The 60,948-nt window shown below is 47.1% G+C and overlaps 2 long non-coding RNA genes across 2 annotated transcripts; one reads left to right on the top strand and one right to left on the bottom strand.

Annotated features, from left to right (window-relative positions):
* Nucleotides 1-26,700: 26,700 nt before the first annotated feature.
* LOC122679595 lies at nucleotides 26,701-41,039 on the top strand. Its single transcript, XR_006336447.1, has 5 exons — nucleotides 26,701-26,831; nucleotides 33,763-33,918; nucleotides 38,562-38,652; nucleotides 40,657-40,818; nucleotides 40,903-41,039. It is a non-coding gene; the product is annotated as an uncharacterized LOC122679595 (long non-coding RNA).
* LOC122679596 lies at nucleotides 40,031-60,646 on the bottom strand. Its single transcript, XR_006336448.1, has 5 exons — nucleotides 60,300-60,646; nucleotides 45,196-45,405; nucleotides 44,131-44,218; nucleotides 40,837-43,022; nucleotides 40,031-40,400 (listed from the first exon to the last, which is right to left on the bottom strand). It is a non-coding gene; the product is annotated as an uncharacterized LOC122679596 (long non-coding RNA).
* Nucleotides 60,647-60,948: the final 302 nt, after the last annotated feature.

Raw genomic sequence — 60,948 nt, forward strand, 5'->3', positions numbered from 1 at the left:
CCTCACATCTTAAGCTTTATAACCTCAGATCAGAGAGTTTTGGACAGGAACCCCAGTTCTGTCATCCATGAGCACATGATTTCAGGTGTGTTACTTATTTTCTTTGAGGTTCCATCTTCCATGTTTATAATGAGAATCATAAAAGTGCATCTTTCAAAGGGCTGGTGTGAGTAGCACCTGGGAGCAGGAATGCCTATTTAGCTTAGAGCCTTACACCAGGTGGGGACGTCCATCAGTGGACGCTCAACACACAAAAATAAACACAGGACCACACCACAGTCTCCCTCTCGGTGGGAGGGGAGGCTAGCCCCTCCCAAGTCTCTCTGCCCCGCTGTATAGCCACATCATCACTGAGCCACAAAACCCTAGTCTATTATAAAAAGGCCAGTGGTTATAGAGTATTTATAATCCAAGGACAGAAATGGGAAGAAAACTTATCACAATGGGCACCAGTGCTGTGCCAGGCAGGTTCTAATGGGCCTCGTCCCACTCTGGGATTGTGGACCTAAGAAACCATGACCCTGATGGTTCTTCCTCATTCACATTGGCCACCAGGAGGCAAATAACTCAATTATGGCCAAATCTTAATGGCTAGTTGGAACTCCTATGTTTGCATATCTATGTTCTTTCTTTCAACCCTGTCTCTGTTTTTTTTTCTTTTTCTTTTCTTTTTTTTTTTTTTTTTTTGTGGCCAAGCCATGCGGCATGTGGGATCTTAGTTCCCCAACCAGGAATTGGACCCTCAAAGCATCAGCATGAAGGTGAGAGATACACATAAAGATACATGACGCGCATAAAGCAAAGACACAACAATCATCAGTGTGATTGTTAGTGATATTAGTTCTTCTGGAAAAATAATAACTCAGAATGCTTCTGGAGTCATGTTCTGGCAGCCTCAACCCATCAAAAGGTTCAAAAGGGAAAGGACTCCACTGCTTCATAAATAAATGGAAGGTCACCTTTCAACATGCAGTTGCCTGGGGCTTCAGGCATCTCTCGGTCATTACAGATGCCAACTGTGAATGTCGACACCAGTGAAGTTTTGCCCTTGGCTCCCTTCACAGAGTCACTGCCAAAGATTGCCGGTGACTGGTGGATATTCCTTCCCCTGCAGGACGTGTTAAATATTTGCAGCTGGTCAGCATTGGGTGGAAGACTTTGGTGGCTATATTTAACTTGTCTGTAGCAACACTAGCAGGATGAAGCTGCCCGTGACCTTGGCTATTCATTACCCTCGGTGATTCTCTCCTGGTGAGCCTGCCACTCCTCTTTGCCCCCTGTGCCCACACGGAGCAGAGGACAGGCAGGGGGTAAGGAAGGACAGCTTTGCATCTGCGTGTAGCCTGAGGGCTTCAGAATGGCCAAGCAGCAAAGGGCTCTGCCTGAAGACGGCTCTCACTGTGCACGTAGGGAGTCCAGGGCCCAGAGGAACGTGCTCAAGGTCACAAAGCTAGCTAATAGAAGAAGAGGACCCAGGACCTCTGGCCAGTGGCTGTTTTTCCTTCTGCTACCCTGACCTTTGTGAGACTCTGTTCAAACGAGCCCTTCAAGGCATTCTGCCTCCTCATCATACCACTTCCCCAGTTTGGTCAGGGAAGATGACATGGAACCAGTCACACTTCTTGGAGACAGAAGGAAAAGACATTCATCTTCACCCAGGAAAGCTCACGTTGGAGAAGAATTTGAAAAACGAATGTTGCTGTTGTTCAGTCACTCAGTCATGTCCAAGACACCTGTGTACGTGTCACTGAGCCACTTTGCTGTACATGTGAAACTAATGCCGCATTATTAATCAACGATACAAGCATGCTAAGTCACTTCGGTCATGCCTGACTCTATGCGAACGCCATGGACTGCGGCCTCCCAGGCTTCTCTGCCCATGGGATTGTCCTGGCAAGAATACTTCAGTGGCTTGCCATACCCTCCTCCAGGGGATCTTCCCAACCCAGGAATTAAACCCACGTCTCTTATGTCTCCTGCATTGGCAGGAGGTTTCTTTACGACTAGCGCCACCCGGCAAGCCCCTTAATTGACTATACTCCCAGGAAAAATGAAAGAGAAAGAAAAGAAAGAGAGCTTATGTTCCTCACCAGCTTCACAGCACAGCCCTTTTGCTATCAAAGCAATCCTCGTGCTTGACCAGCCAAGGGCCCTGCAGCCTGGTCCCCACGTCACGTGGCTGACCCAAGAGGCTCTCAAGGCTGACCCAAGCCCCCACCCCAGGGCTTTTAGCACCTACCTTGTGCCTCATGTGCAGGGTTTCCCTGCCAACACTTGACCACACGTTTCTATACTTGCTGGCTCCCCCGGCTGGGCCCCAGGGGATGAGGCTGCAGGTCCCCAGGGCGTGCTGCGGGCTCAGACCCACTCGCTGCTCCCACGGGACTTGCTTTCCTGGTGGCTGCCAAGAGGGTCAGGTAACACACTGGCAATATGGAAGAACCAGCTCCCATTGCATGACCTTTGACCATTAAGCGATGGGAGACAGGAAGGAGCCAGCTCCTTTCACCCCTGGATGGACTCTCCCAAACCTGGAGACACACAGGGTCCAGTAGGGGAGAAACGCCAAGCAGAAAACCAAGGTCCAACATGATAAAGCCTGGAGACAGAGACCGAAAACTCCCTGTAGAAGGCAGAGATAAAGATCTTCAGCAGCAAACTCAGATTGACAGCAGCAGAGGTAGTATAACCCACTTTAAGAACCACACTCTCAACAGAAAGCAGCTTTGTGCTTGGGCATCTGAGACTTCACCAGTGGGACAGCTTACAAGTAGGTGCAAAAAATCGTGGGAGGAAAAGAAGTCTTATTCTTGGAGTCAAGTGCATGCCTATCCAAAGCTGGAAGCCAGACCAGAGGGTTATATGGTTGCTGCTGCTATGGTTGATTGCATTAACTAAGCAGATGAGAGTAATACATGAATAAATAAGAAGTCATCAAGAGGAGAGAAACCCTTCTCTTAAAGGCAACAGATGACCCCAGAGACTGAATGAGACTGAAAGCTATAACAAACCTAGACAACATATTAAAAAGCAGAGACATCACTTTGCCAACAAAGGTCTCTAGTCAAAGCTATGGTTTTTCCAGTGGTCATGTATGGATGTGAGAGTTAGACCATAAAGAAAACTGAACACCAAAGAATTGATGCCTGTGAACTGTGGTGTTGGAGAAGATTCTTGAGAGTCCCTTGGACTGCAAGGAGAACAAACCAGTCAATCTTTAAGGAAATCAGTCCTAAATATTCATTGGAAGGACTTAGGCTGAAGCTGAAGCTTCAATACTTTGGCCACACGATGCAAAGAGCTGACTCATTAGAAAAGATCCTGATGCTGGGGGAAAGATTGAAGGCAGGAGGGGAAGGGGGCGACAGAGGATGAGATGGTTGGATGGTATCATTGACTCAATGAACATGAGTTTGAGCAAACTCTGGTTGATGGTGAAGGACAGAGAAGCCTGGCATGCTGCAGTCCATGGGGTCACAAAGAGTCGCACATGACTGGGTGACTGAACAGCAAGTTATGATCTCTTTCTTGTAGCTGCTGCCAACTCCCTCCTCAGCAGGCTCTCCCTTCCCAGTGATGAGATGGCCAAAAGCATCAACATCTTCAAAGATCCCAGTGACACTTCAATGCACCTGTTTGGCTTCTGTTGGTTCACATGTGCATGCTCTCGCTTCAGTTGTGTCTGACTCTTTGTGACCCCAGGGACTGTATCCCATCAGGCTCCTCTGTCCACAGGATTCTCCAGGCAAGAACACTGGAGCGGGTTACCATGCCCTCCTCCAGGGGATCTTCTCCTGGCCACAATGAGAGACATTTTCCTGGGGCCCAGAAAACACACAAACTAAAAGTGGATTTAGTTCCATGAACAAAAGCAACAATTTGGGGAGGAAATAGTCGATCTCCAAGCAAAAATCTGAGCTCCTTGCAGAAAGAAGAGGATGATATGGACAAAGAGCTACATTGCATAAATATCCACTGTCCAAAAAGCAAGATGCTAGGATAGTTCATTAGTACCCTAGCACCTCAGCTTCCTGTGGACAAAAAGACAATTGCAATGAAATCCTTGCCGGGCTTTTTGTGCAGTTTGAAAGAAATCACATAAAAAGCATGGAATTGTGTCTGGCGGAGAGCAGGAATCAAGAATCACATGAAATCATTCCCTTTCTTTTATTAATAGATTTAGTTTCCTTTTTATGTTACAGGGATTTACTCCTCTTTCTTTGCAGAAACTTGTCAGAAATATCTTTATTAGGACACAAATGTGCCTTCTTCTGAGTAAAACAAATGTGCTGTCCCCTGCCAAGTTCAGAGGCACCCAAGGTTAGCAGTGTTCTTTACCGCGCACCGTGAAGGAGGGCCAGTCTCCGAGGCTCGGGGAATTTTCCACAGGCCTTGAAGAGCTGTCCGAGTTATTAAAAGAATGTTCGTGTTTAAAAATTAAATGTTTGATTTAAATATTTAAATGTTCCATTTTTCCCCCTGCTTGGTTGTTAATTCAGTATTAAAACAGAAGAGGAGTTGATTTACAGCCGCTGACGTTAGCCTCTAGGGCTTTCTGAGTAGACACTCTCAATTCCTTCTTCAGAGTCATAATCATCTTCATAGTCCATCATTTTCTGAGTACCTACCCCATCCCAGTCATCAGGACAGACGTCATACATGGATTGACTATGTTTCCTTGGAAACTTAACTCTGCAAAGAGACTGGGATCTCATATTTTACAGGTAAGGAGACTAAGGCTCAGAGAGGTTAAGTTAGTTTTTCAAGATGACCCAGCCAGCCTGTGACAGAAGAGGGATATAGAATATTAATCCAGGTCCCTGTGACATTAAAGTGGGTATCATTTCAACCAACAGTTGTAGGTCAGGAAGTCAGATTCCAAACCTGCCACGATTTGGGACTGCCCCATGCTTGGGTAAGGAAGATCCCCTGGAGAAGGAAATAACAACCTACTCCAGTATTCTTGCCTGGAGAATCCCATGGACAGAGAAGCGTGGCAGTCCATGGGGTCCCAAAGAGTCAGACACAACAGAGCAACTAGAACTTGTACTTCCAGACTTCTCAGGTGGCTGCTGCTGCTGCTGCTGCTGCTAAGTCGCTTCAGTCATGTCCAACTCTGTGCGACCGCATAGACAGCAGCCCACCAGGCCCCTCTGTCCACAGGATTCTCTAGGCAAGAACACTGGAGTGGGTTGCCATTTCCTTCTCCATCTCAGGTGGCCCTAGTTGTAAAGAACCTGCCTGTCAATGCAGGAGACATAAGAGACAGTCTGATCCCTGGGTTGTGAAGATCCCCTGGAGGAGGGCATGGCAACCCACTCCAGTATTCTTGCCTGGAGAATCCCATGGACATAGGAGCCTGGCGGGCTATGGTCCATAGGGTAGCAAAGAGTCAAACACAACTGAAGCGACTTAGAAGACACATGCATCTTTGAAATACCCACTTTGACCTCCCTGCCAGTTGCTCTAAGGGATTCACAGAAATCTGATTAGGGTCCAACAAGGCACTTGAAAAAGATGAAAGATTGCAAGATTAAAGCAAGTTCTTGTTATCAATCATTTTGGAGTAGCTCTTAAAGACACATCATCAGCAAAGTAATGAGATATTTATTGTTTCCCAGATTTACTGGCACTCTAATAAATGCCAGAATTGACATCCGTCAGTGTGGGTGGAGGATTCTGCAGAAAGATGAGTTTAAACATTCCTCTTCACATTTAAGAGGAAAACAGGAGAGCAGGTTGTGGCTCACGGGATGTGCTGTTTCTGGTCAATCTGTGGGTCCTTGTCAGGGAGAAATTTCTGCCAACTTCCAGAGTTTTCAATGTCAGACCAGGAGGGAACCTGAGAGTTCTCTTCAACCAGCCGTCTATTGCAGCGAGTCAGCTGAGGACCAGACAAGCAAAGCCCCTTCCCCAAGGCCACACAGCAAGTCAGGGGTGAACGGTGAGCCCAGCCCTGGACTCCTGGCTCCCTGAGCAGAACTATTTCAACTCTGCTGAAGTTTCTGGGATATGAACTGCTTAGTGTATACCCTTAAACACCGCCTGTGTTTGGACAAAATTGTTGAACTGGTAGATTTTTTCTAAGTCCTTCAAAGACAGAAGAAAACCTTTTCCAGTAAACACTGATTGACAAGAGGTTGGAAGTGGACTCTAACACAAGCCAAAGAGGAGGGGTTGGGAATGAGACCACTTAGCAGAGTAAGAACAGAGCTAGTGACTCATCCCGGGAAAGAGCAGCCCAAGTACCACCCTGTGAACTAGAGCAGCCCAGGGGGTCTCGGCAGCCCCAGGAATGCAAAGAGGAAGCGGCTGGTTACCTCATGGGCTGACGGCCACGTGCAGATGAAGGAGAAGCTGCTCCCAAATTCTTCCTCAACAGTGGCTAAAGATGGCAGATTCCACACAAAGGTTCACTGAAGAATGTCCTAGACTCATGGATGGCATGGCCTTCATCTCGTATGCACACACACACCCCACACACATATATATACACCACACACACACACACACACACCCCATACATTTACACACACACATACACCACACATACACACATATATACACCCCACACATATACAAACATATACATATACCCCATACATATACCACATACATACACATTCACACACACCACACATACAGATATATATAAACCCCACACATATATATACACACAGACATATATACACACCCCACACACACACATATATACCCCATATATACATACTCACACACCACACATACACACATATATATACCCCACACATACATACACACACACACATACACTCCATACATGTACATATATATATACACACACCATACACACATATGTATACCACATACATATATACACACACACCTCACACCTCATACATACACCCCAGTACACATATACACACACATAACGCACACACACACCACACATACATATACCCCACATACACGCCAAGCTAAAAGGCTGGTGATGAGGCAATTATATTTGAGCCTCTAGAGCAGAATTTCTCAGTCTCAACACTCTCAACATTGGGACCAGACCATTTCTACTGGGGATCTGTCGTGGCCTTGCAGGGTGTACAGAGGCACCTGATCTCTACCCGCTAGATGCCTGCACTCCCACCCCTGCCAACTACGACAACGAAAAGTGGGTTCTTTACCAGCTGAGCTACCAGGGAAGCCTGAGAATCCTGGAGTGGGTAGCCAATCCCTTCTCCAGGGGGTCGTCCTGACTCAGGAATTGAAGCAGGGTCTCCTGCGTTGCAGGCGGATTCTTTACCAGCTGAGCCACCAGGGAAGCCTGAGAATCCTGGAGTGGGTAGCCAATCCCTTCTCCAGGGGGTCGTCCTGACTCAGGAATTGAAGCAGGGTCTCCTGCATTGCAGGCGGATTCTTTACCAGCTGAGCCACCAGGGAAGCCGAAAGAGCAACTCCAGGTGCTGCCAAAATATCCACTTCTGCTGAGAACCACTCATCTAATAGGTGATTGGTAACATGTCATGTTTAGTGTTAGTATTTCAGCTTTAGTATTTTCTTCAGTGTTGTTTCAGTGGCATCCTTTGTTTGACTGGAATAGTACTCAATGTTTGGGCTTCTCAGATGGCTCAGTGATAAATCAGGAGACCTGAGTTGGATCCCTGGGTCAGGAAGACCCCCTGGAGAAAGAAATGGCAACTCACTCCAGTACTCTTGCCTGGGAAAGCCAATGGACGGAGGAGCCTGGAAGTCTACAGTCCATGGGGTTGCAAAGAGTCAGACACGACTTGGCAACTAAACAACAACAACAAGTGCTCAGTGCTTAACTTCAGCTGCTCTAAAAAGGGAAGGTACATATTTTTCGAATTATAAATCAAGTTACTCCCGTGGTGAACAGTGCTTCTGAGGAGCTCAGCAGTTTCTTCCTTCTGGTCATCACTGAGTCACATCCACCCACCCAGGGCTGACACACCTCTTATTTGAAAGCAAAAGCAATGAATAGATTCAAAGATGTCCAAAGGCTGCTTTGAGAAATTCCATCCTGTCCACTAAGTGAGTGAAATAAGAGGCCAGTTCTCAGAATCTCCTGAGAAAGCCTTGTGAAGATACATATTTGTGAGTCCTACTAAAGGAATAAGGCCCTGTAATCTGTGTTTAAAAAAAAAAAAAAAAAACACCTTTCCAGGACATTGTGATGATTATAAGGGGGTGGGAATTACTGTCTGAGTTGGAAGTTTTTCTTCTTATTAAAAATCAAAATGGTTCTGTCCTTACTGTCCCCTGGGACTGCAGCAGAGGGTAAGTTACTCGTGCGTAGATTAATGTGGCATTTTCTGCAATCATGCATGATACCCAGATTTAGTCATTCAAAGAGCCACTTTATAAATACAGCTTGAGAGCCAACTGTTATAAGTCCATGTCTGAACAGCTACAGCCAGTCAGTTCCCACTAACACAACTGACCTGGACAACCATTTCTCCTAACACAATGAATTATCAGGCCCTAGACCAGCAGTCCCCAATCTTTTTGGCACAAGGGATCAGTTTTATGAAAGATAATTTTTCCATGGCCTGGGCTGGGAGAGATGGTTTTGGGATGACTCAAGTGCATCACATTTCCTGTGCATTTTATTTCTATTATTATTATTACATCAGCTCTGCCTCAGATCATTAGGCATCAGACCCTAGAGGTTGGGGACCCTTGCCCTAAACAACAGAGGCTAACCATCCCCTTACTCGGGTTGTACTTGAAACTCTTCCAGACATGCCAGTCAAGTAGGGAGCCCCAATCAGGAAAGCAGGATAGTTTCCAATTTTCTCTAGTCCTTGCCCTGACACTCATGAGCCGTCTGACCTTGGTCAAGTTATTTCACTTCTCTGGGTCTCAATTTCCTTGTCTGGAAAATCAAATTAAATAATGATGGCTAAAAAGAAACTTAAATGGATTATGTAACTTGCCCGCGGGTAGAGATAGTTAGAAGCAGATCCAGGGTGGTCACCCAGGTCACCTGCTCGGCTACTCCCCCTCCAGAAACCCAGTGGTGCCCCATCTCCTTGCACTGGGAAACTTGCCTGGGCTACAGGCCTCTTGAGATTATTTCTTTAAAAGACTGAAGAGGGGCTTCCCTGGTGGCTCAGTGGTAAAGAATCTGCCTGCCAATACAGGAGACACAGGCTCGATCCCTGTTCGGGAAAGATCCCACATGCCTTGGAGCAACTAAGCTCATGTGCCACAGCTACTGAGCCTGTCCCCTAGAGCCCATGCTCCACAACCAAAGAAGCCACTTCAACGAGAAGCCCATGCACTGCAACTAGAGAGTGACCTCACAACTAGAGAAAAGCCCTTGCAGCAACAAAGACCCAGCACAGCCAATAATAGATAAATAAAATTAGGTTTTAAAAAAACGACTGAGAAGAGCTTGAGTTATATCCATTGATGTGGCCACGGTGATTATCTCCTGCTGATCAGAAGTTCTTATAGCTGCATGTGCCTTTGAGTAACTTTGAGGATTTACATTTTAACCCCCATCTGCCCTTAACTCAAGATGAGACCTTGAACACGTCCCCTTTTTAGATATCTATTTCCTTCATCTGTTAAATGAATGGGTTTGACTACATGAACAATGAAGATGTAATGTGGCCATGAGCTCTAGCTATTTTTGGCAGAGGCAGCAGATGCTGTTCGTTGCTCATCCAGAAGCTGCTCTCCCCAGGGTCTCTCTTGCTAATGGGCTCACATTTTTCCTGGGATGATCACATGGCAGGCCCAGGGGATGGCCCAGGAAGACTCCCAGGATGCTTTGCAAGATGCTCACTTTCCCAGAATCCCTTGCAGCTAGAGGTAGCCATGGAATCCAGTTTTGATGAAGGAAACATGAAGTCTGAGGAGGAGTTTCTGAGGAAGCTTCTGATTTCCTTGAGAAACTGACAGAGAGGACAGCCTGCCCGCTCTGCCCTTCACCTTACAGGGACATGGTCCCTGGAGCAGCTGTAAACATCTTAGGAAATCCAGAAGGCGACAAGCATGAAGGGAAGACTCAGGATGTCAGAGGTGAAAGATGACTGACCTTAATGGTTGACCTGCCTGACCAACCCCAGAGATGGCTCCTCAGGACCTCTTGCTAAACAAATATTATATATCCTTTTGGTTGAAGCAACCATTAGTTAAGGATTCTGTAAAGCTACACAAATGCAAACATGTGTTTGCTTTGCCTTGGGCTGGAATTATATCCATTGATGTGGTCATGGTGATTATCTCCTGCTGATCAGAAGCTCTTATCAGTAGCTGCATGTGCCTTTGAGTACTAATAAATGGTGAAATGAATTTCTTCATAATAAATGCAGTTTATTTGGTATACAGAAACCTCTCTAAATGTAGAGCCCCTGAAGGAAGAAGAGAACATTACAGAGGAATCTTTGATGGTGAAAGAGAAAAAGAAGGCCATTACTATGCCAGCTATTCTGTTTGTCATATGCATTTGTGTTTGAGTGCTTACTGCATGCGTAGCACTGTGCAAGGTGGCAGGGCCAACGAACAAGACAAGCAAAGTCTTACCCTGGTTTAAGGCCAGTGGTGTGGCAGGTTATTCAAGTAGGTTTGTTGTGAATATTAATAACACTTATACCTTCCAATTACACTTAAAAGTATGATAGTCTGTGGAGACACTAGGTTTAACAAAGGGAGTATTTGCAAAGTGAAATAAAAATTCCACTTGATTACCAATAAAAAAAAAAAGGAAGAAGAAGAAATTATAGATGAGATGTAAGTTACAAAAAGAAAGCAGGGTATTGTATAGAAGCTCTAACAGCAGAAGAAGTCCACTCATTGACAAGGTCAGGAAGGGCCTTGCTAAGGGAGCAACATTTCAGCAGACAGCTAGAAAGTCAATAAGCGTTAAGCTGGAGTGGAGTAGGGAATATAAACTTCCAGAGAGAGGGAAGACTTCCATTCACTTCTTAGGACAATCCTGTGCCGTAATTGTCCCATGGCACAGTTGGTAAAGAATCTAACTGCCAATGCAGGAAATGCAGGAAACACAGATTCAGTCCCTAGGCTGGGAAGACCCTCTGGAGAGGACATGGCAACCCACTCCAGTATTCTTGCCTGGGGAATTCCATGGACAGAGGAACATGGCAGGCTACAGTCCATGGGGTCACAGAGAGTCAAATGTGACTGAGTGACTAACACTTTCAGTTTCATGATATGTTCAAGGTCACTGAGCTAGGAGGTGGCAGAGTAGGAATTTGGAATTAGGGTTTCCAACTCAATCTGGAGCTCTTTCTACTGGAGATGAATTGAAATACCTGGAAAAAGCTTAGAAATGCTAAGCTAAGAAATGCCAAGGAGGATCCCTCACTTGCTGGGCACACTGGACTCTGTGTGCTGGCCACCCTAAGCAGACTGGCAACCTCAACGGCCATTCAGAGACATTTCCTTCCAGCCAGCTTGGCTGGCAGAACGAGAATGTGAGCTCACCAACCCTGTCTTTATTGTTCTGAGGCATTCAGCTCTTCTTCAATCTGCTGCTTTGAAATGCAAAGACATCTGCGGGTGTGTGCTGCCAGGATGGGCCCCCTACCCCTTCCCCAGGCACCTTCTTCTTGGAACAACGGGTTTTTCTACATGGAAGGCTGCAGGCGCCACCTCAACTTGTTCCCAGTGCACTTCCTGGCTTCTCACCTCCTCAGAGGGGAGCTACCACTTCAGATTCCCAGATTCTGGCAGTATCTTCTCAGTCTCTGTCCCTGATCCAAGTCTAGACCAGGTGAGAGTCGCACATACACACTTTAGACATGTGTGAGGCTTGCAAGCCAAGATCTTGGCTAATGTCTACATCGGTGGTGGTAAATTACTTCCTCCTCTAAATGTAGTTCAGGATGATCAAAATATCTAAAGATCACCTGCAAAGATGCAACAAGGTACACACTGACTCTTTAATGCTTTCACCCACAAGTGTCAAAGTCACTTTTGCACACTTTCATTGGCCAAAACAAATCACATGATCACAGGCTCCACCGTGCAGGAAGGGGCATTGGTTATGAGTGATTGGTGCTGTATTCTATTACCTGATCCTTAGAAGGATCACCTGAGTGATCCCTTTAAGATAGCATGAAGAACACTTCAAAAGCCATTTAAGTCCATTCTGTTATTGAAGTAAACTCACTATTGCATCCCACGTTCAGCTGGTCAGAAAATTCTATTGGTTCCACTTTCAGAACGCATCTCCAATCTGCCTGCATCTCACCAGCCCACAAGACCCCAGGTCCAGGCCACCATCGTCCCTCCAGTGGACTCCTTGTCTCTTCCTGTATCTGCCTCCCTAAACTTTATTCTCCACGTTGATTCAAAACACCAGATGGAGCGAGTCATTCTTCTGTAGCACAGCTCCCCATGGGCTCTGTCTCCCTCAGAGTGGAAGCTGCCGTCTGCAGAAGGGCCTGCTGGCCCCGCGTGTCTGTCCCCGTGGCCTGCCTGGCCTCGTCTCCTGACAACCTCCTCTGTCTCAACCCCCAGCCAGGCTGGCATCCTGGCCGACCTTGAACACTCCAGACGCGGCCCTGCCAGTGCCAGGGGCCCTGTATTCATCCCTTTTTCTGCCCCATCTTCCCCGTACGTGGCGTGCACACCTCCTTTCTGAGCCGTTGCACACGTGCTGCCTTCTCTGCGGGGTGTGGGGGAGTGCCTGTCCCCCGTACCTAACATTGAACCACCACCCCCAGCTGATCCCGCCCTATACTCCATGCCCTTTGTCTGCTTTATCTTTCTCCATCGCAGTTGACACCATCCAACACAGACAATGTCTGTTATGTAGTTTGTTTCCTGTCTCCGCCCATTCAGGCAAAACTCTAGGGGGACACCGTCATTCGGCCTTTTTTGGCTCACGGCTATAAGAACACTTATCATGGGACAGCTCCAGGCACCCAGTTTGTGCATGCGTGCTAAGTCACTTCAGTTGTGTCCAACTCTTTGCAACCCCATGGACTGTAGCCCACCAGGCTCCTCTGTCCATGGGATTCTCCAGGCAGGAATAGTAGAGTGGGCTGCCGTGCCCTCCTCCAGGAGATCTTCCTGACCCAAGGATTTAACCCATGTCTCTTATGTCTCCTACCTTGGCAGGTGGGTTCTTTACCACTAGCAGCACCGGTGCCCAGTACATATTTGTTAAATAAAGGAATTCCATGACAACCTTAAGGCTTCCCAGGTGGCACCAGTGGTAAAGAACCAATGCAGGTTAGATGTAAGAGACACGGTTCGATCCCTGGGTTGGGAAGATCTGGAGGAGGGCATGGCAACCCACTCCAGTATTCTTGCCTGGAGAGATCCCAAGGACAGAGGAACCTGGCGGGCTGCAGTTCATGGGGTCACAAAGTCGGACACAACTGAAGCAACTTAGCACGTGACAACCTTATGGCAGTCACCTTAATCATTACCTTTTCTGAGCCTGAAAAAAAAGAACACTGCCTTCTCTCTGACAATGGGGACCATGGGCGTTGGAAGGAAGGAGAGCTGGGTTCGAATCCTGGCCCTGGCACTCGCTACCTGTGAGGATATGGGAAGGTGACCTAGTACCTCTGAGCTGCCACGTCTCTGCCAAATGAGACATTATTTCTCAAGACTGTTTGGAGGAATCAATGAAAAGATGCATGTGAAGCATGCAACACAGTGTCCAGCCCAGCATACACACTTGAGAACTAGCAGCAGCTCTTCCTAATTATTGCATGACAGTGCCTAGGTGCCATAGGGCTGGTGGCTCGCTCACCAGCTCAGCCTTCGCCCTGGTGAGCCGGTCTCACAGCCCTGGAAATTCAAGATTCGCCTCAACAAAGTCACAAATCATCACATGACTTGGGTCTTCAGAGACTCTGACAAATAGTCAAAATCACAAGGTGAAGTTTCAAACACCAAGGTTTCCTGAAATATTAAGTAGCATCTGAAAAGAAGCAACGTGGTGGAAAACGATGAGAAAGACTTGGATGAGACTTGTAGGAATAGAGAACTTCAACCAGCAGGGGCCATGCAGAATGTAAATTCTTGAGCCAATGCACAAATTATCAACAGAGTCCAGCAGATCTTGGACGAATGAGGTTCACCCAGCCCACAACCCTGAGAGCAAGCACCTCCTTAAATCGTGCGCCCTAAGTTCTCAGCTTGCCTCTGGTCCCAGCCCTACAGTCTGGTAAGCAAAGAATCACGGGTGAGATGTGCTTCTCACAGTGCTCCGGGCATGATAAAATACAGAAGCTCTAGCTGGGACTTCCCTGGTGGTCCAGTGACTGAGACTCTGCCCTCCCAATGCAAGGGTCCCGAGTTCCATCACTAGTCAGGGAACTAGATCCCATATGCCACAACTAAGACCCAGTGCAGACAAATAAATAAGAACAATTTAAAAAAAAAAAAAAAACGTACCTGAGGGACAGCTGTGGGGGGAAAAAAAAAAACGTATCTGGAATTTCTTTCCGAGATGATGAAACTCTCCTGGAATTAAGCGGTAGTGATGGTTGTATGACTTTGTGAGTCTACTAAAAAAATCACTGAATTGTACACTGAAAAGGGCAAATTTTGTGTTATAGGAATTATATCTCCATTTTAAACTTCATGTAATATGACTTTGCTTTAGGATTAATCTGTATATGTTGAAGTACTTTCCAATATTAAAGAATCTCACCAAAACCACCATGTGATTTCCGCTGAAAAATACATAAATTTTTTTTTAAAGAAGCTCCAGCTCATCTCTTCTCTGTTTTGTTGAAATCTGCACGGTTTTCAGGGTACAAGACTCCCAGGTTCCACCCCAGCTCACAGGGGTCTGAATCAGCATGACCATTCAACTTCAGGTTGGTCACATTTGTGTAACCTGTCCCCGGCCAGGGCAGACCAGACCGGGAAAGATCCTCTACCCAGCTGCTGTCCTGGGTAGGTAATATCACAAACCTCATCCCTGGCATTCCTCTCCCACAGCAGTGGCATAGATTACACTGCAACCTGCCTCTTGCCCTCCAGTGAGCTGGCCTGGCACCCACATGCTTGGCAAAGCTGGGACTATTCTGTCATTGTACACTGGAGTTTTCAGAGCCACAATGAGGCCATCAGATCAGTGTCCATGTCAGACGGGAGGCTCATAGGAATGTGCGTGGGCTTTAAGGCCACATGTCCCCAGATTAGTAGACTGACTGCTCTCACTAGCTCCAGGTTTGTAGATAAATCTGGAAGCCTCTGCTTCCTTGTGAGGAAATGCAGTGTTGAACACAATTCAGGGATGTTATGAAGAGCAGAAACAGGGTATACAAAAGCCTGGTACAGAGTGGACCATTGAAAAAATGTAGCATTTTTATCACCTAAAATAGCTCTTGCTTTTATACCTTCTTCTCTATCAGGAACTTGGACTATTGCAGTAGCCACCAGGGGGAGCTCCCTGCCAGTAGTCTTCCCCTTCCCATCCTTCCTCCAATGTTACCAAAGAGATGTTACCTAATTACTTTACAGTATTGTGGTGGTTTTTGCCATACATTCACATGAATCAGCCATGGGTGCACATGTATCCCCCATCCAGAATCCCCCCTAACCCCCCCCCCCAGCCCATCCCTCAGGGTCATCCCAGTGCACCAGCCCTGAGCACCATCTGATGCATTGAAGCTGGACTGGCGATCTATTTCACATATGCTAATATACATGTTTCAATGCTATTCTCTCAAATCATCCCACCCTCGCCTTCTCCCACAGAGTCCAAAAGTCTGTTCTTTACATCTGTGTCTCTTTTGCTGTCTCGCATATAGGGTCATCATTACCATCTTTCTAAATTCTATATATATGCGTTATTATACTGTATTGGTGTTTTTCTTTCTGACTTACTTCACTCTGTATAATAGGCTCCAGTTTCATCCACCTCATTAGAACTGATTCAAATGCATTCCTTTTAATAGCTGAGTAATTAAAATAAATTAATTTACAAAAAGAGAGAGATGCTACCTAAAACCTAGAGACAATTATGCTACTTTCCTGCATGAATCTCCACAATAGAAACTGGAACTCACTGTGTGAGTGAATATGAAGAGGTGGACATTAACAGAGAACGCAGAGCAAAGGGAACCTAGTCTTCCAAATTCCTTCCAAGGATTTGCCCTCATGGGCCATGCCAGAACCTGCCACAATTCTGTCTCCTTCCATGGAGTATTTGACTCAACAAACATCCATTGAGCTCTCAGCCCCCAGGAGGCACTGGCCTAGACACTGGGAACACAGCCATCCCCCAGGTGATCTGCAGGTTAACTTTCCATGGCTTTAGCTACATGAGGTCATAAAATGTCAAATAGAAAATTCCAGAAGCAAACAATTTGTAAGTTTTAAATTGCACTCCATTCTGAGTAGCGTGATGAAATCTTGCACCTTCCACTCCGCCCCACCTGAATCCCCATCTGTCAGCATCGTCTGCTCCCGACATCCAACCATTGCCATAATCTATGATCCAGGGTCACCTGGAACAGATGATCTTCCCTCTGACACATGGTCAGAAGGTCATAGCAGCCTCACGCTACATCACAGTACGTACGTCAGTCACCTCACTTCCTCCCACCATGTAAGCGTTTTATCATCTCACATTATCACAAGAAGAAGGGCAAATTAAAAAGAATGAAGTAATGCCATTTGAAGCAATATGGATGGAGCTAGAGATTGTCATACTGACTGAAGTAAGACAGAGCAGAGATATCCTATGACATCCCTTACATGTGGAATCTAAGAGAAATGATACAAATGAACTTACTTCAAAACAGAAAGAGTTTCACAGACTTTGAGAGTGACTTATGGCTGTCAGGGGGAAGCATTAGGGGGAGGGGTAGTTAGGGAGTCTGGGATAGACCTGTACACACTGCTCTATTTAAAACGGATAACCAATAAGGGCCTACTATATAGCACAGGGAACTCTGCTCAATGTTATGTGAGAACCTGGATGGGAGGGTGGTTTGGGGGAGAATGGATGCATGTGTATGTATGTTCACCTGAAACTATCCCAACATTGTTAATCAGCTTTACTCCAATACAAAATTAAAAAGTTTAAAAATAAAAAAGATAGAAGAACGAGCAGAGTACTTATAAAATACTTTGAGAGACCATATTCACACAACTTTTGTTACAGTATATATTGCTATAATTGTGCTATTTCATGAGTAGTTATTGCTAATCGCTCACTGTGTCTAACATAAATTAAACTTTATCATAGGTGTGCATGTATAGGAAAAGCATAGTATTACATACAGGGTTCAGTGTTATCCCCGGTTTCAGGAATCCAGAGGGTCTTGGAAGCATCTCCACAGATAAGGGAAGGGCTACTATAAGGAGTAAAGAAGGTAAATTTGCTGTCCCCCAAGTGTGAGAGTGTAGAGGTTCACAGGTGAATGTCAAGGTGCCCCGAGGCATCCCGACCGTAGCAGAGGAGACGGAGAGGGGGTCAGTCCACTGAGTGCGCGCTCATTGTTCAGTCGCATCCGACTCTGCGACCCCCTGAACTGTAGCCCTTCAGACTCCTCTGTCCATGGGATTCTCCAGGCAAGAATCCTGGAGCGGGTTGCCATTTCCTTCTTCAGGGGATCTTCCCTACCCAAGGATCAAACTCCCGTCTCTTGCATCTCCTTCATTGGCAGGAGGATTCTTCACCACTGCGCCACCTGGGAAACCATAGTTGATCCACTAGAGGTGTTCAAAAAGCTGGTTCATGGACATGATGCTCCGTGGTTGTAGGTGACATCAGCCCCCTCCTTGAAAAAACAAAAGATTCATCAGAAATGTGTCTTTCTCGAAGAAGAGGCTCAGGTTTTAACTAAAAGGAACCTATGTGTCAAATCACTGAGATTCAAAGCACTTTGTTATTCAGTTGCTGAGCTGTAAAATATTTTAGGGCATGCTGATAAGGAAGCAAGAAATGCTTCTGGCCATTTCTAAAGCTAAAGCAACAGGGAGCCCTGTTTCTATTTCAACACCTCGATGCATGAAGGATGGATGAGCAGGTGTTCTTACACAGAGAGAACAGGGCAGTCAGTGGTTCTAAATCCCTAGGTTGCTAAGAAGCCTCCATTGTGTTTGCCAAAATCTCAGCTCCCCAGCACCAGCCCCTGGAGAAAGACGCAGCAGGAACGGGTTAGGCTCAGGCTTTCAGATTCCCAGCAGAGTCCCCAAGGCTTTCCAAGGCTTGATACACAGGTCACACTTGGAGAATCTCTGGAGGATGGGCAGAGCGTAGCATGAGTGAAGGCAAGGACGTGGGGGTCACCCAGGTGTCTTCAAGGAATGGCAAGCCTTTCCTAATGGCAGACCAGGAAGGTAACATTTCTCTGTGTGTGTGCTAAGTCGCTTCAGTCGTGTCCGACTCTTTGCGACCCTATGGACTGTAGCCTTCCAGGCTCCTCTGTCCATGGGGATTCTCCAGGCAAGAATACTGGGGTGGGTTACCATTTCTTACTCCAGGGGATCTTCCTGACCCCGGGATCGAACCTGAGTCTCTTATGTCTCCTGCATTGGCAGGCAGGTTCTTTACCACTAGCGCCACCTGGGAAGCCCGCTGGAGATCAAAGCTGGGCAGGGTGGGGATGGGAGGGAGGAGGGGAACCAGGGCGTATCCACACCATTGACAAAAGCGGCCTGCCATGGAAGAGGATGGAAGATATCTGCCACCTCCATGCTGAACAGCGGGCTTCCATCCGTCCATTAACATCACACACGCTGGGCTTCTGTAGGTCCCTTTTAAAATTTCTGTTTATTTATGCATGTGTTTATTTTTGCCACCACTAGTTCTGATTTTTCACACATTCCCTGCCCCCATCATTCATTCCCCAGAATAAAGACTGAGACCTTCACGCCCCCAGCCTTTCCTCCAGCATCCTGTCTTGTCTCCAGCCTCATCAGCCCCTTCCAGGCAGGGTGGGCTTTCTCCTCCAGCCACGGGAGCCCCTCTCCCAGCAGCATTCTAATCCCTGATCCTCTGAGGTTTCTTGCTGGCTCTTCAGCACACACACCACCCCACCCAACCCCTGCACTGTGACAGAAATGTATGTGGTTTCTTCTAAATCAAAAGCCTCTCTCCCTTCCAGCCCTCCACAGTCCTCTTTCCCTGGATCGATGGGATTAGAAGCGGCTGATTTAATTAGTCCAGTTGCAGCTTCGCTTTATTACTTTCTCATTTACAATGAAATAATGGGGAGCAAGCCAAAGGAATTTGTCATTATCTAAGGAACGGATGAGGCTGGGGAAGATGCCAATTTCTGGACTCAGCTGCAGCCCTTGGCTCCAGGCAGCAAGGGAAGTCGCTGTCTTTCCAAGAAAATCAGGATTTGTGACAGTTTGTGGAGTCCAGCAGGCAGCTGGGACCAATAGCCCAGGACCTCTGTGTTTCTAATCATCACCCAAGGGACCAGAGTGGGAAATCTTCTGCCGCTTTCTGTGTGATGATGGACAAGTCCCTGACCTCGCTGGCTGAACCACCAACCCATCTCTTTTCATCTGGAGGATTTCTACAGCCTATCGCTGCAGGTGCCAACCGACAGGTGCCAGCCCAGCAATGTTGATTCCTCGGGTCTGAATGGGGCCCGGGAGTCTGCCTCTTTAAACGATGCTCAGGTAACTCTGATGCACGCTGACACTGCAGACTCCTCAACTGGACAGACACGTACAGCCTCTGGTCCCAGTGGACCACCCTGGCCTTACTGCTCACACGGACCCTCACATACATCATATGTGTTGGCTGCAGAGAAATTCCCACCGGTGCCCAATGCCCCATCCTTTCCCACCTCCGTATTCTTCACGTGCTTCCCGCCCCCCCTCCCCAGGGATTCCTTTTTCCCCCTCTATCTCTACTTCTTTCTCCAGCCGGCAGAGTCTCTCTCCCTATAGAAGGCCACACAAGTATCACCACCTCCACGAAGCGCATCCTGATTCTCAGACGCAGAGCCTCTCAGACCGTCCGCCTATGCACACAGTCCATTCCGTACAAGCCTTCATCAGAGCACACACTGAATTATATGTACACTAGTCAAGTCTTCCCCCCGGCAAGCAGATCATGAGATTGGTGGAATTATATTCTGGTTATCTCGGTATCCTCAAACCCCAGATAAAAGTGTCTGACACTCAGTGGGTATTCAAACTGTCCACACCGCTGTATTTAAAATGAATCACCAACAAGGGCCTGCTGTCTAGCACAGGGAACGCTGCTCAGCGTTATGTGGCAGCCTGGATGGGAGGGGAGTTTGGGGGAGAGGGGATACTTGTATATATATGGCTGAGTCCTTTCACTGTCCACCTGAAACTATCACAACATTGTTAACCAGCTATACTCTAATACAAGACAGAAGGTCAAGAAATAATAGAACAAATTAAAAATAGATTTTTAAAAAAGAGTTTTAAAATTGTGTACACCTGATGAGAGAGTCAATCGATCAATCAGTCTATAATCAATCAATTAATTTTGAGCCAAACTCATTGTCTATGAAGCCCCAGCTCTCAGCTTAGGAATGATATAATGTACAGTTGTCTAAGTGATGTGATTTCAGAGAGATCAATAACCCACTCTCTGCCCCAAAATAGCTTCCCTCAAATCTCATTATGGTGCATGAAATTCTCACCATTAGTTTATACTCATTTAATTCAGCAAATATTGATTGTGACAAGAACTGTATGAGATAAACTTGAAACTGCATCTGGACCCTGTCTAGCACACCCATCTGAGAGCAGCATCGGAGGAGCTACTCTTTGTATGGCGGGAAACACTTACCTGTGGAAGGTTTCCAGGAAGAGTTTTCTGGCTCTTGGAGAATCGGTGGCCCTCCTCTCTGAAAGAAGGAGAAGCATGGGAGGAGGAAGAGATGCAGTGGGTGGAAGGAGATAAGGAGCTCACTTGGGGCCATCTTGAACTGGGGAGTCTCGGGGAGGTGGCCAGCAGGTGATGGATACAAGCAGCTCGCAGGAAGTGTCCCAGATTACTGTGATTGCCACCCAGGCACAGACAGGTCCAGAACATGCTGTGGAGGTGATGACATCACACAAGGGAAGAATGCAGCGTAGGAAGGAAAAACAAGCAAATAAAAGGAAAATTTCTTAGTGGAGAGATAGGGCACCAGGCACCCCCTTGCTGTTGTTCAGTCGCTAAGTCACGTCCAGCTGTTTGCAATCCCATGAACTGCAGCACGCCAGGCCTCCCTGTCCCTCACAGTCTCCCAGAGTTTGCTCAAATTCATGTCCATTGAGTCGGTAATGCCATCCAACCATCTCATCCTCTGCCACCCCTTTCTCCTCCAGCCTCCAACCTCTCCCAACATCAGGGTCTTTTCCAACAAGTTGGTTCTTCTCATCAGGTGACCAAAGTATTGAAGCTTCAGCTTAGTGCTCAGTGGTAAAGAATTCATCCGCCGATGCAGAAGACCCAGGTATGATCCCTCAGTCAGGAAGATCCCCTGGAGAAGGAAATGGCAACCCACTCCAGTACTCTTGCCTGGGAAATCCCAGGGACAGAGGAGCCTGGGAGGTTACAGTCCATGGGGTCACAGAGAGTCGGATACGACTTAGCGGCTAAACAACCTTACATCTAACTAAGCTCTTACTCATAATCTTCATCTTGCTCAAGCACCATTTATTGATAGCAAATAAATAAGTGAATAAATGAGTTCACTCCACTCTCTCCTCTCTCTCCTCTCTGTGTTGTAATACCACTATTTGTGTTGTAAATACCACTATTTCCATTTTCTTTTTATTTACTTATTTGTACTTATTTTTTAAACTGAAGTATAGTTGATATACAATGTTGTATTAGTTCTGGGTGTATAGCAAAGTTATTCTATTTTATATATATATGTATTCTTTATATCTGTGTGTGTGTGTGTGTATATATATATTTTTTTATATCTGTGTGTGTGTATATATATATATATTTTTATATCTGTGTGTGTGTGTATATATATATATATTCTTTTACAGAGTCTTTTCCTGCTCAGGTTATTACAGAATATTGAGCACATTTTCCTGTATGGAAGGTCTTTGTTATATTATTTCCACTTTCCTGGCAGGGAAACTAGAGCCTGGCACAGAAAGGACTTCAATAAATGTTTGGGGGTTTTTTAGGGGTAAAGATTATAAGTAAATAGACAATTACAATTTTGAGTTCTGAATGCTAAGATATAAAAAAAGAAGGTACTGAAGGACCACAGGGAAAGATGGTTCCAATTCAGACCCAGGGTCAGGGCAGTCTACCTAGGGCTCAACAGATGACTAGACTTAGTCTATCAGGAAAACGGAAATAATGTAATAGAAAGGTGGATCTACTGTAAGGATTCCCAAAGTAGAGAGGATGTGCTACCCCAGAAGATAATTTAGACCACGTGGGAAGAATCTGTGTTTTTTATTTCAATAGTTATGTATTTATTTTCATGTGAACTAGAAAAAATTATGCATATACCTGTGTCCAGTACATTAAACCCATGCTTTTGCACCTATTCAGCTAAGTTGAAACTTACATTTAAGTAACAATCTTTAAAATAAATATTAACAAAATAGTGGTACCAGTGGGGACTTTCTGGGTGGTCCAGTGGTCGGGAATCCGCCTGCCAATGCGGGAGGATTGATTCCTGGTCTGGGAAGATTCCAGATGCCTCGGGGCATCTAAGCCCATGTGCCACGACTACTGAGCCCACGCTCTAGAGCCTGTGCTCCATAAAGAAAGAAACCAACGCAATGAGAAGCCTCTGCACTGCCCCTAAAGAGGGGCCCCGCTTGCTGCAACTAGAAGGAGTCCTCACACAGCGTCAAAACCCCAGGGAAGCCAAAAGTAAATTTAAAAAATTTTTTTTAATTTTTAAAATAATGGTATAAGTGGTATGTGAATATGGCAAAACTGTGAAGGTGATTCTTGAATACCTGAAGTTTTGGAAGCACTGAGCAAAGGCAAGGAGGTGTGAACAGCATGGGGCAAGTAAACGATACCGGCAATTTAAACTGACGAAACTGTAAACTGGATGCAGGGACACGGTGCGGACGGGTCTGGGAGGGACCACATCAAACCCTTGCCAAACAGCTTGGGACTTCAGAGGGCCGAGCACCAGGGAGAGAACGGAGTCAAGAAGGTGGTCAGGGTCTCCGTTTAAGCAAATGGGACGCTCGGCCCCACACTTCAAAAGTCTTAAGAAACGCCTGCTAGGTCAAACAGTCAGAGATGTGAGCCAAGGTAAACCTGCTGGGATGATTCAGGGCAGCAGCATCTATGATGGCAGAAAATTACAAACGAGCTAAATGTGAGACAAAAGATTGAGTACAAAGCAGCAGATCCATGCATGAAGGGTGCGGCCGTCAAAGTCGTTTTAAAATACACAATAACGTGGGAGAAACGTTCACACATAAGTGAAAGATCTAGATACAAATCTGCATATACGCAGAATATATACATACATATTCATTATATGAAAAAAATTGGAAGGATACATACACACACAAATGCACACATATATATTATAAATATAACAGTGTTTAGAGTTGATGATAGGTTTACAATTTTTTTAGACTCTCAGATTCTCTAAAATTTCTCCCACAAATTGTATTTCATTTGTTTATTTTTCTTTCATTTCTTTGACTTATTTTTATTCAGGAAAAAAAAGCTATTTTTAAGGGGAAAAAAAAGACTTTTTCACCAAATGGTGCTAAAAGAAAAGAAGAAAGCTTTTGGTCCCCAAATCATAAGCCAAAGCAAAGTCTCTGAAAGCCAAGAAAGTAGTGATAAAGGGCGTCCACTGAAAAAAAAAACAAAGGCCCACATGTTACCTACATTCCAAAAGATAAGACCTAGCAGCTTGCAAGGTAGCCCAAGTCTAAAAGAGCACCACACCACCAGGGGGAACAAACTCAGCCATTATTCTGTTATCAAACTCCCCTGATGATGGAGTTGGCCACGAACAAGATCAAAGGCAACAGCATGCTCAGGTCTACTGCAGACATCCAAGCCAACAAGCACCAGACCAAATAAGCTGTGATGAAGCTAGATGACCTTGACGGGCCAAGGTCAACCTCTTTCTCTTGACTGGATCTAATGGAACGAAGAGGAGGACATTTGATCGTCTCAGACTACAACACTTGGGGTGTTACCATCAAAACTGGGATCATCTAAGTTGGTGTTGTCGCCTCCAAAGACAAAGAAGGAAAAAGGAAATCACAGAAGACTACTCATTGCTGCCCCGTAATAATCTCCCCGGAAAAAGAAAAAGGAGTGGATCTTGTGACTAATTTTAAAACTCAGAGGATGTGTTCAAGTCCCCTTTTATAGTCACTTCCCTTTTGTCTCCTGCCAGCTAATACAAGGCACTGCGCTTTTGTTCCTTAACCCTGGGCTTAGCCTCATCAATAGCAGTGTGCTAGTCTCTCTTCTGCCTCAAAATGGGTGCCGTGAAGAGGAGGGTTTCTGGTTAGGCCCCAGTGTTTGTCCAGCACAAATGAACTTTCCTGGGAGGGAGTGGGGGACAGAGAGAGAAAATGGAATACAATGTAAAGGAAAAAGCTATTTATACTCCAGCTAATTATTTCAATAATCTGATCTTACTTTGGCAATGGACTAAAATGGAGCTAAGACTTGTTTCTGTGTTTTTTTAATGCTGTCCTTTTTCTCTTCATTCATTACCTGGATCATAGAATCTCATGGGTGGGAGATGCCCACAAGTTCACTGGGCTCAGTCCTTTCACTTTGCATAGAGGAAATCGAGGCTCAATGCTGGGTTGATTCAGGATTCAGTGAGGAGGAACAGCTGGGATTTAGTGAAAAATAGGATACGGTTTGAAATTAAGCAGAATTCCAATCTTTATTAGCCATGTAAACGTCAATAAACATCTATCACCACTGAGACTCAACTCTGCAAATATAAATGGGAATAAAATCATGCAGTTGAGTGAATGTCTGGAAAATTGTGTACCGGGCCTACTACTGGGTCTCAAAACTGGCCACACAACCTACAAAGCACGTAGCACATATGTCTCACATCACCGCATGTTGAACGTGAGGTTGGGAGTGGCTCTCACCATCCTTCTGTTACAGACTAAGAAGCCAAGATTACAAAGCTAGAAAGGGGCAGAGTCAATATTCACACACAATTCAAAAAATCAGGTAACAGGAGCTGGTGAAAGTGAAAGTGTTAGTCGCTCAGTCGTGTCTGACTCTCTGGCGACCCCATGGACTGTAGCCCACCAGGCTTCTCTGTCCATGGGATTTCCCATGCAAGAATACTGGAGTGGGTTGCCATTTCCTTCTCCAGGGGATTTTCCTGACCCAGGGAGCAATACATGTCTCCTGCATTGGCAGGTTGAGCCTTTACCACTGGGCCACCAGGGAAGCCAAAAAACAGGGACTGATATTCAAATAAAGGCAACATAGTATTGTCCCATGTGTCTTAGCCAGATAGTGACAAGTTTAAATGGGAAATTCAAGATTCTCTAGTCCAGGAGTCACAAACTCAAATGCCTATAGGTGCTGGGCAGGTAATAAAATGAGTGAAACCAATTTAGAGTCAGACAATAGGGAGAAGTAGGGATTGCAGTAAACAAAGGATACTCATTGAGAGAACCGCTGAATTTCAGCTTTGTGTGGAAATGTGGACTCAGGAATTCTAGATTTCTCCCATTACCAATGGAAGGCAGAAATTTCATTTAAAAAAAATTTTTTTTGAAATATAGTTGATTTACAATGCTGTGTTTCAGGCATACAGTAAAGTGATTCAGTTACACACACACACACACACACACATATATTTCCACTGTTTGTAGATTCTTTCCCCATATAGGTCATTACAGAGTACTGAGTACAGTTCCTTGTGCCGTACAGTAGGTTTTTGCTAGTTATTTATATATAGCGGTGTGTATATGGGGCTTCCCTGGTAGCTCAGCTGGTAAAGAATCCACCTGCAAAGGGGGATCCCTGGGTTGGGAAGATCCCCCGGAGGAGGGCATGGCAGCCCACTCCAGTATTCTTGCCTGGAGAATCCCAAGGACAGAGGAGCCTGGAGGGCTACAGTTGACGGGGTCGCAGAGTCGGACGTGACTGAGCGACTAAGCACAGCGCAGAACAGTGTGTGTATGTTAATCCCAGTCTCCCAATTTATCCCCCCTTTGCCTCGCTGTTGTCCATAAGATGGTTTTCTACATCTGTAATTCTATTTCTGTTTTGTAATGAATTTATTGGTACCATTTTTTTCGATTTCACATATAAGTGGTATCATGATACTCGTCCTTCTCTGACTTATGTCACTCAGTATGACCATCTCTGGGACCATCCATGTTGCTGCAAATGGAGTTATTTCTTTCTTCTTTATGGCTGGGTAGTATTCTATTGTATATATGTACTACCACATCTTCTTTATTCGTTCCTCTGTCAGTGGACATTTAGACTGCTTCATGTCCTGGTTATCATGAATAGCACTGCAGTGATCACTGAGGTGCATGTATAAAACCCATTCTGAGTTTTAAATTCTGGCAATTAACTTGGATTATTTTAGGGACCATATAGGCCAAGCAGACATTTCTGAGGGCTAGATTTGTCCCTTCAGCCAATGGTTTGTGACCTTTGGATCTAACCCATCTCCCGCCCTCCCCAGCCAAGGACACTGAGCTTCATGAGGTGAGCGGGTTGGCACGTCACCACCAGGGCCAGGGTCCACGTGTCCTGGACCCAGTTGTGGACTTTTCTACCATCCCTTGCTGCTTCCATCATTCTCTGGAGCGGACTGGAAAAGGAAGATACAAATTCAACACAGCAGCCGCAAAACTCAGATCATTCATCCTCTACTCTGGCCGGGTGATTTGGCCAGAGGACAAGACAGAAAAGAGATGATTTGCTTTCTGACTGTGAGGTAAGCAACGGGAGGAAAGAAACCCTGGACTCATGTCAAGGTTCATAGTGACTTCATTCTCTTTCAGACAATGATGTATCTGCGCATTCATAAAGTCTCAGTCATTATTCTAATAATGCCCACCCTTGCTACTCTGTTTTCAGGTGTTACCTCTTATCTGTTGAGCAGAAAATATCCCCAAAGGGTTGCCCTTCTTTCTCCCCCAGGAAGATACACTGTTGCCAAGAGAACCATCTTTGAAAATCAGAACCACAGAGAATAAAAGGCATCAGGTTACATAGAAACAATCATGCCCCAGACCCTAATTGGATTATTAGCAGTCCAAAATTCAGCTTTAAGCAATTATCTACTCCACACCCATAAAAAAATAAAGCACAGGTCATTTCTTAACTGTCCTTCCTAGCCAATGAGAGGAATAGATTCTTCTTGCCTTGTGTGAGAGACTTTCTATTAATGAGGCAGAAAACAAATTCTTGGAGGAAAAAAAATTGCACACATCCACACAACCCGCTGGTGACTTTTCTTCCATTATTAAAAGTTTTTCTAAAAAACTGAAGAAAGCCAGTAATTTAAATCTCTATACATAGCCCAGTTATTTCTGTATCAAGGCTTGCAAAGGATCTGATAACCCTTTTCGAATTTCACAAATGATTTCTTGTCTCCTGTGAATCACCAGACCTTCAGTTCAAGACTGCATGGATGTATAGATTTCAGACCGGCTGTGTGCCAGCCCCTGTGTGGGCTCCAGACTTGAGCAGGGCTAACTGATAAGACATCAAGGAGCCACCTGAGGGCATCCCAGATGGTGCTAGTGGTAAAGAATCTGCCTGCCAGTGCAGGAGATGCAAGAGACACGGATTCAATCCCTGAGTCTGGAGGATCCCCTGGAGTAGGAAATGGCAACCCACTCCAGTATTCTTGCCTGGGAAATTCCATGAACAGTGGAGCCTGGCGGGCTACAGTCAGTGGGGCAGCAAAGAGTCGGACACCCCTGAGCATGCACACACATACACATACTAGTACCTGTGTCTTCTTAACTCAGAGCCTAGGGGTAGAGAAGCTGACACCAAGCCAGCTCTTCATGGGACAATGCAACACGTGTGAGTCTGAACATCTACACCAAGCTCTGTGGAAGCAGAGGACTGAACAACTAGCAGCACCTGGGAAACCAAGGAAGGCTGCACAGAAGAGGTGGCATTAATGGGCATTGAAGGATGAGTAGGAGTTTCCCAAAGAGGCAAGGTAGTAGGTTGTCATTATGAGCAAAGAAGACAAGTAATGTATGGTTACAGTTATAAAAATCCTCGGGGGGTTGGGTGGGAGGGGTGGGCCTGTGTAATTGATGAGGGGTCCTCTGATGCACAGGGTGAACTGCAGCACCTATGAATTTCTGCAAAGTGTTTTCAATTCATTTTTCACCTGAACCTTAAAAATAGCCCAAAGTCCATGAAGTCAGGTCTTGGAAAAAGCCAAGCACTTGGGTGAGTACTCTGCATTTATCATTTAATTTAATCTTCCTATCAGAACTTTACAGAGAGTATCCTTCCTATCCCCATCTTGCCAACTGGAGTCCAATCAGTAGGCTATTAGTTACCTGACCCAGGTCATAAAGCAGGAGAGACAGGATTCAGTCCAAGCCATGCACCTGCCACCCATGTGATGCAGGTGGTTAATAACTAACCACAAAAGTCCAGAGAATACAAGGCAACTTTTGAACTAGGAGATAGATCTGGATCTCTAGTGTTCTGGCTCTCCCAACTCCATTGTGGCCTGAGATGACCGGTTTCCAGCAAACTCGTGTAGAGAAGGAGTTTAGCAAATAGGTGTCAGATAGCACCAGTGGCTGTGATATTTCACATCACTGGCTTCCCCTCTCCTGCACACAGGCTGGGAATTGCATATCCACCTGCACAGCATCACTGGCAGAAATTCTCCTCGTCAGCATCGGAGAGATGCCTTCACACATGCACTGATACAGTCTCCCCGAGATGTTTTAATTTAATTATTTATTCCCCACCTTGGCTTCATCCTCCCCCACCACACACACACACCACCACCACACATCTCTAAATCTCTAAAAAGCGAAACGTGAGCCAACTCAGAAGCAGAGAATGGATTTGAATCCCAACTTTGCATTTTATTACCATCCTGAGAGTAGAGATCCCCTGGCTGTAAATGGGATTTATCCATTCAACGCGTATTTATTGGGACCAGTAATGCGCCAGACACATGGAATTCATGGTCAGCAAAATGAACCTCTTTCTGCCTCATAGAATCTACAATCTAGCAAGAAGGAAAAGCAATGAAATCAACCATTTCGATCAATTTGATAAGCGTTCAGTCAGAGGAAGCAGGATTCTGAGAGCCAGGGGGGTGGTAGTTCCAATTCTCATCCAAGTGGTTGGAAGCAGACCTACGTCCGGTGCCTGGGAGCGTTTTGGAAGGAGCCTGATCAGAACCAGGAGGCCATGGAAAGAGAAGCAGCTTTAGATTCAGAGAAGATCAGGTGCCACTGTTCACAGGACACGCTTTTCCTACCTGTGAAATGGGTCTAGGGCATCCCTGGTGGTCCAGTGGTTACGAATCCACCTCCAGTGCAGGGGACAGGAGTTCAACCCTTGGGGAACTAAGATCCCACCTGCTGCAGAGCAGCTAAGCCTGCCCTCTGCATCTGCCAAGCTCGTGTGCTCCAGAGCCCACAACTAAAGGTCCTAAGAGTCGCAACTAAGACCTGATGTAGCCAAGTAAATAAATAAATAAATATTTTTAAATAGGTCTATTAGCAAGATCTACCTCTCACATTTGTTCCCTTTTTTTTTTTTTTTTTTTGAGAACTAAATGAGATAACATCTGTTGTAAATGTGACATAGTAGGTCTTCTACCTGTTGTTGTTCCGGTCCTCTGAGCCCATGCAGGCAGATGCAGCACCCGCCTCGCACTGCGAGGCCTGAGCTGGGGGAGCTATCAGGTCACACAGCATCACTGAGTCACTCTCAGTCAGCCCCTTGTTTGCGTAGGAAACCCAAAAATGTACACGAAGTAGGATGAGGACCAAAGAGGCCTGAATGAAAATATAGAAGAAATCTGGTTCCAGCCACAACCAGGGGACCGACTTTCCAGGCAGTCCTGGGCCTCTCCGGCTAACAGGACAGTAGTATCCGCACCAAATGTCCCATGGTAATTAATGGTATAAAGATCAGAATCTGGTGAAACAAGTAAGTGGCAAGCAGTGGAAAGCCATCCAGGTAGATAGAACTGATGAATGCGCTTATAACTGTCATGATTCAGTTCAGAATCTAGACCATGTTCTTAAATGGGGTTTATTATAAATCATGATCTCAATGTGCCCACTTGCCTTACCATGAACAAAATAGAAAGATCATGGTCATCATAATCAGAAAGACTGACATTAGAATCCCATCTCAGTCACTTGCAGCTGTGTGACTTTGGGGATATGAATTAACCTCTCTGAGCCTCCATGACTTCATCTCCAAAATGGGGGTGAGCAATACCTTCCCCATAGCATAGTGTTCTGGGGAGGAAAAGAGCCCATGGCAAGTGCCCAAAACATTGCAGGAACTCCACTGACGTGCGAATCCAGGTGAGCGATGTTAGCTTCCCTGCCTGACTCCCCAGCTTCTTCGTGATCCCATATCACTAAGTGATCCCACACAGTCAAGCCTTTCCTGATCCCCAAATCATGCTCATTTCCAGGGAACTTGCTCCCTGAGATTCTGCCAGCATCCTGAGAGCTCTAGGCCATCAATAGTTGGCCCTCAGTCTCCCTCTTCCCCTCAGCATCCTCCTTTCCCCTCTTAGGAGAAGGTTCCCTTCTCAGCCCCTCAACCCACACCATCAGGTCCTACCTGTCCAAACATGTTCCCCATCCCCCTCCTCCCATTCCAGCAAGGCAGCAACACTCTCTGAGAAGTCCCTCTCTCTGCCAAACCAGCCTCAGAGGGTCCTTCCTTCCAGCTTCTTCTAAACGCCTCCATCACAGCTCAGTCTTACCTGTTGCTAATGACAGAACCCGCTTCTAACCCCTCAACCTAATTGCTAGGGGTTCATACCTCCAGACTGCTCCTTTATGTCTCACCCCTTGATCTGGCCATGATGCTCAAATTCCTCATGGCTCCAGGAATGCACAGGCCTGCCCTGACCACTGCCCACACACAGCCATCGGGGCTGTGGTCCTGCTCCCCTGCGAGGAGAGTTCTGACAACTCCCGCGTTTCATTTGGGACCCTGCTCCTTCACCAAGTGTCTTCCACTTGCAACCTAAGCTTGATGATTATGTGCTTCTAATTATTTCATATTGAGCATGCAAAGGATTTATCTGAATTTCTCTTTGAGAGGTCACCAGGAATGTTCATCTGAACCCTGAAACCATCCTGTCTGTGGAAGATTCCATGGGGCTGGGAGGCCGAGAGAGAAGCAGGTCCTCCTATCCAGAGCTGCTGGCAGCTCTGAAATCAAGAGCTGATTGAGAGGCCAGTAGAGAGTGGCCCAGAGCTCTGGGGGCCAGAGGAGAGTCAGCCTGACTGAGCACGGTAGGCAGGGCCAGGAGTAGGTATCAGAAGCCGTATCGCTGGTCTACATCTCAGCGGTTGGGGCTGGGAACTCAGGAGCCAATTGCAGGGAGCCAGAGGCCAGACATCTAAGTGGCCAAGTGGGTCTGAACCAGCCTGCTGCCCATGTGCCTGCCTTGGTATAATGCCACAGAAAGAAGCTTCATTTACGAGGTCAGACCCAGTGGTCGAGTCCCAAGACTTTCTCCTCAAACACCATGCTGCTTGATGTCACACATACCACACTTTCTACTTGAAGCTCTACCCTCTTCGCACCCTCCCGGCTCTTAGCTTCTTCTCTGGTTCAGTTTCCACATCCTCTCTCTCCTCTTCTCTCAGGGCTTCCCTGGTGACTCAGCTGGTAAAGAATCTTCCTGCCATGCAGGAGATGCAGGACACCCAGGTTTGATCCCTGGGTCGGGAAGATCCCCTGGAGAAGGAAATGGCAATCCCCTCCAGTATTCTTGCCTGGAAAACCCCCTGGCAGAGGACAGAGGAGACTGGCAGGCTACAATCCATGGGGTCACAAGAGTCGGAAATGACTCAGTGACTAAACCACCACCTCTTCTTTCTCTATAGCTCCCTATTGTTTGTAAAATCACCAAGCTAGTAAGCAGAAGAACTGGAACATAGTCTCCCAATGCCCGATGGCTTTACTTGTTCTGAATCTGTCATAGCAGAGACAACAGGCAGCTGAGAAATGAAGACCATTTGCTGTTTCAAAATCCATCAGGCACTTACTGTGGGGCTGGATCTATGCTGGGTTGGGGTCAGGGGTGTAATTCTAAGGCCCTCAAGGAGCTTCGGAAGAGAAGGTGGCTGGATGGTGGGCATTTCACACCAGAGACAAGGCTCCCCACCCTCTCTGATCTGGAGTCATTTTTAGATCAGCTAAAAGGCGTCACTCCAAGGTCCTGACAAGTATGTGTTTACCCAGTAATTGTCCTCGCGTGCATTTGCACCAGAAGCTGGACTTTTCCACAGCTGCTGCAAGCCATATCTGCAAAAACCGTCAGCCTCACCATCAATCCCCAAGCTTGTATGGTCTCTGAATTATTTAATGCTACATTCCAAGAGGCTGTGAATAATGGAATGGGGTGTAAATAATCTTATCTCCGTCTCTACATGCAGAGGTTGTGAAGGGGCACCTAAAGAGGCACTATTCTGCCAAAATCTTACAACACCTGTGGGTGATTAAAAACCAAACCAAATGCCCCCTAAGATAACGGCTGTTCCCTAGTGGGGGAAAGAAACGAGCAAGTGTCTCATCATATTTCATAGAGAGGGAGAAGCAATTTTATATCAGGCTTCAGGTTCAAGTGCACTAGGATAATTACAGCACTGCTTTGGAGTTGTGTGGAGGCTGACAGATCACCCAGTTCCTCCCACCTTACAGGGACAGGCAGGGTGCCTTTCCTAATTGACAGACAAGGACACTGATCCCCAGAGAAGTTACCTGACTCACAAATAGAGTTACAAGGGGGAAGAAGCGAGCCCGGGGTTTGGGTCTTCTGCCTTCCTTCACAGCAGTCTCTCTTTTCTGCCTTCCCACTTGGTTATCAGGGAATCAACCAAATGTGCCTTGTCACATGTGATCATGTCACCCACCCACATGTCAGGCTCGTCTTCATGTCAAGTGGGTTTTTGTGAATTCATAGGAAGAGATCCCTATGATTTTCATGCACCGCACTGAGTGTCAGACACTTGCCCTATCTACTCAGGTTAACAAACCACTGAAGTCAAGGAAGGAGAAAGATGAAGCCGTGAGGGGAGGAAGGGCTTTGTCCACTCCCAGCAGTAGCGTGTGAGAGCAGCAAGCTTTGGATCAAGAATCAAGAAATCTAGAAACCAGTTCTGATTCTGCCTCTACCAGCTGTATCATCTTGGAGAAGGCTTATCACTGTGAACATCCAATTTCTTTCTCAATAAAATGAGATAAACAGCAGTTGAGACCCCACAAGGATGCAAAGTGACCAAAACGGGAACTGTGTACAGTGGTGGAAGTGTTATCCCTGTCTATGACTGCATGTGTCTCAGATTCTAAGGATGTTGCAGGAAGGTAAATACTCATCAGTATTTGGGGTAATTTGGGGGAATTTTCAATCTTTCTAGAGGGAAGGGACCAAAACAAAGGCAGAAATACGAGTCCCTCAAGCCTAGTTCTCAGGAATAGTCCTTGTTAACCAAATGATTGTAACCACCCTGCTTCCTCGCCCACTTTCAAAATCTCCATCATAAAATCCTACCTCCCTAGACAAGGATAGAGGAGAATATGGTCAGAAATGATAGAAGCAGTAAACACTCCACTGCAACCTTCACCCTCATTTCAGAAGTGTTTATCCTCAAAGGTCTTTCTTCTCTTAGGAGCCCGAAATTTCTTGTGAAAACTATGGCCTAACCATGTGACCCTAGAAGACCATCTGAGGCACAAAGGTGTATCAGTGCGCACCTCGGGTCCTCCCTCGTATCCATCTTAACTGGACACCTGACCTCCAAAATCACGTGGACACCAACTGGGAGGTGAGTGAACCGCATCTCTAAGGAAAGCAGCTTATTATAAACAGGCTCTATTTCAAAAAATAAGAAAATCCAGGATGACAGAGAGCTGAAACATCACCTAATTGGGAGAACAATTGGGGAGAACTATTAACCAGAATAGATTCACTTCCAGACACTCCGCTGCTTATGTGTCAAGACCAGAATAACTTCCCCAAGTCTGATCGATGACTCCACTTCTTTCCCAACACCGTGAAAGAGCGTCGAGGTCAGATGACAAAAGATTATACAAAAGACGAGCCTTGTTCTACCTGTTCTCATCCTTCCTCCTCTTCTCTTCCCAGCTTTATTGTGCACTGAATTCTGATTATCTCTCTGATACTTCTGTGAGCATCTTGAAGGGAGAAAACTGTACCTCATTTTTCTTTATTTACTCAATAATTTGCTGAATGTCTCCACACAGGTGGTCCACAGACATCTTTAAATCAAAATGTCTAACAGTGAGTTCCTTACCTGCCCCTCAGATTTCTCCTTCCTCCTAATACTCTGCCTCAATGGATAGCGCTGCAAACACCTTCATTACCAGGCAAGAAGGTGAGGAGCCCCCCGTGGCCCCAAAACTCCATTGTGTGTTACGTCCATCAGCCCTAAATCTGATTAGGTTTTGCCTTGGTCTTCAGTTAACTCTCTGATATTTGTCAGATTCCTTATATGTGCCATATATGTTTCAACATAGCTCCAAGAAAATCAGGGTAGATAAAATGAACATAAAACCTGTCCTCATGGGTTCAAATCCAGCCCTCTCCCTTGGGCAAATTATTTTTTATTTATCCTTATCCTCTGTTTGATTCAGGGTCCTCATCTGAAAAATGGAGATAAAAATAGTTTCTAGTTCTGGATGGAAGGATGGACGGATGAATGAATGAATGAAAAACTGGTATATACATTTGGTGGGATATGGTTCATCCTTAAAAAGAAAGAAAATCTTGTCTTATGCTACGAAATGGATGAATTTTGAATTATGCCAAGTAAAATAAGACATATAAAAAAGACAAATACTGTTGATTCCACTTTGATGAGGTTTCTAAAGGAGTCAAACCCATAGAATCAGACATTAGAATGGTGCTTGCCAGGGATTGGGGGAAGAGGGCTCTGAGAAGTCACAATTTAACAGGTAGAGTTGCAATTTTGCAAGATGAAAAAGTTCTAGAGCATCATTATGCAACCATGTGAATATACATAAGACTGCTGGTTAAGATGATAAGTTGTGTATTATGTCTTTTTCACCCCGATTAAAACAATTTTTAAATCAACCTACATCCTTCACTACAAGTTCCCATTCATCTACTGTCTCTCATCTCATCCCCCATGAGCCATGACCTCCTTAAAGGCAGGAATTGAATCTTGTTCACCTCCATGACCCTAATATCTGGCACAAGGCCCAGTGCATGGTTGGTGATATTATACACACACATACACACACACACACGGGCTTCCTGGTGGCTCAGACCGTAAAGAATCTGCCTGCAATGCAGGAGATCTGGGATCAATCCCTGGGTCAGAAAGATCTCCTGGAGAAGGGAATGGCTACCCACTCCAGTGTTCTTGCCTGGAGAATTCCACGGACGGAGGAGCCTGGCGGGCTACAATTCATGGGGTCACAGAGAGTCAGACTCGACTGAGTGACTAACATTTTCATTTTTCCATTTAATCATATATATGTTAAATATATTTATATACATACATATATGTATGTAGAGAGAAAGAGAAGCAAGTCTCCCAGTCTAGAAAAATGATACCAATATGAGGAGTGCAGGAAAGACTCCACCAACATATCACCCCAGGGAAGTATATCCACTTATAATTTTATTCCATTTAATAAGAGGATATGTGGGGGCTTGTTTAAACCCTTTTCTTTAAAAACAGAACACAACTGGGACTGTTGGGAGTTCCCGCAGGAAGAGACAGCTCCCCTGCTCCGGGCGCCCCCGGGGAGCTGCCACAGAAAGTTTGCTGCTGTCTGAGTTCCTTCTTTTCTGAGCTGTCAGCTCAACTGCTTCTGAGGAGCCCTCGGAGAGGTGGGAGGAAGAGGAGGTGGCTTTGCCGGTGTTTAAATCAGGAAAAGGAAGTCTTAATTAGCCAGAGACGGAGCCAGTCCCACCACCTCAGGGAAGGCGTAGGAGCGGGACGGGTGGAGGTGAGGGAGGAGGAGGAAGGTCCATGCAAACACGGCATCGAGACACCGGCCCAAGGATGCTGGTGGGGGAAGAGAGAGGCCCAGCATCCCCCCCTGCCACCCCAGGTCAGGGCCTCTCCTTGGCTGAAGCCGTAGGTGGAGCCAACCCCACCCACCCCCACTCCCAGCTGGGAGGTTGGGCTTCACTACACTGCCATCCTGGCTTTGTATTGAGACTCCACCGCTTGCCAGCTGCATGACCCAAAGCTAGTCAGTGAACCTCGCAGAAACCCAGTTTCCCCTCTAAAAATGGAAATAGCAACCCCAGTCTCAAAAAGTTGTTGAGATAATTAAACGAAGTTAAATGTGCACAAAGTCCCGAAGAGATAAAATGATTTTAAGACGTGAGTTCCACCTCTCCCCATCCGCTTTCCAAACATGGCAGCCACATGAACCCAGAGGAAAATGCATTAAAGGAAAACAAGATAACTCGGATGATGCAACTTGGAGGTGAGTAAAACCCCAGTGTGTAAAGTGTAATCACCATTCTGACGATCAAAGAAAACAAAATGAAACACAACAAATATCGTACAGAGGTGAATCACAGTGGCCAAAAGCCCTGTGTGTTCCTGCTTGCCTGAGGACAGGGCATGGAACGTGGGGAGGCTGAAACACAAAGTATTTCATCTGACCCTCAGCCTGTATCAGTTTTTCTATATTGCCTCCATCAGACAAGTGAGGACACCGAGGCCCTAATACCACAATGGATTCCCCAGAGAGCCCCAACTAGGGGTAGGGAAGATTGGCAACCCACTCCACCTTCCTAGAATCACAAGCTCTTTCTTCCATTCCTCCACGGGTTCTCTCCGTGAACATTCCAGATCATCCAACCCCTCACCCCATGTGTTCCCCTCATCACACAGACGTCTCACACCCTCTCCTGGTCTCTCTCATCATTCCTAAATGATAAGAAGAATTCCAGTTGCACAGAGCGCAGACTTGAGTCAAACAAGAGGAACAGAAAAGACATCCATTGACTCCTATGCTTGGGATGTGCCCGGGGGTGCTCCAGCCTTAGGGATAACTGGGTCCAAGTGCCCTGTGCATAGCACCAGTCAGGTTGAAAATATAAGGTATCACCAACTCCTACCAGGTCCTTCTTTTCCAACTGTCTTCACAGGTCACTGTCTTCACCCCCAAAGCCTGTACTCCTCAAACCTTCCCTCCTAGGCAAAAACGGTCCACAGAGCACCCCCTCCAATCACAGGTGGAGCACCACACCTCTGAGCATTGCCTCAAAGAAGGTCCTGTCTGTCCCTAAGCCACCCTGCACTCGAGGTACCATCTCAGTCCTTGCTCACAGCAACACCCCAGCATGTCCACGTATGATGCCCAGTGTCTGCGATAAAGAGAGTGAAGAGAAGCCAAGCAGCTAGCCCAAAGTCACCCGGCCTGGATGGCAGCATTGAGCTTCAGGCCGGGCCGAGCCCCCTGGGCGGCTTCTCGTGCAGGGGCCAACACCTGACTCTACCTTGTCATGTGTGAGTCCTCTGCTTTCCGAGTGAGTGGGGTGTGTGTGTGTGTGTGTGTGTGTGTGCACTCAGGCATGTCCAACTCTTTGTGGCCCCATGGATTGTAGCCCACCAGATGCCTCTGTCATGGAATTTTACAGGCAAGAATATTGGAGTAAGTTGCCATTTCCTACTCCAGTTTCATTGGCTGAAGCCTAGTAAAAGAATAAGTGTCTTTAAAAAATAATTTTACATATAACACTTGCCAAACTGCTTAAAGAAATTAAATTCACAAATCAATTTTTGTTTTAGCATGAAGGTAATCTTGTCAATACTCAGATCTTCTAGGTTCGTCCCTCTCTTTCAATAAATTGAAAGGAGAGGCTGAGAGCAGTGAATTCGCCCTGGGCTGGGCTTGCCTGCCCCTCTACAAGGCCTCCCCCGCCCCACGGACCATCAGCCCAGACCTCAGCGCACTCCGCTCAGCACGATTCCTCAGGCTCCCAGCACTCGTCTGCATTCCTGACGGGGCTGTCAGCTTTCCATCTCCCCCTCTGCTCTTTTCCAGTCTCAGCAACTCCACCTTCTCCATCCATTTTCCCCTTCCCCTGCCTCTCTGCATCTCTTCCCTGTCTATACACATAAACTCACTTTATGCTTTATATCAAAGCCAGTTTCTTTCAAAGTGGGGAGAAAAACTATCCTGAAAAAACTAGATATATTTTCGCCAATATTGCCAGGTGGTGGTAGCCTTCCCCAAAGCCCTTAATATCCCTGTTCCTTCTCTGTGTCTCCAGGGAACCGTCCCTGAAGGGCAAAGGCATCTGTTCACATAGGCACCGAGGCCCCCGTTCTTCCTCTGGGGCTTTCCTGATCTGCTCCGCCTGCCCCTGGGGGTCCTGGACCTCCAAGAGACCTTGGGCAGGAGCCCCGAGAGTGCCCAGCAGATGCTCAGCACGGCCCCTCCTGTCCTTCCCCAGGCCTTCCTGCCTGAGCCAAGCTCCCTCGGCCAGAGCTCTGCCTGTTGGTGATGCCTCAGCCCAGGACACCCAGCGGAGGTAGGGAGGCAAGGTGGGCAGCGGGCATCCCGCACTGGCTGCAGGGCTCTCCCTGCAAAGATCAGCTGGTGGTGAGGGTCCTCATCTATTACGACGGGTGATACCCACATCTGGCTGACCCTGGGTAAACCCCTGGGAACTCCCATCTTAGAACTCAGCAGCCTTCTGAGGATGAAGTGAACTTAACAGACAAGACGCGACAGGCTCTGAGTGGCAGGCCATCTGTCACATGGCCCCACTGAGGCTCTCTCTGTTTTCCCCTAAATGATGACTCTCCTACTCTGATTTCACCTAAGAGCATGTCAGATAGAGCCAAGAACAGGAGACCCTTGGGGTCTTCTCTGGCTAATCAGCCTGCTGACGGCTGTCCAGCAGAGCACAGACATGAGTCCCACAATGTCATGGAAAGAGCCTCAAGTGAGACTGAACTTCAATTCTGGCCCCATCACTTCTAGACATGTGACCTTAGGCCAATTACTTGGTTTCTACATCCAGGCAGAGAACAAGTAGCCACTCAGAATGAGAACTGGGGGGAGACTTTAGCAGAGAACTATTCAGAAGGGAAGGGCTGGATTTGAGAAAAACTAAAGGACCAATAACAGGAAGCAACGCTGAGCAGCCCAAATCTTGAAGGGTAGAAGGGAAGAGCCTCTGCATGGATAGGAGTTGAAGCCTTTGGTAGAGGGATGCAGCCTTCAGTAGAGGGATGCAGCCTTCAGTAGAGGGATGCAGCCTTCAGTAGAGGGATGCAGCCTTCAGTAGGGGAATGCAGCCTTCAGTAGAGGGATGCAGCTTCAGTAGAGGGATGCAGCCGACCACAGCAGAAACAATAGAAGCTTCCTCTCTTCCCACCTCCCACTACCCTGTACCTCCTCACCAACACAGCCAACCAGAAGCTAAAAGGCAAGGGACCCATGGAACCAGTCCAGCCTGTTCAGTCCCAGGAGAAGAGGGAGCACGCCCAGAACACGTTAAGCCACAGTAACCAGATCTACAAAATGGAAGCAGTAATAACCATAGGATTATCAAGACAATGCAACAAAATAATAGCCTCTGGAACACAGGAACTGTTCTACATCTCTTTTCACCACTACCTTGGGCTTGCTTGAGTCTCCCTCAAATCAGGACTAGAGAAGGAAATGGCAACCACTCCAGTATTCTTGCCTGGAGAATCCCATGGACATCAAAGCCTGGCAGGCTACAGTCCATGGGTTGGCAAAGAATCGGACACGACTGAGCAACTCAGCAGCAAATCAGGATACATCCCTTCACCCAGCAACTCCCCCAGAAACAATCACCAGCATCACAGGATGTCCTCTGTTTAGAAAACAGTGACACCCAAAGTTTAAGCATCAGTTTACACAGCTCTCAATCTGATTTAATGCTCACAGCAGCCCAGGCAGGTACACGTGTTTGTCCTTACTTTACAGATGAGGAACTGGGACTCAGATTAATCACTTTGCCCAGGTACATGTGCAGAAATAAGAGAGCCAGGACTCCAACACTCTTCCCCGCTTCTAGGTCTGTGTTTATTTTCATTTATTCAACATTTTGCACCTCACACCTATAAGGGGAGCAAAGCGTGTATCTCCTTCTCAATTTTCTGACCCACCCAGGGGAGACCAGGGTCTGTCTGTGTGGCCAGACTCTGCAGATCTCTTCTGAGTGCACTTTTTGTTTTCAGCTCCAAAACTGAAACTTTTCACAGGAGAGAAGGAAGCTCTGGAGGCTGAGGGAGGGTACAGAGATGCTTCTCCCAATCTGGAGGAGAGAAATCAGAGAACACTTTCTGGAAGATATATTATCTGAGTTGAGGCTGAAAGAATCCATGGGCAGAAAAGGGAAGAAAAATATTTTCCAGATCAGTGGTCAGCAAAAGCTGGTCTTATCGTAAGACTGCAAGTTGTCCAGCGTGACTGGCACTGAGAACTGGGTGACCTGACCACAGAGGGCACCAGGTGGGGGCCGGTCTCCCTCCCCATCCCCTCCTCACATCCATCCTGTCACGTCCCGCCAGCAGGCAGCATGAAGCTATGCCGGCAGCAAAAGTCGGCCCTGTGTCCTGATGCAGGCTGACCCACATGCAAGGACCCCCAGGGCCATCACGTCCCTCCTCCATCAGGCCCTCCAAAGTGACTCCCGGCCCCGGGCGCTGGCGCAGCCTGGTTCCAATTACAGGGTAAGAGCGACTCCTCACTGCAGAGCTTTCAGATCGGTGCTATTATCCTTATGTAACATTTATATTTCCTTTTGTCCTCTGCAGCCTCAGGACTTCCGGCTCCTGATTAGTCATGGAGTGTGACTTCTGCTGCAAGGAAAAAGGGTCTGGAAGGCTTTATTCTGCTCCCTGTCAGGTCCTTTTGTTAAGCTGTCCCCTGTTCCCCACCACACACCCCCAAGACGTCTGGGGCCCCACAACAAATTGAGAAGAAGAAGAGAAAGCAGCCAACTACATGTGCTAGTGTATAAGCCTCTGCCCATTTATTACAGGGCAAGAGAAAATCAACACAGGATGTCAGGAAGAAATGGACTTGATGTTTAGAGGAGGGAGGGAAGAGGAAAGGAAGGAAGGAGGGAAGGAAGAGAAGGAGAGGAGGAAGAGAAGGAAGGAAAAACACCAGAGTGGACAAAATATACTCAGAGAAGTCAAGTGCAGTATGAGATGAGGTCAAAGGTAGGATTGGGGGATTGGAGGGAGATTTCCCTGGTGGTCCAGTGGCTAAGACACTTAGCTCCCAATGCATGGCAGCCGGGTTCAATCCCTAGTCAGGGAACTAGATCCCACAGGCCACAACTAAGAGTCTGAATGCCACAACCAAAGATCCAGCATACTTCAACTAGAAAAAGATCCTGCATGCTGCAACTAAGACCTGGTACACCCAAATAAATAAATATTAAAAAATAAAATGAACTCCTTTGCCCACAAAAAAAAGAAAAAAACTAGATGGGACCAGCTCACATAACAACTTGTTAGGCATGGCAAATAGTTTAAATTTAAATGCAAGTGGGGATTTTTTAAGGTCCTTGGGTAGATAAGTGATGAGATCTGATTTACAATTTTCAAAGAACACTGAGTGTTCTATATAAAGACCAAATTCTGAGAAGCAATACAGGTAGCACAGAGAACAGTCAGGAGACTGTCACAAATGCTAAGGGAAGGAATGGTGGATTTGGGGGCACTCAGAGCAGCAGGGGAGATGGAGAGAGGTGAAAAGATCCAGAGTCTCTCCTAAGAAGAGTCCCCACAAGGCTCACTTATGGGCTGGATGTTGGAGTAAAATGCTTAGATGATTTACAGATGGCTCCCAGGCTTGAGTTTGAGCCACTGGGGAAAAGGTGGTGACATTTACCAAGATGGCGAACAGTAAGGGAGGAACAACTTTGGCAGTAAGTTGAGAAAATTAAGCCCTTTTTTTTTTTAATGTATTAAGTTGAGATACCCATTAGTCACCTAAGTAGAAATGTCAAGTTAGCAGGATATATGAGTCTGCAGCATTAGGGTGTTAGTGCTGGAGATATAAATTTGGAAGTCATTATCATGAAGATGGTATTTAAAGCCACGGAAGTGGATGAGGTCACCTAAGGAGAGTGTGCAGGTAAAGAAGAAAAGCGGACCCACAACTGATCCAACATTTGGATCAGAGCAGGGGAGGGGGATCCAGCAGAGAAGACTTTGTGAAGACAGGCTGGGAGGCGGGAGTGGGCGCTGGAGAGAGCGGTGGGAGTGAAGCCAAAACCAGCTGGCAAAACTTTGGCTTCAGGAAGCCAAAGGAACCGGCCACATGACTGGAAAATAGACTTAATGACACGGAAGAGACCCCGGAACTCACCAGCTTGGAGGCTGATGATGAGCTGACAAAGCAGTGGCTGTAGCGGAGTGGGTGGGTGTCACGTTCCGCCCAAATGGTGGCAGCAAAAGACGGAGTGGGTGATGATGAGGTCAACGTCCATTGAAGACGAGACCCTGTGATAAGAGCAGAGGCAAATACCTGAAGCTACTGGGTCCGTGGTAAAGGCGGGAGATTTTAGAACACAAATCATCCCAGTGGAGGATGAACCTGTAATGAAGACCGCAAGTGCGAGTCCCCTCTGATGGAGGCAGGAAGCGTCGTGCATTGAAACAGGAGGAAACGAAGAGTGCACAGAAGCGGGTGCGGCTAGGATTCCCAACCTAACTGCTTCTGACTGATGCCATTTGGGTGCTGGGTCACCTGGTGGGCATTCGAGAAGGATGGGCAGTGGTGGCCAGATGGCATGACCTCCTTCTTCTTTTCTTTTGGTGCTCCAGCATTGATCTTCATTAGCAGCATAGCTTAGGTTCTCCATCTTTAAGATAAGCCTTAGATAGGATCCATCTAGTTGTAATACGCTGACTCTGAAAAACTTCACAAGATACACATTTATCAAATAAGAGATGTCTTGAGTATTCTTTGGCAAAAGACATGGTACCTGCTTACAGAAAAATTGTTTTTCATCTCTGGGTAACTATGAATATAACATATTTTTGCATTATCATCCTAGCAATGCCCATGTCTTGAATGCATTTATGGCACTGCAGACTTCTTTGTGGACCTACATACAAAGGAATGAAAAGGAGAGGGTGGGATGAATTGGGAGAATAGATTGACATAATTCACTCTCGTGTGTAAGATAGATAGCTGGAGGGAAGCTGCCGTATAACACAGGGAGCTCAGCTCGGGGCTCTGTGATGACCTAGAGGGGGGATGGGAGGAGGAAGGTCCAAGAGGGAGGGGGATATATGTATACATACTACTGATTCACTTCGTTGTGCAGCAGAAACTAACACAGTTTTGTAAAGCAATCATGCTCCAACAATAAAATAAATCCATAGATAAGAGTAAGTCTGTGAAGTTCCCAACCAGTGACCAGCAGCTGTGACCTTCCCTGCCCTCTGGATGCTCAATCCCCCTTACTCTTTCTCTCTTACAGCCTCCAAGGTAGACACACAGGGCGGGTGCTTGCACATTCATTAAAGTATAAAACAGATGGAGGTGGGCTGTAGAGAATTAAAAACAAACAAAAACCCAGAAACGCCGTCTTTGCAATCAGGAAACCTGGACTCGTGTCCCAGGTCTGCACCTGACTTTCTCTTTGACCTTGTAGCACCTCCCTCCTCGCCTGGCCCCTGGAACTGTGTCAGTTTCGTGTTAAAGTAACAGTTGGACTAGATCTGTAGTTTTCAAATCTTTCTTTTCAAATTAGTAGAACGCCTTTGACAAAATCTGATCTGAGGTGTAAAAGAGATAGTGGGGGGCTGGTCTGATTAAAAGGTTGAAGGAATCCTGCACCACATAGTTCAGCCACCCCAGGCCCCAAGGTAGGTGGCTTGGTGTCCCAGGGCCAGTGACTCCAAGGTACGCAGCCTGAGCGGCTGGCCCAGACGCCTGCTGCTTGTGCCTCCTTGGCGCCCCCTGGTGGAGACGCCCAGCAGGTGCAACCCCTTATGGGCCCCTTGCTTCCTGGAGCTCACCTGGGCTGCAAGGCCCCTCTGGCTGGAATGCTGCTCTGTCGGTGATCTTGATGGATCCTGACAGCAATTAGCAGAGAGAGAGAGTTCCCTGTAGAAAGATGGGAACATTCATTAAGCACTTCATGCCAGGAGGCAGGACACAGCCCCAAATTCACTACTATTTAGGGCCAGCAAGCCACCCCAATCTCAGTGAAGGGTGAAAGGGAAACCCAAACTTCATAAATAAGGGGCTACGAGGACCGTCTAAATCTTGGCTTGCAATAAAGTGGAGTTTCCGTCTCTCTAATTTGCCATCTTATTCCCTGGGCATGTCAGGGCTGATACGAGCCAGGGCGGAGGGGGGTGCGGGTTATTAAATCGAGCACCTATCAGGTGGAAGCTGGTTTCACAGTCACTGATGTGGCCAAACCAGCCATGGGCGAATATCCAACAGGAACCCCAACTGCGAGGCTTCTGAATAGGCTGCCTCCTCTGGTACCCTAAAGGTTTGGGGTCATTTAACAAACCACGTTAGGGCTCTTAGCATATCAAAATGCTGTCACTTTGCTTTCATCTTTCGTCTCTCATTCCCACTTACATGAGTGGCTTTGAGTTCATCCGTGGATACACACTGAGCACTTTCTATGCAGGCGTCTGTGTGTCAGACGCTGGGGACATAGAGCTAACTATTTCTATCTAAGTGGTCCCTGCCCGCAACCCCCTCAGTCTACTGGGGGGCCTCCTATTAACAGTCCCCATGCACCCACCCCGCCCTCCCTTCATCTCTCTACCTGAGGATGTGCTCTGGCCAAGAGGAAGTCTAGACGTGCCAGGGACTCAGTGGTCCAGGACTCATCGAGGACCAACCAGGGAGGGAGACAGCAGATGAAGACCCCAGTCTCTTTGGTCTGCAGAGGGACGGTTCTGGGGTGTGTCTGAAACCATCTCTTAGAGGTCCCCGGTGAAAACACTTTTTGTGACTTTCCTTCCTTCCCCAGGGCCCTTCCCACTCTCGTGCCCGTGCTTCCTGGGATCACATCCCTAATAAATAAACTGCATCTAAAGACATCTTTGAGAGGAGCTTACCATGTAGTAAGAGGATACATGTGATAAAAACAAGCTCCTCACTTCCCACTTGAAGAAAAAGAGTAAGATGCTTTGAGATGTTCACTTTATCTCCGTGTCTGTAGGAGAAGCTTCCCAAAGGCTGAGATGATGCCTGTCTTCTGTCTCTTTAGTGTTATTGGGACACCAGACACAATGCTGGGCACACGGTCAGAGCCGAAGAGATGCACCCTGAGTTGAATTGAATAATAAATGCTGTGAGCTTCTCCCCCAGCCTTGATGGGTGCAGTAGGGCTGTTTCCTGGCGTGCTACTCCACCCAGACACGCGAACCTAAATTCCATCCATTCTCACCGTCCTGAATGCAGGGAAATGAGAACATCCAGCTTCATCTCAGGACAAAGAGACCTAAGTTTAAATGACGGTGTCTGACACCAGGCCCGTCACTTTCCACGTTAATTCCACAAGGCTTTTCTGAGCACCCGAGAGAAACCAGTGGGGACACAGCCGTGAATAAGATAAATAAGGTCACCACCCGCTTTCAGAGTAGTGTTAAGGGGTCAGGACATAAATCAGCTCTCATCTCTCTGCGTTTAGAGAGTCCAGAGGGGTCAGAGCCAGGGTCAGCTCTCAGCGGGGCTCTCCTCCCGCTTCCTCTTTCCAGCAGTTGGTCTCTCTTTCTCAGACAGGCGACCTGAGCCCACTCGGAGCCAAACACTACAACCCACAGCCTCTCTCTGCCTCTTTCTCTCTCCCGGGTTTCTTTTCCTCTGGGGATGGGAGCTTTCTCTATTTCAAGCTCAGCTCGCTCAGGCAAGAAAGCAAAGAGGTTAAAGAGAGAAACTCTGGGGCCAAACTGCTAGGCTCCACACGCACCACAGCTGGGTGGCCTCCAGCAAAGAGGGAGGGTCTCACGGCGGGATTCTCTCAGCCACCAAATGCGTGCAGCAAGAGTGATTTTCATCTCATGGAGTCTTGAAGCGGCAGGTCGAGGGCTGCATACTATGTAAAGCACCAGATGACTCCTGGCTCTTTCCGCTAGTTCTGGCCAAGGAAGAGCTTTCTTGGTTCTTGAGACCCAAACATCCTTCTTCATTTGCTAGCTTTCTGCACCAGGTTGTATGTCTCAGCGTTCCTTACATATTGCATTGTACAGAAAAACCCAAGTGCACTTTTTGGCCAACCCAATCAAGATACTGGCTTAGTCCTTGGTGGCTCAGACGGTAAAGAATCTGTTCCATCCCTGGGTCGGGAAGATCTCCTGGAGGATGGAATAACAACCCACTCCAGTATTCTTGCCTGGAGAATTCCATGGACAGAGGAGTCTGGCAGGCTATGGTCCATGGGGTCGCAAAGAATCAGAAAACAACTGAGCAACTAACATATTCAGCACAATAACAATACTGGGTTACTCTCTTTCCTTTTTCTATGTCGGTGCTCAACCCTGCTTATTCCTGGATCCCCTGGCCATGATATCATCAAAAATCGCCCGGCGTCACCCCACCGTCTCACACAGACCCTTCTCTGTGATTGCACAGGTTTGGCTGCGATTTCTTCTTGTGCTGAGACAATTCAGAGAAACGCTTTCTCCCACCAGCCTTCACCCTGACGTGCAGCAAGACAGAAAAACCGCTGCTTACCCCTTCCAGGCAAGGCCCCCAGCGCTGTTAGGAGCTGCCTCCCCCCTCACTCCCCTCTCCCTGCGGTTTTCCCCAGGCAGGAAGTAGGTGGTGGGGAGGGGGAATCTCCGACTCCTAGCCCTCCTTGGAGCGTGGCATCCACCGAATTAATCAGAGAGGCGGGCTGTGTCCATCCAACCTGAAGGCCACCTGTGTTCCAAATTTGAAAATCCATTCACTTGGGAGAAGCAGAGAGTCCCACAGTGAGTCAATGGATTTCACTTCACTGAACATTGCTTTGGGCAAATAAGCAATTTTATTTCCTCTTCCCTACCCCCCTGAAAAACATCAATGAAGTGTTTTGTGGTGTTGCTGACAGCACATGTCACTTCGAAGCTGGAAATAAAATCTTCTTTGAGCTATTTATAACCGACTGGCAAATGGAAGGTAGTGGGAAGGAAAGGGAGACCAAAGCAGGAATGATGGGGGGAGCTGAGTGCCAGCCCCTCCAGCTCCCAGCTGCTCAGCTCTGCAGGCATCAATCACTCAGAGCCCCTGGACCCCACTCTTCATCTGTGAAGGAGGCTGGGGGACCCCTACACCTGCCTACAAGGGGTATAGAGCAAGCATAGAGTGAGGACACTGCAAGCTCTCCCAGGAATGGGGGTGTGCTTTATAAACTATAAAGTGCTTCTGAGGTTTCAAAGAGACTGGAGGATCCAGTTTTTCAAAGCAGGGGTCTTCAACCTAGGAACCGGATTCTCAGCAGCTTTAGGGGTTCTGGAAACCACCCATAATTTTATGCAAAAGTTTCAAGTGCAAGGTGTGTCTCACTGGAGAGGTCTTTAACCTACATTAAAATATCAAGAGGATCTCTAACCCAGGAGAGGCTAAACCCAGCATCCCAGGTGCAACATGGGGCTACAAAACTAAATGCCCATGGATCCAGGCAGTTGACCTGAAAGAGAAGCTGAGTCAGTCTGCAAAACCGACAGATCCATGGGGACCGTGGCAAACTGGGGGGTCCCAGTGAAAGGGAGGGACCTCCACTCCGCTCCAAAAGATGATGGCCAATCAGGAATGGGATCCAGGGATGCCCCAGTCTTTTCCTTTTAAGAAAATAAATCAAAATCCAGATTTCTACTTATAATCCTGCACTTTTTTCCTTTAGCTAATTCACAGCTTTCAGTTTTATCTGGGTTCAACAAAACACATAGAGAAGCTAGCTTCAGCCCGAACACCACCACTTCGTAAATTCTGTCCTAGAGTTTTCCTGTGTGCTCACAGCTGCTTGGGAAGAACCCACGTCCGGGGTCACGACGCCTCCAGCTGCACACCGGAGTGACTGTGGCTCCCTCCCGAAGCCCTAGACGCCCCAGATGTCTCCCTGAGCCGGGGAACTTGCTCTCCAGCCCGCCTCCCGCAGGCCCGATGGGACCATTTCTGAGTTCCTGTCCATCACTCCTCAGAGTCTCTGCATCTCCTTAACTCTACCTGGTCTGTGTCCACCTGTCTGTCCATCATCACCACAGCTGCCAACTGTCCCGGCCACCAGCCTCTTTCCACTTTGTATCCAGGAATCAGGAGAGGGGCATTCACCTCTCGTCTCTGCCACACACAGGGACAGAGGAGGCCGAGTCACTTCCCTTTCTTGAACTTCAGGTCCCAACAGGCTCTAATTCTCCCTGGAGTCCCTACAACTCATCATGAACTCTGCTTCCTACCCAGTTCCTTCCTCCAAATTCAATCACTGAATCAGAATCACCTTTCCTTCTGTGCAGAGGAATTAGTGGGTTCCAGGCATAGTGAAAAAAAACATCAGCAATGGTCCTCCCAAACCTTTCCCTCTTGGAAAGTCGGATTTTCCTCCTCCTTCTAGAAATGCAAAGAGTTGGAACTAAAGGTTCCCATACAACACAGCCATTCATTCTTTATAGCAAGATGGGGGAAAAGGACGTATCCTTTTCAGACAAAGCCCAAAAGCTCTTGAGAATAACCCCGATACTTCTGTCATCGTTTGTAGGGGTTTTGCCAAGCTTGAAGGAGAGAAAGCAGCTGTGTATTTAACACCCTCCTCTCTCCTGCTGGACTTAAGACTCATGAGGCGCGGTCTGTGCTTGTCTGGGCACTTCTGCAGCCTAGTTCCCCATGTCCTGGCGCATTGCTGTGTGTGGTGTGCACTCAGTCCCTCAGCTGCATCCGACTCTTTGCAACCCCACAGACTCTAGCCCACCAGGCTCCTCTGTCCATAGAATTTTTCAGGCAAGAATACAGGAGTGGCTTGCCATTTCCTCCTCCAGAGGATCTTCCCCACCCAGGGATCGAACCCACGTCTCATGTGTCTCCTGCATCTCAGGCAGATTCTTTACCACTGAGCCACCGGGGAAGCCCTGGAGCATTGCTAGGGCTCAAGAAATGTTATTGAAATGAACTATATCCAGTAACAGTGATACTTGAAATGCCATCCCCTTGCCAAATCTCTTCATCTGGCCAAACACCATACAGAGTCTTCAGCCACTCTAGACCCCAGATCAGGAACAAGCCTGCACTTTATTGTAGGGCCACCCCTCCAACACAATGCTTCACGCAGGGTCCGAGCAACCCAGGGCCCCCAAAGCTGAGCCAGCTTCTCTCTGCGGACAGTGCCCTGCCCCAAAAGTGCCTGAGACACGGTTTGCATTTCTGACAGCGCCAAGGGAGCTCTGCACAGAGGAGGGACTGGAGCTGCCTGCGAACTGCTGCCAGAAAGACTCCAAGTCCACTGCTCACGGAGAACTGGCTCTCTTTACAGATGAGTAGACACAGATCTGGAGAGAGACGTGTCATCGCAGAAACGGGGGTGGAATTGATCGGAAAGAGAGAGTTCCCCAGAGGGATAAATGGTGAGCTGAGTGGTTGAAACACTGTGGTTTGAAAACAGACAAATCTCCAGAAATAGAAAGACAAGGTCAGAGCAAAATGAGACATTCGCGCCCAGAAGGCTTTTCATGAGCTCTGCCTCGGTGACACCGTAGGGTAATGAATGGAGAGGGAGCCTGGACTCAAAAGACGTAAGTCCTATGAAATCCAGGAAAACAGCCCCAATTTTCCCAAACCTACGTTTCCCTCTCTGTTGTGGCAGATTGAGTTAGGTCCAGTTCTTCACACCCCGGTAACAGTCTCTGCGCCTCGCCCTCCTTGCACACCCTAGCTTTGGCTTAACCACAAACCAGGATAGGAGCAGAGATGTGAAATGCAACTGGGCTTCCAATTGCTTCTGTGCTCTGGTGGTCTGCCGTGACCTGGCGGAGCCTCTGTTTCTTTAGCCCAGGACCTACATCTGAGCTCAAGCTGCAGTTAGACCCACGGTAAACAAGTGCCACCATCCGAGCCAGCCCATGTCAGCCTGGATCCCACAGACAACTGTCAGGAGGAAGACCATGGTGGGGGAGAGGGGAATGCCCATTGCTTTATCCCACTGGGACTCTGTGGATGTGTGTCACATAGCAAAAGAGACTGCAATGCTTGGAATATTACTCAGCTATTAAGAAGAATGCATTTGAGTCAGTTCTAATGAGGTGGATGAAACTGGAGCCTATTATGAATGAAGTAAGTCAGAAAGAAAAACACTAATATGGTATACTAACACATATATATGGAATTTAGAAAGATGGTAATGATGACCCTATATATGAGATAGCAAAAGAGATACAGATATAAAGAACAGTCTTTTGGACTCTGTGGGAGAAGGCAAGGGTGGGATGATTTGAGAGATTAGCATTGAAGCATGTATATTCAGTTCAGTTCAGTTCAGTTCAGTCGCTCAGTCATGTCCAACTCTTTGCGACCCCATGAATCTCAGCACGCCAGGCCTCCCTGTCCATCACCAACTACCATAGTCTACTCAAACTCATGCCCATCTAGTCGGTGATGCCATCCAGCCATCTCATCCTCTGTCATCCCCTTCTCCTCCTGCCCCCAATCCCAGGGTCTTTTCCAATGAGTCAACTCTTCGCATGAGGTGGCCAAAGTACTGGAGTTTCAGCTTCAGCATCAGTCCTTCCAATGAACACCCAGGACTGATCTCCTTTAGGTGGACTGGTTGGATCTCCTTGCAGTCCAAGGGACTCTCAAGAGTCTTCTCCAACACCATAGTTCAAAAGCATCAATTTTTCAGCGCTCAGCTTTCCTCACAGTCCAGCTCTCACATCCATACATGACCACTGGAAAAAACATAGCCTTGACCATGCAGACCTTTGTTGGCAAAGTAACATTTCTGCTTTTTAATATGCTATCTAGGTTGGTCATAACTTTCCTTCCAAGGAGTAAGTGTCTTTTAATTTCATAGCTGCAGTCACCATCTGCAGTGATTTTGGAGCCCCAAAAAATAAAGTCTGACACTGTTTCCACTGTCTCCCCATCTATTTCCCATGAAGTGATGGGACCAGATGCCATGATCTTAGTTTTCTGAATGTTGAGCTTCAAGCCAACTTTTTCACTCTCCTCTTTCACTTTCATCAAGAGGCTTTTTAGTTCATCTTCACTTTCTGCCATATTACCTTATGTGAAATAGATCACCAGTCCAAGTTTGATGCATGAAACAGGGCACTCAAAGCCGGTGCACTGGGATGACCCAGAGGGATGGGATGGGGATGGAGGTGGGAGGGGGGTTCAGGATGGGGGACACATGTACACCCATGGCTGATCCATGTCAATGTATGGCAAAAACCACCACAATATTTTAAAGTAATTAGCCTCCAACTAAAATTAATTTTAAAAAAAGAAAGACTGCAATGCTCATCGAATGTGGGCCGCGGCAGTTCTCATGACCTCTTTGCAGTGTGCTGCGAAGCAGAGACCAGTGCACCAGTGCAGATCTCACACACGTCACGCTGCTGCTCAGGCACCGAGTCAGGTCGGACTCTCTGCAACCCCATGGACTGCAACCTGCCAGGCCACTCTGTCTGTGGGATTTCCCAGGCAAGAATACTGGGGAGACCTGCTATTTCCTTCCTCAGGGGATCTTCCCAACCCAGGGATCAAACCTGTGTCTCTGGCATCTCCTGCTGAGCCACTGTGGAAGTTCCTCATACACTATAACATATGATAAAGGTAGGTGGTGGATACTGTTAATGGGTAAATAATCCAAACAAGTCTTAAGTGAGGTGAAAAGAAGAAAATGATTGAATGTAAACATAAAAACAAAGTGACTATATTATCTCACACTCCAATTCAGCCTTCTTACAGAGATCAGCTCACATCATTACTCTGTAGGGAGAAATGACCCCTGGAGACCCTCCCCCAGTATGAGATTCCATCCCCAGCCCCTGAGAGCCGCAGGCATTCTTGGACCCAAGATTATCTGCATCAGTCACTGCAAAGCTGTCCCCATCCTCACGTCTGCTTTTCTGGCTCTGATTCTCCCACCTCCCTTTTTCCTTGTAAGTGTCCTTGTGCTGATGTGGGGCCACCTGGATAATCCTAGGTCACCTCCCCATCTCAAGATCCCTTATGTAGTCATATCTGCAAAATCCCTTCATGTATATTCACAGGCCCTGGGGAGGAGGATGTGGACCTCTTTGGGTGGCCAGTACTCTGTCCATCACAGTGAATTTCTAACTTCTATCCTGGAAAAGTAGAATTATCTGGTGGTTCAGCGGTAAGGAATCCACCTGACAATGCAGGAGGCGTGGGTTCAGTTCCTGATCCAGGAAGATCCCAAGGACCCCAGGGCAATCAAGCCTGTGTGCCACAGCTATTGAGCTCGGGAGCCCACCTCCTGGGAGTCGGTCTAGAGCCTGGGAGCGGCAACTACTGAGCCTATGTGCCGTGACTGCGGAAGCCTGTGTGCCCTAGGGCCCGTGCTCCACAAGAGAAGCCGCTGCCGTCAGAAGCCTGTGCATCACAACTAGAGAGTAGCCCCCAGCTCACCACAACGAGAGAAAAGCCCACAGAGCAACTAAGACCCAGCACAGCCAAAAATAAAATAAATAAATAAAATTATTTTAAAAAAAGAAAAAGTAGGATTCAGAAACTAGAAAATTCTCTAAAATCAGGAAAGGATATGATGACGGTCATTGGCACATACGTGTTCACATAAATGATAGTTCTCGCTCCCGGTCACACGGTAATATTTACTTCCTTGCCCCCCTTGGAAACGGTCATGCCCTCGCGACTTGCTCTGGCCACTGAAACAGGAGAAGAGGCCGGAGCGCTTCTGGGTAATGTCTTACTGTGATCTGTGTAAGATGTATCTGTTTTTTCACTGCCCTCCAGCAGGATGGCTGGCAAACGGTGGCCTCTCTATCAGCCTGAGTCCTAGAGTGACTCGGACCCCAGTCCCCCCAGATGTCCCCTGATGGACACACAGCACTAATGAGAAATAAATTTTATTATTTTAAGCCACGAAGATTTGGGGGTCTAACCTAACCCACCCCAAAGGCATTCAAAGTTTCAGGGCAACCAACGGCAGGTCGACTATAATAGTACATTGTATGGGTTGGCCAAAACGTTCATTTGGGTTTTTCCATAAGACCTTCTGAATTTTTTTTGCCAATCCAGTAATTGCTTATAACCCCAAGAACTCCCACCCACTGGCCCCAGCTGAGCTGTCATGGCCAAAGTCCAGCAACAATGAAAGAATCCGGGGAGCAAGCTATGTATCCTTCTAGTACTCGCTGAGTGCATGCGTGCGTACACGCACAGAGAGAACCAAGCTGTATATTCTCAGAAAAACTGCCCCTCCCTTGCCTTCTTCTGGGTTCCCAGTTCCTTGCATAACGCCTGGCCCGGAAAAGCCAGTGGCATGGAGAATGGGGCCGCAGAGGGAAATAGCAGCACCGGGTCTAACGCGCTAGGTCTTTCCGAAGTCTAAGTGGGGATACGGAGCCAGGTTGACTGACACGGTCAAGAGATGCCCAGCTGAGCAAATAGAGTCGACGAGCTGGTTATGATTGCATCTGCCCCAAGTCCTCACTCCAGGAAATGCAAGGAGACAGAAATCCAGACAGCATGTGTCCTGGCGAGGCAAGCTAGTGAAGGAAAATCCTCCCCCACATATGTACTCACTAGAAAGGGCTTCACGGGTGATGGCTATTTGCCAGAGAGCCAGGCCTGGAAGACAGCTTGAAGGAAAAGGAGAAAGCCGTTGTGTGCGGGGGTGTGACTCGGGGGCCTGTGGATGTCAGTGTGTGGGTTGGGATGGGGAAGGAAAACAGAACACAATTTGTCTTAGAAATAAATCCAGGAACTTTCCTCCAAGGGTATGTCTGGTACGAAGGTGATTCTCTGACTGCAGAAGAGAGCGGCTCTGGGATTTGGGGGAGATTAAGTGGTGAACATGGTTTTGGGATCAAGCACATCCAGGTTTAGACCCTACCCACTGGGCGGGATGGCGGGATGGCAGGGGTGGAAGGAGGCTCCAGACGGAGAGGGTCTATGTATGCTGTTGTCGTTTAGTTGCTCAGTCGTGGCCGACTCTTTGTGACCCCATGGACTGTAACCTTTCAGGCTCCTCTGTCCATGGGATTTTCCAGGCAAGAACATTGGAGTGGGTTGCCATTTCCTTCTCCAGAGGATCTTCCTGACCCAGGGATTGAACCTGCATCTCCTGCACTGGCAGATGGAGCCTTTACCACTGAGCTGCCAGAGAAGCCCAGGATATATGTATATTTATAGCTCATTAATGGCAACCCACTCCAGTACTCTTGCCTGGAAGATCCCATGGACGGGGGAACCTGGTAGGCTACAGTCCATGGGGTCGCACAGTCGGACACGACTGAGCGACTTCACTTCACTTCATCGCTCATTCTCATCACCGTACAGCAGAAACTAACATAACATTGTGAAGCAAGTATCCTCCAGTTAAAATTAAATTCAAAACTAAAAAAATCTTAACCACTGAGAGTATGCTTAAGTCTCATCTACTTAATATATATATTACTTTTAATTAATATTACTTTTTAAATTTTTTTAAAAATTTAACATATCAGTTTTTGTTTTCTTTGCTTTTAGTATCATACTGAAATATAGATGTCGTTTCTCCATCCAGTCATGTATTCATGCATTTGTTTGTTCATTCATTCATTCATTCTGTATTGTAAGAAGCATAAACACAGCAGTAATCTTATAATCTTGGAAGACATAAATAAGGCACAATCTCTGCCCTTAAAATATCGTGCAGATAATACGAAAATACAAAAAGCTAACCATATCGGAGACCAGGGGTCTCCAAAATGGGAGAAGTGCACACTCACCAGCAGTGACCAAGACAACCACTAAGAAAGAAAAAGAAAATATTACAACGCCTATTTCTGTTTGTTTTTATCTCGCGTTTTCTAAATGTGTACTTTGTATGCTTTATAGCATATGATGAAACAATACAGTGGCACTTGGAACTAATAAACGAATAAGGAAGAACAAGGAAGGAATGTTTTAGAGTGTTCTGTGTCAGTCACGTGCTACTCTGTGACCCCGTGGACAATAGCCCACCAGACTTCTCTGCCCTTGGAATTTTCCAGGCAAAAATACTGTAGCAGTTTGCCATTTCCTTCTCCAGGGGGTCTTCCTGACCCAGGGATCAAACCCATGTCTCCTATATATTACAGGAAGATTCTTTACCACTACACCACGTAGGAAACATATGTGGTCAAAAAACATGTACTGATGAGATGCATAATCGAAAATTTAGGGGCAGCTATAAATTTTTGATTTCCTGGTTAAGAGAACAGCAAAATAACAGCACTGGATTCATCCTTATCCACCTTCCCCATTGAAATACTTCTGAAAACATACCCTGGAGAACTAAAGGTGCAATAATACTGAAAACCAGAAATAATGTTCCATTATCTACTAGAGCCCAAGAGGAATTCTACTAAGTGAAGAATTGAGCGCTGCTATGAAGCAGAACTGCTGCCCTGAAATTAAAAGATGCTTGCTCCTTGGAAGAAAAGCTACGATCAACCTAAACAGCACATTAAAAAGCAGAGACATTACTTTACCAACAAAGGTCCATCTAGTCAAACCTGTGGTTTTCCAGTAGTCATGTATGGATGTGAGAGTTGGACTATAAAGAAAGCTGAGCGCTGAAGAATTGATGCCTTTGAACTGTGGTGTTGGAGAAGACTCTTGACAGTCCCTTGGACTGAAAGGAGATCCAACAAGTCCATCCTAAAGGAGATCAGTCCTGGGTGTTCACCAGAGAGACTGATGCTGAAGCTGAAACTCCAATACTTTGGCCACCTGATGTGAAGAACTGTCTCATTGGAAAAGCCCCTGATGCTGGGAAAGATTGAAGGTGGGAGAAGAAGGGGACAACAGAGGATGAGATGGTTGGATGGCATCACTGACTCAATGGACATGAATTTGAGCAAGTTCCAGGAGTTGGTGATGGACAGGGAAGCCTGGCGTGCTGCAGCCCATGGGGTCACAAAGAGTCAGACATGACTGAGCAACTGAACTGAACCAATGAAGCAGAACAGGCTTCCCTGGTGGCTCAGTCAGTAAAGAATCTGCCTGCAACGCGGGAGACCTGGGTTTGATCCCTGGGTTGGGAAGATTCCCTGGAGGAGGACATAGCAACCCACTCCAGTATTCTTGCCTGGAGAACTGCATGGACAGAGGAGCCTGGCAGGATGTAGTCCAGGGGATCACAAAGAGCTGGACATGACTGAGCGACTATGCACAGCACAGCACGTGAAGCAGAACAATAACACCAGCCATAAGAAGAGAGATCTCTAACATCACCACTGTCTGCCCCTGCCTCAGAGACAAGAGCATCTTTCCCAATGGGGAGAACAGCAGGAGAACCATTTCAAGTGTCTAATGCTGGCATTTAGTGGCTTAAAACAACAAGAACCATGCTTTATCTCCCCAATTCTGTAAACCAAGGATGCAGGAGCAAGTTGGTTGGGCAGTTCTGACTCAGGCTCTCGCAGGATGCTCTCTGTTGGGCCTTGGCTGGAGTTCCAGTCTTCTACGTGATGGACCAAGGCCAGGAGCTCCACTTCCGAGGACGTTCACTCAAGTGGCAGCAAGCTGGGACTGCCAAGTTGGTTTGTCTTCATGGGAGCTCTCCGCAGAGCTGCTCGAGCGTCCTTCCAACACGGCAGCTGACGTCTTTCAGAGAAGATGATCCAAAAGGCCGAGGTGGAAGGTGCCATGCGTTTTCCTACCCAGGCTTGGGTATCACACACTGTCCCCTCCACCACATGTAAGGGATCTCACAAGCCAGCTCTGATTCAACATTGAAAAGGACTAGACAGGACACGGGTTCTGGAAGTGGGGACCAGGAAGCTGTAGCAGAGGCTGGCCACCACAGACGCTAACCCCTGGGGATCATTTCTGAGGCGGCCAGGGCCCTTTCCTCTCTCTTTGTCTCTCTCTCTCGTCTTGTTCTTACTCTCTTCTTTATCTCTTCTTGTATCCGTCAAATCTCCTCCACTCGTTTTCACTTGTCTACATATTTTCAAGAACTATAATATTCACTTATAAAAAGGTAAAATCTTTATAGATCTCACAACTAGCAGCAATGAAAGACTAATGTAAGCATGAAAGGAACATAGACAGCTCAAAATATCTCTGAGGAGAGCAAAGAATGGACTCCGAATCTATCAGATGCAAACACACTTGTGGAGATTCTCTAACAAAAATAGCACAACTGTCACTATGTAGCAAGTGTAATGACCAGGACCGGATGACAGAAATTCTACCAGCCCTGCCCCCAGGAACCAGACAACTCCACCACTTTCTGAATGAGGACCTTCCCCAGGCAGCCTGAAGCCTCACATGGTTCACCTCTGGTTCCAAGTCTTAAGCAAGTTCATCTAATTATAGGGATCTAGGTTCCCTGCTACTACACTGGCTGAAAACAAGCCTCAGGATGAAATTTTTCTCGATTCTACCTTGAGAAGGCAGGAGTCAAAATGTGAAAAATAATTAAGATATACAGAGGCCATTAAAGAGATACTGGACAGCTGCAAGCGATATATGTCAACTACGGAGATAAAATTAGCACAAAGAATATAAGCTAATGAAAAGGAGAAGGAAAAGGGAAGGTGTTTCCCACCCATGGCTACCCACCCACATTCTCCAGGAAAATGCCAAGACGGTGTTGGTGATTGTTACTGGAAATGTGAGTACCTTGCATGCGTGCTCAGTCACTTCAGTCATGTCCAACTCTTTTCAACCCTGTGGACTGTAGCCCACCAGGCTGCTCTGTCCATGGGGATTCTCCAGGCAAGAAGACTGGAGTGGGTTGCCATGCCCTCCTCCAGGTGATCTTCCGGACCCAGGGCTCAAACCCACATCTCTCATGTCTTCTGCATTGGCAGGCTGGTTCTTTACCACTAGCACCACCTGAGTACCTTAGGGTTATAGCTATTCAAATCTGTTATCTCACTTAATCTCACAAAACCCCAGTGAAGTTAACCAGCTTGGGGTTATGGGCTCAGAGAGAACAGACAAGACAGTTTGCTGGAGCTTTCACTAAACAACTAGAAACACAGAAACATAAACCTCCCTGGGCACTTGTATCTGCGTCTCTTCAGAGGGTTCCCCATTACTTGTCTTGGTAGAAAACCTCAGCTTTTGTGGACTAGAAATGGGTCCACCTTCATCTACAAGCACTCTAACGTCTTTCACATGGACTCCAGGCAGAGGTGTTTTTCTCTATCAAAATACATGTGTAGGTTCGTCTTCACATTTCCTTTCACCAAAGCCAGTCATAATTACCTAAAACAGCTGCAGCAGGACCAGAGTAACAGGTGCAGTTGTCTTTTATCATTTCAAGTCCAAAGTTTCTTCCTGTTTGGCAGAAATCCCCAAACTGCGTGATAATCTTGGTTGGACAACATCTATGGGAGCCTAGGGAAGCTAGGTAACTCCCCTCCACCACCCAGCACCTGGGCAGTCACATGACCCAGCTTGTCCAGTAGGACTTCCCATCTTGAACACTCAATCGCACCCGGGTTCTCAAACACCTTGCCTCCTGTGGTCTCCATCATTTTTTTGAGCTTGGTTTTCAGTCTTTTAACTAGCCAGCACCTTTCTCAAAGATTCCTTTCCTGGGACTTCCCTGGCCGTCCAGTGGTTAAGACTCCACACTTTCAGTGCAGGGAACATAGGTTCAATTCCTGGTCCGGGAACTAAGATCCCATATGCCTCAGGGCACAGCAAAAAAAAGTTAAAAATCCCTTTCCTGCCTTTCCCTTTTCTATACAGTGTTGGGTATGCAGAGACAATTTTACATCTTTAACGTAATGCTAGCCACTAAATAAACCAAGGTTCTTATTAGCCTGCCCAGCTTCATCAGGGCTAAAGGACAATTTTTGTTAGGCTTTCTGAAGGGCCTTATTATTTCAACAAACATCCATTGTTTGCACCTTTTGTACCAAACCCTCTTTGATGATGAAGACTCAGGGTTGACTAGGCAACAATCACTTCTAGGAGTTTGCAATTAAAAGGAGTCCAGAGCGGTTTTAATGCTATCCTCTGCTGGTGAAGAATCTGCCTGCAATGCAGGAGACCGGGGTTTGATTCCTGGGTCGGGAAGATCCTCTGAAGGTATAAGCTACCCACTCCAATATTCTTGGGCTTCCCTGGTGGCTCAGCTGGTAAAGAATCCACCTGCAGTGTGGGAGACCTGGGTTTGATCTCTGGGTTGGGAAGACCCCCTGGAGAAGGGAATGGCTACCCACTCCAGTATTCTGGCTTCAAGAATTACATGGACTATCCATGAGGTCACAAAGAGTTGGACATGACTGAGTGAATTTCACTTTCACTTTGTGGCTCAGCAGTAAAGAATTCACCCCCAATTCAGGAGACTTTCAGGAGACGAGGGTTCAATCCCTGGGTCAGGAAGGTCCTCTGGAGGAGGAAATGGCAACCCACTCCAGTATTTTTGCCTGAAGAATATCATGAATAGAGGAGCCTGGCTGGTTACAATCCATGGGGTCTCAAAGAGTCGGACACAACTGAGCGACTAAAACAAAGCAACAAAATGCCCACCACTATCTTTTCAGACACCTAGAAATCAGGTTAGAAATCACTGATCCATCCAAAACTACTTCTTTCACATTTAAAAAAAAAAAAAAAAAAAAACCTAAGATCCGGAGAGATGAAGAGATTTCTCCAAAGTCATAACAGCAATTTCCCAGCACAGCTAGGAGCAGAACTCAACTTCCCTGAATCCCAGGCTCGAAGCTCTTTCCACTTCATCACCTCACCTGCAGGAGATTTAAACAGCAGACCTCATCTGCCCTTTGGTTGGTTTTTGCCAAATGGTCAACCCCGAGATGCTGGCAGGCAGACAAGTGAATGCCCAGTTAAGCCCAGCTGGGGTCACCGGCAAAACGGAACACTACCTGAGGAGAGAAAGAGTCTCTAGAGGCCCCAGGGAGACGCCATGGAGGACAAGCTTGGAACCGGCGAGCCCGAAAGAGACATGGGAACAGCCCGGAGACATCCAAGCGTGCCAGTCTGCCTTTCCAGCACACCAGACCCGGGAGCATATGGCCCATAATTAACTCACCTGGGAGCCAGTTATTGAGCCACAAATGGAGAATTATGGCTTCAGGTGAGGATCAGCAGCAGGAAGCCAAGCCCTCAGAAGACCAAGAAAACCGCGTTTTCATGCAAAAATCTTCAGCAGTCATAAACGAAAGGAGACAGACAGGGGTCGAGGGATGATGGCAAAGTGCAAGGCTGCTGCTGCTGCTGCATTGGATGCTGCGTACATACTTCTGGAAGGTCTGTGAGACCCAGCGGAATCTCCCAGGCACTCCTTTTGGGCCCTGGGAACCGCCCCAGTTTACAGCAGGACAGCAACCTGGACATCCCCTCAGGGACACAGTTGAGCTTGGGCTTCCAACGACATGCTTTTTCCGGTTGGGAAGATCCACCTCGCACCTGAGAATTGGTAGAACAGAAAAAGAAAGTGAAGTTTGCTCAGTCATGTCCGACTCTTTGGGACCCCACAGACTATAGCCTACCAGGCTCCTCAGTCAACGGAATTTTCCAGGCAAGACTACTGAAGTGGGTTGCCATTTCCTTCTCCAGGGGCTCTTTCTGACCCAGGGATTGAACCCAGGTCTCCTGCATTGCAGGTGGATGCTTTACCGTTTGAGCCACTAGAGAATTGGTTGGAGTTCCTCTAAATAGGATTGCTTTGGACTCTTTGC

The sequence above is a fragment of the Cervus elaphus genome, chromosome 21, assembly GCF_910594005.1.
Source record: "Cervus elaphus chromosome 21, mCerEla1.1, whole genome shotgun sequence".
NCBI classification, from domain to species: domain Eukaryota; kingdom Metazoa; phylum Chordata; class Mammalia; order Artiodactyla; family Cervidae; genus Cervus; species Cervus elaphus.